Source organism: Argentina anserina, chromosome 4 (genome assembly GCF_933775445.1).
Source record: "Argentina anserina chromosome 4, drPotAnse1.1, whole genome shotgun sequence".
NCBI lineage: Eukaryota > Viridiplantae > Streptophyta > Magnoliopsida > Rosales > Rosaceae > Argentina > Argentina anserina.
The window spans coordinates 7,413,045-7,485,133 of NC_065875.1; the positions used below are offsets into that span (position 1 = coordinate 7,413,045).

The 72,089-nt window shown below is 38.2% G+C and overlaps 2 protein-coding genes and 1 pseudogene across 2 annotated transcripts in view; 1 reads left to right on the top strand and 2 right to left on the bottom strand.

Annotated features, from left to right (window-relative positions):
* Nucleotides 1-30, bottom strand: part of LOC126792819 (geraniol 8-hydroxylase-like) — a 1,829-nt pseudogene extending 1,799 nt beyond the window's left edge.
* Nucleotides 31-36,163: 36,133 nt separating this feature from the next.
* On the top strand, nt 36,164-36,635 carry LOC126792829 (zinc finger protein 2). Its single transcript, XM_050519309.1, has one exon. It carries the CDS (start codon nt 36,164-36,166, stop codon nt 36,629-36,631), a length of 468 nt encoding a protein of 155 aa, XP_050375266.1. The 3' UTR covers nt 36,632-36,635.
* A 34,210-nt stretch (nt 36,636-70,845) lies between these two features.
* Nucleotides 70,846-72,089, bottom strand: part of LOC126792112 (uncharacterized) — a 1,441-nt gene continuing 197 nt past the window's right edge. Inside the window, exons 1-2 of the mRNA XM_050518600.1 lie at nt 71,239-72,089; nt 70,846-71,195 (exon numbers count right to left, since the gene is read on the bottom strand). The exon at nt 71,239-72,089 is cut by the window's right edge and continues 197 nt beyond it. Of these exons, the coding sequence (XP_050374557.1) occupies nt 70,846-71,195; nt 71,239-72,089 (1,201 nt within the window). The remainder of the gene's footprint in view (nt 71,196-71,238) is intronic.

Here is a 72,089-nt window from a genome sequence, read left to right on the forward strand (position 1 = left end):
ACCTATTACACAATTGAAGATATCCATAACTGTTGTAACTAAAGCTAAAGAAGTCGGAGCTGCAGAGGAAAAAGAAAGAAGAGGAAAAAAAAAAGTGCTAGGTTCTGGACTGGTTATAGCAAAGAAACTTGAAATTGGGATCCTCTGGATTGAATGTAAATTAAGTCTTGCAGTCAATATCTGAATTTGATAATGATGGTAGCCAATTAGCAAATGATTTGCCTGCGATTCACGTCGACCTATATATATGTGGTAAGTATATAAAATATCTTCTATCATGGCACTACTATCTTTCTTTCTTTCAACGATTATTATTAACGTGAGCTAATTAAACTTTAATTAGGAAATGAGTGACCGAGTGCGATTGCAACGGCAGCTTTGATCGTCTAAGACCTTTCGAGGAGATAGATGTTGTCTCTTGCTACGTACCGTCCTACCATGACAGTTTGACTTTGCGAATGCATGTATGGACAGGAGAAACTTAAACAGAGTTGGAGCTTATCATTTCTGATAATGGACGGCGAGTAATTCCAGAATTTGCTAGTGCCAAATGAGAATGCATTTTCCCCCTCAAAAAAAAAAAGAAAAGAGAATGCATTCGAAACTTCCCGAAAGAGGCATGTATTGACATGTTCTGATGTCAAAGGAAAATTTGATTCTCTCGCTCTTTCTCCATATCTTTTCCTCGTCAGCCAACATTTAGCAGAGTAAAACCCATATTTTCAACCCCATTTGCCCTGATGCTTGAATTAAACCCCGCCCAATGATGCTCTTCTTAGTTATCATTAAGGAGTGGTGGTCGTTGAATAACTTAATGAATTAAGTAGTACGTACGTAAGAGCATGCATACATGTGTTGACTTGACCAATTAATTTATTTTTACACATACAGTTTAGGACCTTAGGTTAATACAACACATGCATATACATAAGTAAAATTAAAACGATAGATACTCTCGACAATTAATCAAACACATAATATAAGGGAGAATCTAGCTAGTTGTGACCTCTAAAATTACTGTCACTAGGCCAAAAACTGCTTCAGATAACAGTCCAAAACTGTTGACTGATGAAAATATATCTTCTTAGAACCTCGGGCATATCAGATAGCAACATAGACAACAGTTTTAGGCCGCCGTTTGAGTAATTATCATACGACATATTTTTTCTGGTCAAATGTCGTTTGAGCTATCCCGAATTCACCCAAAACTGAGATAAATATTGGCTATCTGCTGTATGAGATTCAAACATACCACATATTAATGTCGTCTAATTTATACACATATGTCATAATAATGTCGTGTGAAAGACATTTTCTAGTAGATTTTATGTTGTCTAAGATGATATTAGGATTCAGTACCTTCGAAAAGGCAGATAAATGTTGTGTGAATTTGTTTGTCATAACATGGTCTTATAGTTAATGTGATGTAAAGATTATTCAAAGAACTTATTAATGTTGTTTGAGGAACATATTTGTGTTGTCTGAGTTACATAAGGATAACATATTTGTGCTGTCTAAGTACACTCAAAGAGCACCTTCCAAAAATTCATGTGTTGTCTCAGTCCAAAGTTTAGTTAGAGAGCACATTCTAAAATTCATATGTCTCGTCTGAAGTTCAATGATACAAACTACCTAGATTGACAATATATATGCCCAGAGATTTGAGACCCATGCATGCAGTATATATACCTGCCCATATCACAATATTCCATTTCAAGCATCAAACAACATCCAATTGTCATTGCAAGCAAACAACCAAAATACACAATGTAATACATGAGGAAATATCCACAATCTTGTCCAGTAAGTTGCTTTGGAGTACCCTAAAGAGTAATAAAAATTAACATGAAAAGTAGTCAAATAAAAACTCAATATGAGAAATCAACTTAAAACCAAGCTGAAAATTTTCCACTCTACTTTCTCAACATGTTGGTTGTGGTACAACTTAGTAGAGCTAACAATTAGAAATAATAAGAAAATCAGTCCCCATATACAATAATGCATAAAGAGAGCAACACTCATATACTAAAAGTCATGCTATTGAGTTCAAAGCAATCCAACTACTCAAATAGATACTAAAAGTGAATCTAAATTAGTTTGCAAGTGATACAGAATAGCTAAGGCTCAAATTTTTATTTTCAAAATGCAAACTTGTCTTTGAGGTATAATATAAAACACTTGGTGTGCATTGTTGGAAACTCAATTGTCGATAGCAGTTGTCCACTCATCACAATTTTGCAGACGTTTTCGCGGTTTTGGTGGATCCATGTAGAAAACCAAGGCTTCATCTGGTTTCACAACGGTGAACACCCAACGGCCTCTTAAGATACATTGAAAAAAAACAAGACTTTAGATATTATGCTTTAGCCTAAACTTGATTAGACAACATGACCTCCCGTAAAGTTAAATGAACTTTACATACCCTAAGTTATATGGAACCAACCATATTTGTCCAGGCTTCCCTGTCTTATGCTGGGCCAACAATTTCTGAGACCTTTCATTGTAACTCCCACACTCGAGTCTACCAACTTGAGCAGGGTCAACAAATCCAACCATGTCAAGCATTTTTGATTTCTTGAGTAAGGTATGAAGGTATCTACAAGTTACTTATGAAAATCGAATCCAGAATTTTATCAATCATCAGAAAATTTGCAAAAGGGATATATGAACCAACTTACTAACCTAATGTAAAAAACAATGATTGATCCAGACGCCTCCAACATTTCCAACACACTATATATATCCTTTCTAAAAGATAACCTTTCCTTGCATACCCGAAAATGATCAGATCAAATACTGTATAGATGGTCTTCATGTCAACTAATGTAGTGTTGGCCCACACACAAGTTTCTTAATGCAGGTGGCAAACCCTTCGGCAAAGTTTTTAGGTCTTCATTGTCATCATATTCCTCTTTTGTCTACCAACATTTTTTGTTTTCTAGTTATAACAAGTGAAACAAGACCGCTTCATTAGTAAATTTTCAATCACGACATCAGACTGTTGAACTAAACATAGAAGTTTGAACTGAAGAATGTAAAATGCCACCTTCAGCTGAATTTCTGCTCGTTTTAGGGTAGGGGTAACAACCAGATCCTTCGGTCATGCTACAAATGTGTCAATGGTATCACTGACCGTCACTATCTCATCATTCATGAGAAATGGTAGCTTTGTTTCACGAATAATGGTTTTAACGATCTCGACACGAATATTGTCCTCTCCTAAGGCAACACCATGTATAACCTGCTTGCTCAACTCGACAGGGACTTGAATGATTTTTCCATAGGCAACAATATTGTCAGCGGTCCCTATTGCCAACGCCCACTTTTTGCCTATATTGGATACCTAAGCATGACATGTAAAACAACATCCTCATAAAATTATCCCAAACCAAATTTAATAAACAACTAACAGTAATAAATTAGGAACTGAAATGTGTTTACCACATTATTATTGATTGAATTATTGCCACGAACAAATCCTTCTTCCTCAGCTTCAACACGTCCACTAATTTGTTGCATACTAAATGATCAAACTCCAAAACCTCATTCCCAGCTAGAGGTTCATCCTCTCCTAAAATCAATTCTTGACAGTAGCACCATCCTCCATAATGATTTTTGCAAGTTTCTCCGCAAGTTTGGTACAACTCCCTTGGCCCAAGCATGATCAACAAGTGGTGTTGGTGGTTTTAATAGATTTGCATGCGGCTCGTTTCCATGAACCTTTGCTTCCATCTTTACTTTCTCCTCTTCCCATGCTTGTCTTTCTTCGGCCAATATCATCTTGATAGTACTCGTTGATATACTGTCCTCTTTTTTTTCCTTCTTGGCGACAAGTTGAAGTATGAATCAGGGTTGTATGTGTAACCACCAACATCCCTTACCATGCCAAAATGCTCCTCAGTCCCCAGGGCCTATGTTAGAGTATCACACGATCCTTCCACTTTAAATTCTCTGTTTTCCTCTTTTTTCTTTAGCTCAGTTTGACGCATATACAAAGGCAGTTGATATAGTAGTTGAAGTTGAACACAAATATAAAAAAATGACATAGAAATGATTAAAAAGGAGCTAAAAACACACTTACCATTTTTTCAGCAACCTCCGCAATCTTAGGTCTTGCGAACGATCCATCCTTTTCATTTAACCACAATATTCCGCGATAAAGTTCAGCTATGGGAATTGTCTTACTCTATTTAAAAAACAAAGTTGTTATAATCCAAAAATTGTCAGGTTAATAAATCAGAAATTATATTACTTTAAACCTCACCAGTTATGTATATAAATTCGCATATCCTTATCTTAACATATGATAAGGGTACAAATCAGTAGATAGGTTAGTTCGCATATCCCACTCTTTGCAATTTGTTCCTCACGCAGATTCTGTCACGTATTAAGGAACCATATTGAATTAAGTTTAACCAAAACAAGTCCAAACTAAATCAGTAGATAGGTTAGTTCTCCCACAACGTACATACCATAAATTTCTTAGTCAAACAGGATTGTACAAAGTTAGTCCATACTTCCTGACTTATGCAATGGTAGTCTTTCGAAGAATTCTCAAGTAGTCCGGGTTCACCCAAGTAGGGCATGATATAATTTCTGGTCAAGTAAGACTTAAAGTCCCTCCATTTAGTCGCAGCAGACTTAATCACAGCTTTGTGACACTCATTTGGGGGGATATATGCTTCTTACGTACATGGAGAAAATAGATGGTTAGTTTTAATGTTGATCAATGTGAATCAAGTATAAAAAGTAGAAGATAAGAAAGGACGCTTAATCTAATTACCAATTGACATTCCCATAATTTATGTTATGCATCAGGGAAGTCTTTGTCTACAAGCCGCCAATCTGCAATGTTAATTGGGATCGTTGTACGTGCTAATACACCGATGTACAACTGCATTTCACTTGCTACATTACCAAAGGGTTGGCTCTTCTCATTGATTTCCACAACCATTTTGTTTTCCTTGTCACACGCTTGGCAATTCTCGACATTGTCACAATCCCTCGCTTGAGCAACTGCAGACCGCCGGTCTTATTCTCCTTTAATGCTTTCCCTTCGTAGCTTTCTCCTTTCTAGCCTTTACCTCTACTGCCTTCTTCTTATTAGGGGTATAACTTCCACCATAAGCTGACACTGAAACCGACTTGTTAGATCTAGCAGCTAGTTTTGAGGAGGCCTTTGTCGTTGCCTTCTTCCTTGAAACTACCTTCTTCTTGGTCTCCATAACAACTTCAGAATCCTTAAGCACTTCAGGCTGCACAACAACTTCATGGTCTGATTGTTTCTCTTCTATGGTTATTATCTGTGCTGATATTTGTTACACCACCTTGATTGCCTTGGCTATCCTCCTATTTATAGTAATTACCTTCCTTGTTTTTTGTGCCATAATTAGAAAATTAGATGTCATTAGTAACTTCAAATTATACATATAAAACAAACCATATAACCTAAAGATTCACCATAAAACTTGCACATATAAGTTTTGCACAAACAATTCAATAATTTAAACACCACTCTTATTGAAACTGCACTCAAACAATTCAATAATTTAACTTGCACAATTGAAACTGCGCACAAATTTCTGCATCACACAAATTTAAAACATCATACAACTTATTTGAATATTATCTTTTAATAGAAGACACAACTAACAACAACAATTAATGATACACTAAGGCACATGAATCATAACATTTCACTGCTCTTCAACCCAAATTCCCTCATCGCCACCTCGCATATGAATTGGCTCATGACCTTCTACATCATCGAAGGACTTGACTGATGGCATGGTCAGAATAAAATCATGCTCCGCCTCTATGTCTTCCAATTCCACTTCGTCACCATCCCCTTTGTAGTCTAAATCTGGACATCTCACCTTTGTTGAACATGGTATGACTCATTTGTTGAACTACGGAGGGTAAACCCCCTATCGACTCCATCACCAGGATGTATGTCAGTCAATAGTTATTTGAGATCCAATTTTGGTCTCATGCACCAGGGTAATAAAAGAGCGTGCCCCTTACTCAGCTGGACTCAAACTTGGGTGTTAGACAAATCTCCAAGTGTTAATAAAAGCTGCCATCAACCTCATGCAAAACCTTTGGAAGAAAACATGAGGGTTCAGGCTAATATTAACAAAATGGACTTTACCTATTCCGTTTGATTTACAACCTACAACAATTATTCACTCAATCACCAAAACAACAACCTAATATATATTTACTATGTTACAACAAAATAAGATAAGAATATACAAATGTACAATATGAACAGTGAATTCGAAATTATAAGATTGTGATCCATCTTTATGGATCCCCGGCAACTGCGCCATTTGATCTGTTTGATTACTCAACATCAATATTAACCCTGTAAGCATTATTAGTAGTATAAAGCAAGAGGGTATCGTTCACAAACTGGGGATCCATCAAGGGTAAAGAATCACAAACATTTAACAACGAATTCATAAGAGTTTAAAAGATTTGAGATATATTTTGGATCAAACAGAAAATAAACCTAAACTAATATATACATGTGATCAACCAACCAACCAACACATAAGCAATTACCAAAAAATAACATAAGAACAAAGGTAACGAAATCTACTCTCATTGTAATTCATCCCGTAAGGTTCATTATACATCCTAAAATCGGTTATGTAGTTAAGTTCCTCCAAAGGTTCCTAACTCAATGACACTTAACACATTAGTACTCAGCCCCAGCCTCATTCGAAATCTAACATACTAACCCATCATGCAACCCCAGTCAGATAAAGAAATTAACATATTCAAAGGCACAAGTCAAACCGAACCTAGGCAATAATCAGTGAAGGTGACAAAGAACGAACAATTAACAACTCCCAAGTATCAAAATCGTTTATAACTTTGGATTATTACACATGCAATGTCAACTTTCGGGTATCCATTACACACATAAGTAAGAACACACCGAAAATTATTTAAATAAATAAATATAAACTCATGGCATAAAACCTAAAATCATTGAATAAAAATCGAAAACCTTATTTTATCATGTCATTCGAATGTTAAAAATATCTCATAGACAAGAATAAAAATAACTTTAACAAAATCTAAACATAAATCATCCAAGAACAAGAACATAAAAACCCGAAAACTAAACATGAGAATCATAGAGTTACACTTTATAATTCTCCTCCCAAGGTTCTTTATAAAGGTAGCACGAAATCTTCAAGAGTATGGTATCCTAGGCTCCCAAGCTTTGGACAGAAAATATGGTGAAGGGTGGTGAATTCGGATTCTATGGTGCTTGGTGAATGAAAGTGTATAGGTAGAGCTTATATCGATTATGAGTGAATTGATCATGAAATCGTGCTAAGTGTTAAGAATCGTTGTAGAGATATGATTCCTTCTTCGAGTATGATTCATCATTTCCTATTTCTTTGTTTCTAACGTACTTATTCTTATTAGAAAATACAAATCCATGTTGGAGAAAGAAAGCAATCCTAGTTCCACAAAGAAAGAGGAGAGATTGAAAATCAGTTTCCCAGTAGAATAAGGAGAGGCCGTGCGACATTGATGGTTTCCTATTAGGAGTTGGATTCTAAAACCAAATTGGAGATGGATTTACAAGGTGTATATGAAGATATTTTCATGCATATAAATCAGAATTATAAAAGAGAAGAAGATATGCACTTAAAAGCCCAATCCATGCCAGAATCAAAATGATGTCAAGATTCGTAGTCCAACTTCGACGGGCTCCTCTGGACAGCTCAAATCGAATTAGAAGATGTACCATATATTGATGGAAATCTTTGTGAGTCTAGTTTCTGAAGGATCTGGAATCAAATCAATATCTTATTCTGACATGGAGATATGATAAAATCATTACTCGGAGGTCTAGTGGGCTCTATCTCAGCCATTGATTTGCTTTTGATCCAAGGGCTATGAGGGAAACTTGGGACCTTGTTTCTCCTACATATAGAGCACAAATCTATATCAGAATCACCACAAATTCCTGCACCAAAGAATGTCAAAGAAGACATGCAACAAGTAAATGAGAAGATGTAAAAAAGTCAAAGAAGACATGGAGCAAATTAATGAGAAGAGGTAAGAAAATTCAAACAAGGCTGCAACAATTAAGATTCTTGCTGCCTCCTTAATTGAAAGGAAGAAATCATTATTAAAGGAGGAAGAAGATATGCTATTAATTTCCAATCCTTATAGAAATCAGAATTCTGGCAGTGCAGGTCATCCAACTTTCACGGGCTCCCCTGGTCAGCTCACAATGACTCAGACAATGCATGATATATGGATGAGAAGCTATGGAAGTCTAGTTTCAAATGCTGTTGGAATCACCTCAATATCTATTTCCTAGACAAAGTTATGGCGACAACAAGGCACAAAGGTCAGCTATGCTGAATTGAGAAAATATAGGAAATCGAAACCAATTTGATTTCAACTTTGTGGACTTTGTGGCCAGCTTCCCTTGGGTTTTTCCTCTATATATAGCACCTTATTTCCACAAGAAAAACATCATCAACCTTGCACATAAGTATAGCCAAAGCTCTATCTAGACATTTATTCATACAAAAGAAATTAAAACATACTAAATAAGAAGTAACAAAGAGTAAGAATATGGCGTAAACGCATTAAGAACGTCACTCTTTGTGCTCTTATCATGACTGTAGGTGTGACAGGTGGTGTGAAAACATGTGTGACAGTGGGTGTGACTGGGGGCTGTGATAGTGGGTGTGGCTAATCGTGTGGCTGGTGCTATGATATTTTTTAGACTGATATTATTATTTCTTTTCCAGGTATGGGGAGATGACAAATAATATGGCAGTGTTTTAAAAACTGGGTGTTGCCTATGAAAAGACTTCCAATTGTTGAGATGAATGAGGCTATTCGTGTGGAGTCAATTAAACTTATTATTACTCAGAAAGAAGAGGCAAATGATTAGGTCTGAATTTTGTGTCTAAAGATGGAAGTGCACCAAAACCAACTTGGGTGATGGTAGACAATGAATACCTAAGAATTGGTTTTATCATAATAGTTTTCTACATTGATGAATTTACAACGATGCCATACATAAATTGGTGAGACGACAAGCTATTTGAAGGCAATCCTTGTGCCAACATTATTTATCACCTACAAACTCATTATGAAAGAGTTCTTATGTATCGCTTCTAATGATGTAGCGCATCTCATGAGTCGAAATAGTGTGAATTATATCCTTCTCACGTTACAATAATTCGGTTTATAGTATCGGTGACTCGTATAGGCTATTTTGAGGAAAGATGTTATACAGATTAATATAATTCCTCTGACATAAAAGAGAAGTAATCTATGCATTAACAAGTGCATAACCTCCCCCCCTATGATCCTTAATGAACTACGATAATTACTCAAGCCTATTCTTTAGCAAAGTTTAGGTGTTAACACTCTCTTACGCTAAAAAGATTGAGATATAAGATAGAAGCCTAAATTGGCCTATCATAATTCATTTTGAGGATAAAATTTATTGTGGTGATACATATATCATGGTTAAACTCAAACCATAACACTTACATGTTATGGAGCACCCAAAACAATGACAAAAAGTTGAGAAAAGCCTACAATTTCAAGATTTACAGATTATGGACTTGTCATAGGGAAGATCAGTTCACCAACTATTCGGTGGGCTATTGGGGTGCTACTTATGGTCACTAGTTTCTAACATCCAAGACTACCTACTCACAAAATTTGTGCCATTTTGGATATCTGCAACATGGTGAACCGCTTGACACAAGTGGTAACTGACCTCCGGCGAGTATTCCAGCCGGTTTGGTGTCTTTCCGACTAGTACTAGCAGTGAGGCCAGTGACATTGGGATTTCTAACACCCATGTTTACTTGGTCCTAAAATTGTAGCATTCAGGGTTCGGAAAGTCAATGAATCATTCAAGAAAGTGTAAAACAGATGTTTGGTATTGGTTAATGTTGTGTTCATGTTTCAACTGGGATCTATATTAGGACCTATATATATTGATCGGTCCCATGCTTCACAGGATAAACCAAAAGTTTTTTTATGGAACCAAAAGCTACAGCTTGTACCGTGTCTTGTTTTACGGTATCCATCTATACCACCATCATTGACGTTACGGTTGTAACAATTCGCATGTTAGTGTTTCAAGTCTAACAATATTTTATGTTAACGGATTATGTTAACGATTTATCGTACATATATTTTATGTGCCAAATTGCGCCTCCACAAGCGCATAATAATGAGTTATTTGATGTTGAATTTTACCTTTGAATAAGACATGAACTTCCACCTATGTATGCTTATAAAGACCTTAATTTAGTTGCTTTTTATGAACCAGTCTCCCCGTCGTTAAGGGGAGAGAATAACAAGTTTGGTCAAGTTCAACGACTTGGTTTTGTCGTGGTTTGCCCCATGGTGTCTCATCATATTCCTAATAGTCCTATAAATAGAAGTGACGAGATCGGATATACATATTGCAACTATGTTTATAAGGATTGATGTCCAACAAATGGACATGTAGTCACTTTTTGTTGGTGACGTGGTGACTCCACAAATGTGGTAGATGGTGTCACTAGGTCGTTGTTCTCACAAAAGTATAGAGAGACCACGTGGTTCGGTAATACTTGTTGAATGAGAGTTATGGCACAACATGATATATGATCAATGATACTCACTCATATATTTTCTTGGATGATGGTTACCATTGGGGGATGCCTCAATGTCAATACCAATCCAAAGAGAGATCTAGACAAATGACGATGTTGAAAAGTTCTGATGTCGAACCATATATGCATACTCTGTTGAAGCAAAATTCCAACATTGTAGAATGACCAAAATGAAAAGGGCTATTCGGCCGGATAAGGTGCTGTTCCAAAAGGTTGTAAATGACCGGTCGCCCATCTGCTGTCTGGAAAGCCATAGGATCTAGTATTAACAAAGAGATAGGTCATTGGTCAGATAATGCCAACACCACACATGTAAATCCTATCGGTTATACCTTTGTTAGACGTAGTGATAAAGAGAGAACTTTAGACTCACCTTATGTCGCAAACTCTTTGATAAAACGCCATGAAATCAAATATGAGAAAGTTCTCTCTCATAATGGATGTCGTTGTACTCCACTACCTTGTCAGTTAGGTAGTTTCTAAAACAACTGAATTTGCAGCTTATGGTCACAAATCATCTATATTTGGACTAAGTTAAGAGATATAGATAAAGATCCTGAATTGATTGGTTTAACCTAATTCAAGTGCCTCCAAACCACGGAGGGCGTTAACTTGATAAAGGTAGGGATATTAAGATGAAGTGTATAGGACTCTTAATGACCTAAGAGCCGAATGCTGCTTTTTCGAAGCTCATTGCTCAAAGCTTAGGGCTCACCACCTTGACCATCCAATCAAATCTACAGAATAGATGTGTCACGACCCCGAAATTTCGAAGGATAAAAGTTCGAATCCGAAGCCATGAAAACTCAAAACAATCTCAAACAGTGTATCAAAACTGAGTTCACAGTACGACTCAGTTGACTTGAATAATACATTACCAGTTTATACACTCAAGTATTAAAAACAATTGGAATCGTAATATTCACTCAATCCTCACCACAAATAGAAGAAGGAAACCCTGAGTAATCCTCCGAGTCTGGTAATCCCCTACACCATTGATTTGGTGCACCAGGATTGTAAACAAAAACCCGGTAAGCTTTTCAGCCCGTATGAGTAAAAAACATTGTAACATACATCACATACAAAGAGAATGTAATAGATAACATTTAAAGACATGTGTGCTCATGAGACACTGGGCAGCCCATCTGGTTACCCAATATTATTATAAAATATGTGTACTCATGAGACACTGGGTAGTCCATCTGGTTACCCAATATCATTTTAAAACAAGTGTACTCATGAGATCCAGGCAGCCCATGTGGTTATCCCTCAAGCAGTACAACGACAGACAGACTAGAGCTCTAACTGATTGTAACCAACACCCGGCCAAGGCTTGGTTCCGATTTAATACCAACACCGTCCGAATACCAGAAAACGTTTTAACAAGACTCAATATTAAAACCACGTACAATATAACAATTCACGTATGTTTATGTACTACAACCAAGCGACTCTTGCACAACAATATATATAAAGTCACTCCAATAATCTATTAAACCAGAAGGAACATTATCTCCCTTCCGGCCCCAACCGTCACAATTAATCGCAACAATAAAATTTCATAATTTAAATAAAAACCGTAACATTATATAATATAGCAACCCATGTATATGTATTGTTTTTACCATTTTTGTACACATACACAACCCACTATATTCTATCTATGTCACAGTTCACTCATTTTAATAAATCATAAATACGAGTCACCACCAAGGTTAGACTATTAAAATGATGAAAACATAACCTGTTGGAATGACTATGGACTTGACAAGTACCTTGGATAACAAAGGTTCGAATCTCGCCACAAGTATTCTTACTTTTATCACGAGTTTCTCTCTTTATATATATTAAAGTGTGCATAAATATAACAAAAACTAAATCTGTTGGAATGCAAAAACTGAATCTATTGGAATGGCTGAGGAGTTGTTGGGTGTCTTGGATGTTTGCGTGTCTGGGACGAGTTGGTACATATCCGATGCGGATACTCGCGTATCTGATGCAGATACTCGCGTTCGGGCCGTGTCCATTTCCAATACTCATGTCCGGGCATATGCGGGCGCATCCGGACGTGTCCGTGTCCGTGTTGGACACATGATACGGTAGCTAAGGGATGTGTCCGTGCTACATAGGTGAAAACCCAATTTTAACTATAAAGGCGACGAATGAAGATAACTTTTAATTACGACTCATGTTAGTTCTGATTCTCACCCGGTTCGAGAATCGAAACTATTTAACTTAGAAATGTGTCGGTATAATAAATAAGTCATCGATATGATTCTGAGTAATTTTTATATCCATAAAGTATGTTTAGTATCGATCGACTATATAACTTGGATTATTTTCGGATTTTCCGAGAATTGGTCAACATGGTCAATTCCTGGTCAAACCAGGAAAACATGGTCAATGGAAAGTCAACCTTTCACTTTCCTGGTCAAACTAGGGAAAATGATATAGTCAACTTATCTTCGATATTCAACTTTAATGTTGACTCTTTCATACCTCATGAACTCAGAGTTGATGTTATGAGGATCTTTCGGAGACATGGAGTAGCAGCAGCCACTATACATTGGATTTGGATATCGGCTGGGATTCTGCACGTTATTCAAGGTAGGGGAGCTAACCCTCCTATGTTGATTTTGGGCGAAATATAATTGCATAGTCTAGTTCTCGGTTGAATGATTTATGATGCATTAAATGTTGCGAAAACCCGAGACTAAGCATGATTTCGAGATAGGGTAAGTAGTGAATCCTCGCGTGTGTTAACCTGAGAATGATGGGAGCCTAGCATTCTAGGTAATCATACGGTGTCAATGACCGTGAACCTCCGGAGGGGCAATACCCTATTTATTATTGGATCCATTCTATTGTTTACTATTGAGGGCATTCCATTTAAATGGGCATTCTCGCTACTTTGTGCTACAACAGACATGTAGTTGGCCTTGACTATTTAGTCGTTAGGATCGGTCGAGCATTGCTTGAAGTTGAATTTGCCTTACCCTACCTTTGGAGCTCCACAAACTATTTTAACATGATATTTCCCAAACTTGCATAATTGATTTAAATGTGATTTTCTCTTGCCAAAGACCTACCCTCAATGTTTTATAAAACATATCCTTACCCGATTTTCAAACCTTATGGGCAGGCTGGCCCCTACTGGGCAAGCAAGGATGACGCTCACCCCTAATTTAGTTCCTTTGCAGGTTCGATTGTGATTTCTGAAGCTAGGAGCCTCATTTGAGAGTTAGCGTTCGTGTTCACGCTTATGCATCTCATTCTCATGTCTTGTACCAATGTTTTCGAGTAAAGTTTCCCAAGATTGTTTCCCTAGTTATTCTTGCTAGTTTTGTATAAAAATTAGGTTGTCTACTGGTTTAATTTGGGCCGATGGCATTAACGCTACCTTCCGCATTCTTGTTGTATAAATTCATTTATTTTTGCAGAAATATAAAGTGTTATCATTTTATTTCGTGAACGAATTTGTCTTGTCGAAAACATTTTACTTACTTGTTCACGTTAGTGAGTGTCTGAGCGAAATCTAATAGCTCTATTCGTTTGCTAATCTCCTTTTAAATCCTAATATACTATTCATGTTCCAATCCGGGATGTGACAGTTGAGCAGAAGAAGGTGCCAACTATTGCTGAAATAGAGAAATTGTTGAAACCCGTAATTAGCGAAGATCTTCAACAATATTGGGATAGAGATCCGGTATATTGTCAACTCAAGATGCATGATGCCAATGCCATTTTCCATGTCAAGTTGGGAAGAAGATAGGAAAGAAATGGAAAATTAGATTCAAGAGTTACTTGAAAAAGGGCTAATTAGATCTTTGAATAGCCCACATCATGCTTCAGCATTTCTAGTAAGAAATCATGCTGAATAAGTAAGAGGAAAAGCTATGATAGTAATTGATTACAGGGATGTCAACAAGAAAGCCATTAAAGATGGTTATCAGACAGCCGAAGTGAGAATCCTCATAAATCAGCTGAAGGGAGCCAAGATATTCTCAAAGTTTGACGCTAAATCAGGATTATGGCAAGTAAGAATGCACCTAGATTCCATAGCCATAACAGCTTTTGGAACACCCCAAGGGCATTATGAGTGGCTAGTGATGTCGTTCGGTCTCAAACAGGCTCCGTCTATTTTTCAAAGAAAGATGGATAACATTTTTAAGCCCTATTCAGATTCTGCATAGTTAATATAGATGATATCTTAGTCTTCTCTAGAACTATGAACGAACACCTGAAGTATCTGGAGTAAGTCTGCAACCTTATTGTCCAGAAAGGAATCATTTTGGGACAAAAGAAGATACATTTGGTCAAAGGAGAGATCGACTTTTTCGGCATTCATGTTAAGGATGGAGAGATTCGTCTCCAATAACACATTGTTAAGAAGATCAGCTAATTCCTAGATCAAATCCCTGATGCAAAATCCTTACAAAGATTTTTAGGAGTTGTCAACTTTGCTAGAGACTTTATCCCTCAAGTAAGTGGTCTTACTGCTTTACTCTCAGCTAAGACCAGTTCCAAGAAGAAATGGTGGTTTACGGAAGATGACAGTAATACTGTAAAAAAGATCAAGGAGTCAACCGAATGTCTACCCCCCTTACAGCTGCCGGAAGAAGGAGACTTAATCATCTTGCAGACAAATGCAAATGATTATTACTGGGCGGGAGTAGTTCTAGCCATAACCCCAGATACCAATCAGGAAAAGATTTGCAAATTTCTTTTAGGAAAGTTTAATGCGGCTGAATTAAACTATTCCACTAGGGACAAAGAGGTTTTAGCTCTGATTAAGAGCCTCAAAGGCGATGAAGTATTTCTGTGAAACAAATTTGTAGTTAGAACTGACAATAAAAAAGTTTTAAAAATTTAAAAACTACAATTTCACTGATGCAGTAGATAGAGAGAGAGTACTAAGGTGGGAGATGTTCTTATCTCAATATGAATATGTTGTAGAAATGATTGCAGGTAACAAGAACGTCTTGTTCGACTGTCTTACAAGAGAAATGACAACATTCATAAGAGAAGACGGAGATGCATATAATAAATGAAATCCCAGGAGCATGAGAGCGGAACCGCAGAGTGTTTGGAACATATACAAAAAAGGAGACAAGACTGTTGGACCCCTACATGACGGACCAAGCTACCAATTCAATGTGTCTTATGAAGCATCTGCATTGACTCCGGCTAAAGCTCAAGACAGGATTCAACCAGGGGATGGAATCAAAAGTCCGAGAGAAGTATTGAAGGTTCTGATGAAGAAGAAAAACTTGGAAAAGAGTATTTGTGGTGTCCCAAAGATAAAACCTTAACTGATCAGTCTCAGGGTAAAACACCGGCTAGCCCATCTCAAACGGCAGATGGTAAAGATATAACAAGTCTGTTAAAGGCTGTTGCTTTGCCAAAAAGCAGAATAACCCATTTCAAAGGGAAAATGGCGGAAGTCAACGGAAACAAAAATGTTTATGGTCATCCTTTATAAGTCTTTAAAGAGCCAGTTTTCAAGACAGAAAGGCTGTTAGCATTCAAGCATAAAAAATCATCATGGACAATGTTCTACAGGTTTTCTACTAAGAAGATGAGGAACATATGTTGCGAAGTCTCAATACCCTGACAAAAGAACTGTATGGAGTCCATGCAAGAGAAAAAGAGAAACAAAGCCCAAAGGAAGATAATGAGAAGTCAAAGTATTTAGAAGGCCCTGAAAACACGAGAGTTCCTGTTTCAGCCCTATAAGAATTAGCCTGGTGGAAATTTCACTACAAAATTGGAGATGGTAAAAAACTTCCTTCTACCTTAGCAATTATTTCTCGCCCATATTATGGGATATATCTTGTTGATGTCCAGGCGGAACACACTCAAAAGCAGAAATTGTGGCTCATCGAAAATGGATTTGTGCACAACCTCTAGACTAAGTTAAATGAAGACTTGGAAGGTTTTCCAGAATTAATAATCCAGGTAGTCAAGAACATCTGACGAGATGGATGCATCCTGATATTGGAATTTATCTCTACTGATCCAGAATGGGAAGTGATTGACGGACGAAAACTTATATCTCCCCATATTATTATGTGAGAATTATTAAATGTCCGATCAAGGGTTCAAAAATCACAGGAAAAATGGCAATCCCAATAGTAGCATCCCATGAATGAAAGCCATGTCCATCATGTGCATCAAAAACTTGATCCGAAGAGATTATGAATCCAGTATTTTGGCTAGCGGAGAGAAAATTATAGTGTCAACTGCTATAATCATCATTCACTAGATGCTCGTGATATCTTCTCAGCAGTTATGAGAAATGAAGTGGATGGAACTCCAGAAACCTCGACATGGCTACATAAAGTAGAAAAATAAAAAGGATATATGATTTCTTATCCTTTCCCATATGACTCAGACTTAGATGGTGAGGAAGACAACACAGAAGAAGGACACGAGGACCTAGATTCATTAGCCGACTATGACTGTACAGATGAGGAATATCACAATATCGTGAACATGATGGAAAAGTAAGAAGCTGCCGACGCGTAAAGACAAGAGTCTAGGTTGCTGACACAAGAAGACGCGGATGCCGACGCGTGAAGACAAGAGACTTTACTTTTCAAGATTCCCACTGTCTCGTCCATTATTGTTCTGCTTTGTTAAATTGAAGAGTCATTTGGAGTCCGGGGCTCTATAAAAGAGAATGGGAACTTCCTTGCGAGGACATCGAAAAAACAAGAGAAAAAAAATCCTTCCTAACTTCCTCAAGAAGTTAGAGCGTCAGAATAGTAATGTATAGCAAATACTGTCCCAATATGGTCTGAGTGTGACTGTGTGAGAGTACTTAATCTGCGTGAAATATCTGTCTACTGTAATCATCTGGTGTGGTGTGTTTTTCCTATAAGTAAGTGTGTATTGTGTATGTATTTATTGTTAATCATGTGTAACTAAACAACTTTTAGTTGTTTACCCAAGAGTGAGGCTCTGAGTTTTGTATCTGTGATTATGATTGTATAAATAAACTCTTGTGTGTGCCCATAACATTCGTCGCGAAAACATTTTAATTTTTTCTTGTATTAGTCAAAACTTTATCCTTTAGAAGACTGAAATTTTACCATACTAAGGCAGCAGTGATTCCGCCAGAAAAACCGTTTAGACAAGAAGTCGTGAGGTTGTTTACATGGCATGTTGAAGGCTAGTCCTTTGGAGTGTAAGATTTCATTTTCTTTAGGATGGAGTAAGTAAGTAAGTAAGTAAGCAAAAAAAAACAGAAGGGTATAATTGTACTTTTAACAGAGAGTTAACGAAGAATTAAAAGTTTAGATTATCTTGATTAATTTTTGAAAGTTTAAGGGCGCACGTGATTAAAAACAAACAACGAGGATACAACTGATTAAAGTTACAAACCTCAAGATAGTAAACTGAAAACAATTCTAAAAAATTTAAGAATATATTTTTAACATGAATAATTGAACCTAAATTTGCAAGATTACCAAGTTTGTCATTTGAAAAATAATAACTCATACTACCTCATTTTTCCACATATTGCGCTTACCTATTTTTTCTCATCCGTGATTGTAGTTTTGCTCCCATATCCTTACTTGAAGTTTTTAAATTAATCACTACATCTCATTTCAATGTTATAAGAGGGGATATGATTTCATTAGTAGAGTACAAAATAGTTGTGTTGATTTTGGTTAGTACACTTGTTTTGTGGTTTTCTTGAATTTTCTTCTAGCGAAAAGGTATTTGTTTTCCGATACCTCTATTTGAGATATGATTTTCCATGATAGGTATGTGTTTAATTTTCCTTCTAACGAGTAGATACTTATGTGTGTTTCAAGTCTTGATTACATGTGATATGAATGTACGTTTTTTCTTGTGTGGTGTTTTTGGGTGTTCGTTTTTTTTTTGGTTCTATTTAGTAGGTATACATGGGTGAGAGGTCTTGAATCTATGGAGTATGTATTGAGTGTTACTTCTATTGTGGTGGTAGATTTTTCTTCTCAAGTAGTGGAATCTCATTTGAGGTGTTTAATCTGTTTAGTAGATATGTCCAGAATAGATATGTATTTCATAGGTAATACAAATTAAACATCTGTTTTGTAAGTAATGCATAATAGACATTTGTTTTGTAGGTAATGAGATTGGTATCTGTTTTGTTAGTAAACAATTTTTCATTCTCTCATGTAAAACAAATAAAATAAAATCAAACATAGAGAATTAGATACGTCAAATAATGAAAATTATGTTTCTATTTGTTTCTTGACTATAGTATGTAACATAACTAACGAGCTTAGTGGTAGAGAAAAAAAAAGATTTGAATTTTTTTAATACATTCAATCAATGTGATTAACACATAAATAAAAACAGCATTACTAACTTTGTCGTTTGACTTTTTCATGTAATTTCTTCGACATAATTTATCACATTAATTTACACATACATTCATTGATGTTTATAACTTTAAATGTTTATTGCATTTGAAAAATTCTGACAACTATATATATGGTGTTGAAAAAGAAAATTAATTGGAAGGGTAAAACTGTGAATTGAACAAGAAAATTGGAATATGTTAATTATTTAATAAAACCTTGTAAAAATATTTTGGATGTAGATTAAAAACAAAATTGGGTGTGGGCTAAACTTAAACGATGACTTGAAAAATGGGTTATGGTGGGGTGGGGGGGGGGGGGGGGTGTTAAGCATTCACAACTTTGGTATCTTGGATTTGCACATGCAGAAGCTTTAGCTTATTTAGATCTATGCTTCAATGAAAGGAGGAGACCTCACAACTTCTTGCATCCAAAGTTGCTGTGTTCGCTCTCGCTAGTATCAAACAACGTCGTCGGCTCAAATCTTCATATTCGATATTGAATGCTTATGTTCTCTCTCTAGCTGCTACTCGATCAGGTGGGATTAGCAGCAACCAAAAAATGTTTCAATTTCATTTTTTTTTTATATTCTTGATGACTTCAGCTTTAGTAGTTAATTGGATTCTGGGTTTTTAATTAATCAGAGAATGTCTATCTTTGGAAGTTGTTCGTTGGCTGCTTATGACATTTTTAATCTCGATCATTAGAATTTAACTTTATTTTTTATGCATATAAATTTTTCTGAAGTGAGCTTGTGTATGTCTAATTGCATTTGTTTTGTATACAGTTAGTAAACAGGATTATCGCTTGGCAAAATTTCTTGTAATGCATAACTAGCTAGGTTTCCTTATTACTTTTTAACGAATCATACATGCCTGAATGTGTCATAACCCCATTTTTTCTCCCCCTTTCTCCGCACCCGCGCCTTTAGAGGCGAAAATTTCCTTCCGATCCGACCCGACTTTTCCGGCCGACTCTGGCGGTTTCAGGTGACCGGGCCGACCCAGATAGCTTTGTCTCCTCCTTGCGCACCTCGCTGTGGTGGTGAATCGTGGAGTGGCACGCCGGTTTCCACGTATCGAAGCCCGGAAGTCGATCCGGATTCCCGTCGGTGACCCGGTTGTGTTCTTCAATTTTCCGGCGATCTCCGGCGAGTTTAGGCTTCACCACCGGTCTCAAACTCCTTACCTCAACATCGTCAACAACCCCTACAAAGGTTTTGAGCTAAATCGAAAGGTAAGAACTCGAACCAAGATATTTCAATTCTAGGGTTCTTGATTTGGGATTTTTCAGAAATTCTGAAATTTGAGGTTTTGAGGTTTTAAGCTTTGATTTAGACTTTGTTGTGAACTAGAAAGTTGTTAGGAATGTCATTTAGATTGTGGTTGTGAAATTTGGTAGTCATTGGTAGCGGTCGGTAAATAGTGGTGCCGCATAGACAGTGTTCATGAATAGTAATGTGAAGAGTGGTCATGAACAGTACTCTGTAAAACAGTAAATGTGAACAGTACTCTATAAAAAGCAAATATGAACAGTACTCTGTAAAAACAGTGAATGTGAACAGTGTTTTGTAAGCATTACATATGAACAGTGTTTAGTAAACAATAAAACATGGACTGTGTTATGTGAAAACAGTGTTTTATGAACAACATTTAGCTGTACTAAAAATCTTCACCTAATATTTTACGTATAATTTTCTAAGTATTTTATCATGCTATTAGGACACTGACGAAATGAGTGAAGAAATTACTTTCAGTGTCGTGAAAGTTGCACGCAGGAAATAAAGTAGTAAACCTCACAATGATCATCATGATCGAAGTAGTATTATAATTATTGAATTTAGTTTGAGTTGTCACCATAGTCGTTGCATCACTAGTTTATTTTAAAAATATGTTTTGGTTTAAATTACATAAACTTGATCGTCTACGATTCATGGGTAAGTGAAATGCTATTTTAATAAATGATTTTAAAAAGGTTTTTATGGTTATGAACTACGGTGAATGTGAGTAAATCTCACTATGACGAGCCTACCCTTGGTGGTGACTCATATTTACTTTTACTTCAAAAGATCGAACTATGACATGTATATAATATACTGGGTTGTGTATGTGTATAAAATGGTAAATACAATACATATATATGAGTTGCTATATTATATATTGTTACGTTATTATTTACAAATGAATTATATTGTGGCAACTATATTTATTTTATTTGAGCAAGTGTCGCTTGTTGTAGTACAATAACATGGGTGGATTGTTATTGTACGTGGTTTTAACATTGATTTTTGTTAAAACGTTTTCTGTGTTCGGACGTGTGTTATGTCTTCCGACGTGTTTTTCTGTCTTCGGACCAGTCTTCGAACGTGTTGGCATGTCGGAACCTAGCCTTAGCCGGGCGAAAGTTACGATGCATTTAGAGATCTAGTATGTCTGCCGGTGTACTGGCATGAGAGGTAACATATGGGTTACCGGCTTATGAGTACCCATATTTTTGGATATTGGGTAACAGATGGTTGCCCAATATCTGGCGGCGTACTAGCATGAGGTGTAACAGATGAGTACCTGAGTCTCATGAGTACCCGTATTATAAATGTATTTGGGTAAATAGATGGGTTACCCGATTCTCATGAGCACTTATATTTTCAGATATTATTAGACAACCAGATTGGTCGTCCTATGACTCATGAGTACATTTATAATTAAATATTTTCAGTATTTTTCTCTTGTATCATATTTGTGTTATACTGTTGGTTTACTCATATGAGCTGCAAAGCTTACCGGGTTTGTGTTTACAATCCTGGTGCACCTATTCGATGGTGTAGGGGATAGTTCTGCAGGTGTGGTTTAGCAGAATTAGAGGGTTTCGCTGAAGATTGTCGAAGATTTCTTTCTGCTATTAGTGGTGAGGATTGAGTGAGTTTTACATTTCCATTGGTTGTGTATTATTCATGTCGACTGAGTCATGATGTGGACTTAGTTTCGATACACTGTTATGATAAGATGATTTCAATATACTTGAGATTTTTTTTAGAGTTTTCATGGCTTCGAAATCGAATTTTATCATTCGAAATTCAGGGTTGTGATAGTTGGTATCTGATGAATGCTCGATTACTCGACATCAATATTTAACCCTGTAAGCATCGTTAGTAGTATAAAGCAAGAGGGTATCGTTCACAAACCGGGAATCCATCCAGGGCTTAGGATCACATCAATTAACACGAATTCATAAAGATATAAATGGTTTGATATAGATTTCGGATTGAATCATAAAAACAGAAAATAAAACCTAAGCTAATATATACATGTGATCAACCAACCAACACATAAACAATCACCAAAACAAATCATACAAAGCTAACGAAAACAAGTTCTAGTTCTCCTTTAAGAGTCATGCCGAGACACTATCATTAATAACTAAGGTTGGATCATGCAATTAGGGTCCTAAGCAGTAACCTAAACACATAGACACTTAACACATTCGATTCATTCCAAGCGGTCTTAATCGAAATCTAACATACTTATCCTACCATGCAATTTCAAAGCCACGCATATTGAATTCATTAAGCATGTCACCTACTTAACCCCCAATCATGCAATTTCGAAAATCACATAGAAAAGATAAACATGTTCATAGCATAAGTCATAAATCCAACAACCTAAATATCATGCTACAAGCGTATACATAACATAAAGATATCGAAATCATTCAATAACAAGGCACGGCAGAAACCAAAATCATAAAACCAAAAACCTAAAATCGCATCTTTATATAATTTGAAACAAGTAACTATCTCATAGACAAAATCGAAACAAGTTTACTCTACACAAATCGCAAGCTTCATCCAAGAACAAGAACAAGAACAAAACCGAAATAGACATAGAGAGAATCATGGTTACACTTTATAAATCAAGCAATCCACAAGTGTAGCCGAGACTTCTATGGATGAAACCTTCTTCACAAGCGTGTTTGAAGGCTATTGATAGGTGGGGAATGATGGAATCGGTTTTAGGATTTCTTGGAATGGTGAAGGATGAATTCGGCAGAGCTATGGCTTGTGTTTGTGTGTAGGGCTGATGATGAAAATATGGAGAGGCCGAGCCTCTATATATAGGGGTTTAGGAAGCCTTCTTGCCGTCCCATAAGGAGATAGAAACCAATTGGGAAACTGAAATCCTCTTTGTTATGGATTTGATTTATGTACTCCATATCCAACTTGATGTAGGAAACCAAGTCCAATAGGGAGATCACTTAAGGGCTGCTCGGCATTCTCTTGGTCCAACTAGGAGTAGCTAGGCCGGCCTCCTCTTCTCCTTCTTCAACTCGAATATGATTTCCTTGTTCAACTAGGAATGCAACTCGGCAACTCTTCTTCCTTTCCAAATATGATTTGTCTTTCCTGAAAAGAATTCGTCGATTAAGAAATAGGAAAGAATGAAAATAGGAAAGTAGAGTCCTAGTCGAGTAAGGAATCCTAGCTCAATCAGGAGTTCTAACACTTAGCACAATTTCATCATCAAATCATCTAAAATCGAAATAGCTCTACTTTAAACATACATATAACAAATATGAATCTAAAACAACTAAATAAGAAGTAACAAAGCATAAGAATAGGGCATATAAACATTAAGAACGTCACACTTTGTGCTCCTATCAACAACCCCACACTTAGACTTTGCTAGTCCCTTAGCAAACACTAAAAACGGAAAATCAAAACAGAAAACAAAAATCAAAACAACTAACACTAATGACACAACACTAATGCCTTCAACTTTTTGTCTCAGAGATCTTCAAACTCATAGCATCAAGAATAACACTCAATTAAAATAGATAGGATAAATTCAATGGTTAATAAACATGAGATTTCGTTTAACAAGTAAGACATGGCAGAAACAAAGGTGATATTAAACTCGACATGTTCAAAACAAGTTCAAATTCAACTCACAAAGGATATGCACTCCAAATCTTTTCTCTCAAGAACATGGCATATGCTTAAAAGCTTTTCACACGTAAGAGTTATAAACATAGTGAAATCGAAAACCTCATGAAAGATACCAATTATATGCACAAATGAACCCAAACCATATGCTTACTCATGAAACAAACTCCACAAATCAAGAGCTACTCATTTTAAGAATCATGCGGATCTTTAGAAAAGGTAGGCTTAGGCTCGGCATGGATATATTTTCAAAGTAAAGGGATCACAAAGGTCATCCTTAAGACTTAGCAGAGCAAAACATCTACCTTATGTCGCCATACTCCATAAAACAAGGGCCAAATATCATCATGTTGGACTCATCCTTCACTTTAAACATTGTGAAAATGAACAAAGGCTAAAGTATAACATTATTGAGCCTTCAACAAATACATCACAACTCCAAATTCACCAAAAACAACATGTATGCCGAGATCAACATTCTTCATTCAACTTTTTCTTTTCTTAACCGTGCATCATGAATCCTTTCTTTTATTTTCTCACGGCATCAATACATTTTTCTTTCTTTTCATACTCTTTTCACGGCATAACATACATACAATAGCATAACCCCACACTTGAATCAAATCATCACTCCATATCAACTCCAAGAATCAGCTCTGCCAAGCCTCAAAGACAAGGTAGAGATATAAATATACTAAGCAAGGATATAACATGTTGGTAATAAAAGAAAAGGCTTAACGTAGGCTCAAAGGGGTTAACACTAAGGTGTCCCAAGCAGGGCTCAAATAGGGATATACGGATTTTTGGCTTAAGTGGTGGAAATCCTAAAAAGATCCAACAATCATTTTCAAAATCAGAGTATATTATGACATAATGCTTCGAAAGTTTCACAAAGTAAGTTCTAGCATTCTCTAGTTCATTGCAATTCTATGGCATATGAATTGATCAAAATAGATGTAATGAGGTTATAAAGCCAAGAAACGATAGAATAAACTCTCCAAAGAAAGGCACAAGTATATGGCTCGAAAACTCACTTAGGTTCCATGAATTCAAACAAGTAAGGAACATGCTCATTATGTACCTAAGTTTCAAAATCCTCATCTACTACATGTTCGTACAAAATCTACACATCGATTAACCATCAAATAACAATGAAGTTCATTTCAATATCATGATCATCTATCAACCATAAATTCAAAGATCAACTCATCCTAGACAGTCAAAGGCATACCTAGGACTCAAAACAAAAACAAAACAACTAAACATCCTAAAAATCGAAAAACAGAACCAAAATGACACTAAAATTCGGAAATCAAAATCAAAACAACAAAATTGAAACACATAGGCATCAAACACTAGAATTCAACGAATGATGTAAACCTCACCCCACACTTAAAACTTACATTGCCCTCAATGTACAATATGATAAGCAACGAAAATTAAAAAGAGATAAGGGATAAGAAAATGCAAACACTCGTTGATGGCTCCTTCATTGGCTTAAGTTTAGAGTCTATAGCCTAGACTTCTTCATCTTCATCCACTAGAAGAATACGACATTGTCCTCCTCCTCTTCATCTGAAGATATAATCATGATGTCGTCATTATCCTCCTCATCTTCACTCGAGTCCGAATCACTGCTCTTATAGCTCGAATCCAACTTCTTCCTTCAAACTCGGATCTTGTTCTTCTTCATCATTGACATGGCTGTAAGACTCCACCTCTTCAATTGTAAGTTCCTTGATCTCTTCCTTAGAGCTAGCACGAATCTCCTCCTTAGAGCTAGCACGAATCTCCTCTACAAGTTCCTTTAGCTCCCTATGCGATTTTGCCAATTCCAAAATCGATTGTTGCATTTCATTCATCATCTTGTCTCGGCGGTGCTCTGCTCTTGTGGGTGTAGTCTTAACTCTAGCCGGTCTACCTTTCCTCTTCATGCCAACCAGAGGTTTCAAATGGTCTCTAGTGTTTCCATACTTCCTAGCTTTTCTTCCATCCAACTCCACTCCCTTGAACCGAGAAGTACCACTCACCCTAGAGCATGACGTCGAAACCAAACTATCCCTTCTTTCTCCAAGTACTCCAATATGCATGATCCTATCTCCTACCTCAAGGTTCATGAAGGCTCTTGGTGAAAACGAATCAATGTACTCTTGATAATCCCTTAGCAGACCTTGGTAGAAAGTACTAGTCAATGCATGTTGGTTCATGTCATGGTCTAATGGTGCTACTACTTCTTGAAATCTCCTTAAGTACTTGTGGTAGGGCTCATCATCTTTTTGTCTGCATGCTTGAATCATCTCTCTCATCCTTGCTCTTCTTGCCGTGAGCAAGAATTCCTTGAGGAATGTTTCTTTAAGCTCATCCCATGATCGGATGGAATTTTCAGGAATAGAGTGCAGCCATTCTCTTGCTTTGTCAACTAGAGTGAAGGGAAACACTTCAAGATACAATAACTCCAAGTCTCCACGTTCCATGGACTGAATAGCTTGTTGCACCTTCGACTTAAAAAGAAATATATGGACATTAGCCTTCTCAATCTTAAACCCTCTAAAGATCGGCATGGTCTTCATAATCTTGTATGTGACCTCCATACGAATATGATTATGTCTAGGAGCCGGCAACACAATGCATCTAGGATGAAACGCAGGGCTGTCCCTCTCTGGAAACATGTTCTCTTCACGAAACGCAAACACCTCCATTGCACACTTGAAAATCTTCTTGTGAATTGAGTGAACCGAATGTGGTAGTCTTCCTCTCCTTCTTATGAACTTGTGAATTTTCAGAAACAGGATGCACAATTATGTTGAACCCGTGCTCTCTATATATAGAGCAATCTCAATCCTTTTCCATGAGGTAGAAAGAAACCTACAAGGACATAGAAACCTTCCCCCATTCCTACTTGGTATCCAAGTCCGAATGGGACTTGTTCATTCATGGCACACGGCATGGGCTTTTCCTACTTCCACTATGATTTCTTCTCACAGCAACTTCCTTCTCCTAACTCAACTAAGAATCCATCTCTCCCTCTACTTTGGAAATCCCAATCCGGATGGAAATCTCCTTCTTGATGACACACACATGCTTTCCTTGTTCAACTAGGAGTGTCATGGCCACTCCTCTCCTAATCCAACTAGGAATTGATCTTGTCATCACTTTAAATGGCTCTATGGATCCGTTAACATTGGTGATAGCTTCAACCTATTGGGGAATGTACACAAGCAAGAACATTAGTTGAAACTAATCCACATGAGTTAGAAAACTTACCTTTGTCATGCACGGCATGATCAATTTGGGACAAGGACACGGCATCCTTGTCATTGGAAGGCACGGCCTTCTTTGGTGGTGGCATGAGAGTGTCGAACTCTCTCACTCTTCGTATAAAAGAATACAAAAATCATACAAGAAAGATACAAGGTTTCGTTGAAAAATCATACAAGAAACATACAAGGTTTGGTTTCAAAAATTTTTCACAAAAGTCTTTCAATCAAATACATACTTCTACATTCCTAAGTCATTCAAACGATTAAATGATCGATTGATTCTAAGTTGTAAACTAAGGTGGACGTGCGGCCTAAGTATGGATGCCTAGACACAAGTTTGAATCGTTGTTTCAGAAGGCCGGATAGCTAATTCAGAGATAGTGAACATGGTAGGACTCATTTGTTGAACTACGGAGGGCAAGCCCTCTATCGACTCCAACACCGAGATGTATGTCAGTCATTAGTTCTCTGAGATCCAATTTTGGTCCCATGCACCAGAGTAATGAAAGAGCGTGCCCCTTACTCAGCTAGAAACAAACTTGAGTGTTAGACAAATCTCCAAGTGTTAATAAAAGCAGCCCTCGACCTCATGCAAACTCGAGAGCTAGCATGAAGGGTTAAGGCTAATATTAACAAAAGGGACTTTACCTATTCCGTTCGATTTACAACCTACAACAATCATTCACTCAATCATCAAAGCAACAACCTAAGATAAAATTACTATATGTACAACGAAACAAATGTACAATATACACAATGAATTCGCATTAAAAGTTAGGGATCCATCTCTTATGGATCCCCGGCAACGGCGCCATTTGGCGATTGCTCGATTACTCGACATCAATATTTAACCCTGTAAGCATCGTTAGTAGTATAAAGCAAGAGGGTATCGTTCACAAACCGGGGATCCATCCAGGGCTTAGGATCACATCAATTAACACGAATTCATAAAGATATAAATGGTTTGATATAGATTTCGGATTGAATCATAAAAACAGAAAATAAAACCTAAGCTAATATATACATGTGATCAACCAACCAACACATAAACAATCACCAAAACAAATCATACAAAGCTAACGAAAACAAGTTCTAGTTCTCCTTTAAGAGTCATGCCGAGACACTATCATTAATAACTAAGGTTGGATCATGCAATTAGGGTCCTAAGCAGTAACCTAAACACATAGACACTTAACACATTCGATTCATTCCAAGCGGTCTTAATCGAAATCTAACATACTTATCCTACCATGCAATTTCAAAGCCACGCATATTGAATTCATTAAGCATGTCACCTACTTAACCCCCAATCATGCAATTTCGAAAATCACATAGAAAAGATAAACATGTTCATAGCATAAGTCATAAATCCAACAACCTAAATATCATGCTACAAGCGTATACATAACATAAAGATATCGAAATCATTCAATAACAAGGCACGGCAGAAACCAAAATCATAAAACCAAAAACCTAAAATCGCATCTTTATATAATTTGAAACAAGTAACTATCTCATAGACAAAATCGAAACAAGTTTACTCTACACAAATCGCAAGCTTCATCCAAGAACAAGAACAAGAACAAAACCGAAATAGACATAGAGAGAATCATGGTTACACTTTATAAATCAAGCAATCCACAAGTGTAGCCGAGACTTCTATGGATGAAACCTTCTTCACAAGCGTGTTTGAAGGCTATTGATAGGTGGGGAATGATGGAATCGGTTTTAGGATTTCTTGGAATGGTGAAGGATGAATTCGGCAGAGCTATGGCTTGTGTTTGTGTGTAGGGCTGATGATGAAAATATGGAGAGGCCGAGCCTCTATATATAGGGGTTTAGGAAGCCTTCTTGCCGTCCCATAAGGAGATAGAAACCAATTGGGAAACTGAAATCCTCTTTGTTATGGATTTGATTTATGTACTCCATATCCAACTTGATGTAGGAAACCAAGTCCAATAGGGAGATCACTTAAGGGCTGCTCGGCATTCTCTTGGTCCAACTAGGAGTAGCTAGGCCGGCCTCCTCTTCTCCTTCTTCAACTCGAATATGATTTCCTTGTTCAACTAGGAATGCAACTCGGCAACTCTTCTTCCTTTCCAAATATGATTTGTCTTTCCTGAAAAGAATTCGTCGATTAAGAAATAGGAAAGAATGAAAATAGGAAAGTAGAGTCCTAGTCGAGTAAGGAATCCTAGCTCAATCAGGAGTTCTAACACTTAGCACAATTTCATCATCAAATCATCTAAAATCGAAATAGCTCTACTTTAAACATACATATAACAAATATGAATCTAAAACAACTAAATAAGAAGTAACAAAGCATAAGAATAGGGCATATAAACATTAAGAACGTCACACTTTGTGCTCCTATCAGTATCAGAGCATAGGTTGCGTATTTCGCGATTTATCAATATCATCCAAGAGCGATGGCCCGACTGCAGCGGATTCCCATCACATGCTCTTCGGTATTGATATGTCACTGGGTACGCAAGAGTGTTAGGAGCCACACCTGAAGGTTTGGTCCTCTAAATAGAAGTATTGTGATAGTACTTTGATGATTCATGAGTGGAATGTACCTTATTTATTTTTGACTACCTTGCTAGAGTACTGTTTGATACGGGAGCATCACACTCTTTTATTGCTAGTTCGGTAGTAGAGGTGTTAGGGTTGATTCCCACATCTCTTACAAACTCTTTATGTGTCACTTCACCTCTTGGAGTGTCTCTTGAGCTTGAGATAATCTGCAAGGCTTGTCCTATTGTGATTGGGGGTAGAGAATTCCCTGCTTCCTTGATAGTGATTCTGAACCACACCTATGATGTGATCTTAAGAATTGATTGGTTGAGGCCACATCATGCTTTGATCGATTGCTTGGACATGGTAGTGTTTTTCCATAGTCCCGGAGAGCCAGTTTTTTTCGTTATCGTTGCCTCAACTCGGATAATGCCATGAGAGTAGGATTCTTGGCACATGTGGAGTCTGTGGATCAGAAAGTAGGTATCACAGACATTTTTGTGATATCCGAGTATATTGAGGTGTCTCAGGAGATACCGAGTTTACCTCCTCGGAGAGTTGTCGATTTTTGTATTGATGTTGTACTGGTATAGCACCTGTGTCGAAGGCGCCTTATAGGATCGGGTAGAACAAGCTTAAAGAGTTGAAAGTGCAGATAGATGGGCTATTAGACCAAGGGTTCGTTAGACCTAGTGTCTCACCTTGGGGTGCGCTGGTGTTGTTCGTGAAAAGAAAGATGGTTCCCTGCGGTTATGTGTGGACTATAAGGAATTGAATAAGGTGACAATCAAGAATAGGTATCCTTTGCATAGGATTGATGAATTGTTCGATCAGCTTAGAGGGGCTACGGTATTCTCTAAGATTGATATAGCCTGTTAATCGCAAGGGATTGGTGAACTAGACAAAGGGGTATATTGACGTCTTTATGCTGAGAACATCATTAGATTTCGAGAGGACCATCTATCGATGGTCGGGTTCCATTATAAGCATGCTAACTTGGGTGGCTCACATGTGGCTCCTAATGTTAGAACATGTGAAAAATGGTCTGTTTGGAAGCAGTTGGAGGTATGGAGTAGTTGAATACTATAATGGTCGGAGAGACTTGAAAATGTCGGTTTCTAAGACTTGAAAGCGACACAGTGTAAATAGAGATTATGTAGTGTTGATGTGGGAGACCACTTAACCTCGAAACCTCATTATTCAATAACATAGTGAGAACTGTCAAATAAGAGAAGTCACCTGTAAGATTCGTTGAACTTTTTCGAAAGTTGGTGACATTGAAGACAATGATGTCTAGCTTGTCTCCTAAATGCCCTACTATGCAATATGTTCATTTGAACTTATCTTGCCCTTAAGAGAAGACTATTAGAGTGGCGCCTTGTGACCACTTAGTTGAAAGGCTCACTTATAGTGGGGTGGTGGGAGTGGACAGGAAGCAAGGTTGACATCGAGGGTACGCTGGACTCTGTGGGAGCAAGGTTGGAAATTTAGTATACCAACTTCATCATCTAACAGGTTGAGATACATATGGTATGCTATGTGCTTATGCTAAGGTTGTACATCTTTGCACTCAATGTGTGTTACATAAGTAAATGTGGTTATGACCTGTTGGAATTTGGTTGAATAGTGAAGTTCGTTTCTAGATTCGCCGTATTTCTTAAGGGTCTTGTTCTGCGTAACATCTTGTTTTGAGTTATGGTTCTCCTTGAGGGGTGTTATTATGCTCATTGTTAAATTTCATTTCACACACGATGAAGTTGTATAATACCATGATTGAAGAAAAGTGAGCTGTGATCGCCTCGTAGAGGTATCATAAAGAGGAAAATTGTTGGGGAAGGTGAATCAAAATTTTAGGAAGAAGTTAAGAATTAGTGGCTGAGTAGTGAGCTTAAATTTCGCGATGAAATTTCTTTAAGGGGGGTAAAATGTCATAATACCATTTTTTCTCCCCCTTTCTCCGCACCCGCGCCTTTAGAAGCGAAAATTTCCTTCCGACTCGACTTTTTCGGCCGACTCCTGCGGTTTCAGGTGACTGGGCCGACCCAGATAGCATCGTCTCCTCCTTGCGCGCCTCCCTGTGGTGGATCGTGGAGTAGCATGCCGGTTTCCACGCATCGAAGCCCGGAAGTCGACCCGGATACCAGTCGGTGACCCGGTTGTGTTCTTCAATTTTCCGGCGATCTCCGGCGAGTTGAGGTTTCACCACCGGTCTCAAACTCCTTGCCTCAACATCGTCAACAACCCCTGCAAAGGTTTTGAGCTAAATCGAAAGGTAAAAACTCGAACCAAGAAATTTCAATTCTAGGGTTCTTGATTTGAGATTTTTTGGAAATTCCAAAATTGGAGGTTTTAAGTTTTGATTTAGACTTTTTTATGAACTAGAAAGTTGTTAAGAATGTCATTTAGATTGTGGTGGTGAAATTTGGTGGTCATTGGTGGCGGTAGGTGAACAGTGGCGCCGCATGAACAGTACAGTGAACAGTGGTCATAAACAGTCCTTTGTGAACCAGTAAATATAACAGTGTTTAGTAAACACTAAAACATGAACAAGATTATGTGAAACCAGTGTTTTATGAACAACATTTAGCTGTACTGAAAATCGTCACTTGATATTTTACGTATCATTTTCTAAGCATTATATCATGCTATTAGGTGACTGACGAAACGAGTGACGAAATTACTTTCAGTGTCGTGGAAGTTACACGTAGTAAATAAGGTTAGTAAGCCTCACAATGATCATCATGATCGAAGTAGTATTATAGTTATTGAATTTAGTTTGAGTTGTCACCGTAGTCGTTGCATCACTAGTTTATGAAAATTATTTTAAAAATATGTTTTGGTTTAAATTACATAAACTTGATCGTCTACGGTTCATGGGTAAGTGAAACATCATTTTAATAAATGATTTTGAAAAGGTTTTTGTGATTATGGAATATGGTGAATGTGAGTAAATCTCACTATGACGAGCCTATCCTTGGTGGTGACTCATATTTACGTTTTCTTAAAAAGATCGAACTATGACATGTATATAATATAGTGGGTTGTGTATGTGTATAAAATGGTAAATACGATACATATATATGAGTTGTTATATTATATACTATTACGTTCTTATTTCTAAATGAATTATACTATGACAACTATATTTATTTTATTTGAGCAAGAGTCGCTTGTTGTAGTACAATAACATGGGTGGATTGTTATTGTACATGGTTTTGACATTGAGTTTTGTTAAAACATTTTCTGTCTTCGGACGTGTTGGCATGTCGGAACCTAGCCTTGGCCGGGCGAAAGTTACGATGCAGTTAGAGCTCTAGTCTGTCTGCCGGTGTACTGGCATGAGAGGTAACAGATGGGTTACCGACTTATGAGTATCCATATTTTTGGATATTGGGTAACAGATGGTTGCCCAATGTTTTGCGGCGTACTAGCATGAGGGGTAACAAATGAGTACCTGAGTCTCATGAGTACCCGTATTATAATGTATTTGGGTAAACAGATGGGTTACTCAATTCTCATGAGCACTTTTCAGATATTATTAGACAACAGATTGGCCGTCCTGTGACTTATGAGTACATTTATAATTAAATGTTTTCAGTATTTTTCTCTTGTATCATATTTGTGTAATACTATTGGTTTACTCATACGAGCTGCAAAGCTTACCAGGTTTGTGTTTACAATCCCGGTGCACCTATTCGATGGTGTAGGGGATAGTTCTGCAGGTGTGGTTTAGCAGAATTAGAGGGCTTCGCTGAAGATTGTCGAAGATTTCTTTCTGATGTCAGTGGTGAGGATTGAGTGAATTTTACATTTCCATTGGTTGTGTACTATTCAAGTCGAATGAGTCATGATGTGGAGTTAGTTTCGATATATTGTTATGATAAGATGATTTCAATATACTTGAGATTGTTTTAGAGTTTTTATGGCTTTGAATTTAATTTTTTATCATTCGAAATTCGGGGTCGTGACAGAATGAGTATCTATTGAGCTTTAATTCTATGTATTCATCTTCATGTGTTTATAGGGTTTAGCATTTATCTTTCTAGGTGGGAGGGGAAACAAGAAAGCGAAGAAGTAAGGATGGGGAGAAAATGTGCTTCCATACTCCTCTCGATTTACTCTAAACCAAGATAGTTAACTATATCAACGAATTCATATCCTAACCTACAGAAATGACGTACAAGTGTACACAGAATGTGGGTTCAATCAACAGTACAAATTATGGTATTGTCACTGTTGTGAACCAAACACTACTAGCTAAAATGGAGAATGCACGAAACTGATCGAACGCAGAATTGAAAGCTGATTAGAGTACCTCATAGCTCCCGAGTTTGATTTCAACCATACATATATCAATTATGAACGTACAAAGAGTGGATCATCGAAATCCATATCCACAAGAACATGACGAAATGAACTGATGAAGCCATGAAGGATGCATTCATGTTCGAAGTTGATGAGAAAAGCACAGTGATAGTCATTATCCACTTGTAGCCGACACAACACAAACATGTCCACTACCCATTCTCAATTCAATTCCTTCGTAGGATGTGCCGTATCCAAACGCAGAATAGGCGACTCTTTCATGTCAACTACCTGGAACTGATTATATAGTTTAAGTTTAGAAGGAATTAATGTTCCTTGGATCATTGGAATCTTACGGCCGGCTCTTTGATCCGTTAGTAGATGACAAAGAGATGAGAAAGACCAAGTAGTTTCTAGGTTTCTGTTGTGTCTGTGATTCAAAGACAAACTTCACCGCAATCATTGCCGACCTGCAAGATTGTGATCCCCTAGCTAATCATGGTTCCATAGTATATAACTATATATCAGATACATCTTCTTAATTCTATTTAATTAAGTAGATTATGTCTACCCTGAATCCTTGATTCATGAATAACTACTTTACTTTCAATTAGGGTGCACATAGCCTCCTATCCTCCAGTATTATATCCATTGCAGCACTGATGCCACTGCTGCCACTGGTGCCATGTGCTCGGCTTACGGAGCTCATAATTTTATATGGCGATGTCCCAAGCAGGACCGGAAGTCCATATATAAGGTAAAAACAGCTTGATATATTTTGAATAATCGACGATTGATTGGTATACGTGTTGTGAACCATCAATTGGCAATGATAGATTGTAACAATCAACACAAAATCATTACAGAAATTTTCACAGAAACTTGTATTAAGTCTATTACGGAGGCTCTGACTAAACATGCAGATAATAATCCAACCGAAATGTAAATGTGCTGAGAAATATAGGTCCGATCTAGAGCATACATAAGAGAGATGAGAGAACATGTCTGTTTTCTTTTTCTTTCCTTCTATCAATCATGCATCTAATTTTGTAATGATTATGGCGGTGCATGCAATTTACAGATCGATTAATTCAAAAAGTAATATAAGGAAGTTTGAACATTCAAATAGAAGGAAAGAGCCATGAAGGTACTGTGAATGGAACATTCAAGTACATGTCTGTTTGTTGAGAGAAATGATTCACTGTAATGAGACTCGAGTTGGGATTAAGACGGTACATACGTGATTCAATGTACCACTGGCAAAATGATACTGATGTATTATCGTGTTCCTTCTTAGTCTAGTTAAGATGGTTAATCTCACTTGACACTTATAACCATTTATAGAATTTGGACAAGATGTGCTACCTGATCTCTAGGGTTGAAGATAAGGAGTGATCAAGTGCGATTGGACCCATGATTAGATGTGCAAATTGAATTATGGACATGATCAACAAAAGACTACACGAAGATATATAATTAAAGTGATTCACATCCGTGATCGGCTTCTCCATCAACAAAACCTTTAAGGCTTTACACACACCAGTACAGAATGTACATACGCACACGACGTGTCTTAATTTTTAGATATGCCCTTCTACTAATTTGACAGTGCCAAATATATCATGCTGGAATTGCCAAACAGTACGTACTTTTGGGTTATATGAGTTATATATAATACGTACACACTCATATATAGTATCTGAATCCCACTATTGTTACTGCATGATCGAAGGCACGAATTAACAATACGATCCGTATTATTGCGAGTATGGGAATTATATATTTATAGAGGAAAGCTAATAAAATTCTTTGCATGGACCGACAAGTGATTGTAATGCTGCCATTAATGGAGGCGTCAACTCTTCGATTCCCCACTGATCTTTGCAGCTAAACTGTCTCTCATTCTATTTCTCTTTCTTCATTTCTAATCTCACTCACAGAGACACTGACATTTCTTGTTGCAGCAACAAACCTCAAAGTCTCAAACCTCAATACCCTCTTCGTGTATATATTTCCAGACAAAGCCCCTCCCCTGAAACTACACTACTTCACATTTCTAGTTGTAGCAACTGTGCTCATACTTTGATAGTTACCTCGATCTCTCTGTCTATAACTCTTTAGATGGATTTCGAGTCACCAAATACTGCCCTTAATCTTGCCCTACCCAACAACCACCATCACCAGCTGAACTTGGATCTTGTTCTTGACCATCTACCATCATCTTCCTCTTCCTCATCGTCTTCTTCAACTCTAGGTGTTCCTCCTGCGGCCGATCATATGATCCGGCGCGTATTTTCTTGCAACTATTGCCAGAGAAAGTTCTACAGTTCGCAGGCACTCGGAGGTCACCAAAATGCTCACAAGCTGGAGCGCACGTTAGCCAAGAAAAGCAGGGAGCAGCTAAGCTCCGCCGTCCTACCTCATCAAGGTGGCAGCTTGAACCAACGGCCGGGATCGAGCGGCCCGCCACCTCTTGGCGGGCTAGCAAATGCTGGTAGGTTTGGAGCTCATATCATGAACTGTGGTTATAGGCCTGCAGAAAATGTTGAGGACAAGATTGGCTACCTTGATTTGTCTTTAAGGCTATGATTTCGTGTTTGAGCTTATTAATTAATGTAACTTTTCGACAAATTACCCACTCGGTTGATCGACTTCATGTTTTCAACATATTGATTCAAAATCAATCAAATGGGTCAGTTAATATGACAGTGATCGACCGTTTCTTAATTGATCCTTTTAGGTTTGCTCCACAATATGGCTTATGCATGTACGTACCGGCCTGGATCGATAAGCATGATTTCGTGTGTTAGTAAAACTCTAAAAGAAACTGATTGCTTTTTTTTTTTTAATCAAGTAAGAGAATCATTTATTCACTACGCTAGGTGGACACTGAGGCGATGGAAGCAAATGGTCGCCCATAGCAAGAAATGGTCGCTTCAAGACTCATGCGACGATGGTTGGTCGCCTGAAGGTGGTTGCGTGGTTACCGTCCCTTGAGATCTGAGGTGACAAACAATTCAAAACTCGTCGCTTGAAGCTAAAACCAAGCGACAACTTCAGGTTCGTCTCATAAGAGTGATAAGACTAAAGTGACTGAACTTTATAGCTCAAGCGACCAGTTTTGCTTTCGGCTTAGGCTTTGTAGGGAGAGTTGGTCTTTCAGGTTTAGGCGACGAGAACCAATTTTTCGTCGTTTTATTTGATTTCACCGGAAAAAAAAGGAGTTGGTGTTTCCTGATTGAAAGAAGCACAAACCACAAATTAGCAAAGCCAAAAACAAAGCCATGTCTTTGAAACTGAAATTTTCATTCCATCAATTAAGATCCATTACATCACCGTGCATGAACTACTATGAGATTTACAAAACCTGGGATCTAATTAATCTAACAACATAACCCTACTCTTTCTTCTTTAGTTCATCTTCCTCCCAAACCAAACCCCTCCATTCGCAATCGTTAGAGAAACCGATCGTTCCTCAACGCAAGCTGGATGTCCCTGCGTGAGCAATCAAAACTACTAGAAAAAAAGTCCTAAGAGACGAAAAAAATTTCAGCAAAAAAGTTTCATCTCTTAGGTAAGTCTTTAAGCGACGCATAGTGTCAGAATTGTTTTCGTCATTTTAGACATTTCTTACATGAGAAACAAATGTAGTTTCCTCGCCAAAGAAAGCACTTAAGCGACGAAACCAATTTGTCGTTTTATATTCGTCGTTTGGGTGAAGTCATAAGCGACGAAAAACAAGTTGTCGTATAGGTCAACTTGGCTGATGAATCTTTTCTCTTATGCGACAAAATCTTTTGTCGTATAAATAAAATCATAACAGTCTCTATCCAGAGTGAAGCTTCACTCTGAAATTACAGAGTGAAGTTCCAATTTTGGCACACTTTTCGGTCAAATTTTTTCACCATAAGCGATTCAATATTTAGATATATTATTCAAGATCATCTCTACAAAGTTTCATCCAATTTGATAATGGTTTTAGCTTTCAAAATTGAGATATACACGAACGGTTTACGTTGAACAGTTTTTATTCTCTCATTGATTTAATCTAATTTCAATACCTTAACGATGTCTGAATTAGATGAAACTTTGTAGAGATGATGTTAAATAACATACCTAAATATTGAATTGCTTATGGTGAAAAAAATTGACCGAAAAGTGTACCAAAATTGGAACTTCACTCTGTAATTTCAGAGTGAAGCTTCACTCTGGATAGATACTAAAAATTATAATTATATTCTGATTGTAGGAAATAGATGGAACTAAATTGCTTTCAATTTTTTTTATATATATTCTTTTACTCTTGTGGAGATTCATGTGACGTTGATTTCCCTTTTGGTTATTACATATGATTTTAATTTTTGAACTCGTTTCTTTTTTTGAAGCGGAACTCATATTAACTATTATATATTTCTTAATCCATGGACACCCAAATTATAGGTAAGATTGTTCTCAAATTATGGTCCATGGCAGAATGGAGGCCAGTAATGTTCTTTTATTTATTGTGAAATTATGGTCAAAATGTTATAATTATGGTATAATTGTGTATAGTTATGACATAATTGTAAATAATTATGGTAAAATTATTTTCAATATATGGTATAAGTGTGGATTAACTAACATTTAATTCTAAATTTAATATATATTGGCTCACTTAAAAATTTTGGCCTCTCCGAATACTCGTTTCAAGATCCGCCACTAATTTATGGCCGGATCATCAAAATTTATACAAATTAAGGGCTTGTTTAGTTGTTTTTTTATTTTATTGAATATGATATTTCCTACACCAAATAGGTATCTATTAATTATTTTCTATTTTGTTTTTTGAAAGAATAAATGTATATAAATATAATTTAATTATGGACCTTCAACTATTCCTAAAATAAAGTCGCATTGTTATTCCATATTATGATTTCAATTGATTGATGAGGTTAATTTAAATAGATAAGAATTTTCAAAGCAAGAAGTATGACACACTAGTAATTTGGTCAAAGTCCCAAAACTTTAGGCGCTATGCTTTCCGCCCAAATTTTGAGCCAAATTCAAACGATTCGTTTTTAAAATTTAGGCAATTCCCCAAAAAATTTCCTCCATTCTTTAATAAGGTTACCTTATTTCCTTAAACTCTATCTCCTCACTTCAGCACCTCTCCTTCAGAAGACCTCCTTCGGTTCTTCCCACTGCCGCACCGCCGTCCGACATCTTCAAAGGATTTAGAGCTCCGACGAAGTCTTGAGTCTCTCTTTCGGTAATCACAACCTCTACTTTCCATAATATGCTCAATTATTGCCTTTAATTTCACGAATTCAAGTCTAACATCAATTTCCTCTGTTCTTCATCGCCACTGTACCTCCACCGTCGTCCTTGACCAATCTGGCGAGCATTCGACTCCAACATCACCCACAAGCACCCGTCGAGCTTCCTCCATGTATATTGGTGATTGATTCAATTGGCTTGAATATAAACCGTAAACTTTAGCTTCTGGTTTAATGTTCTTTAATTGGTTTCTCATATCCGATTGAGAACAAAGTTGTGTTTGGGACTTAGGGGGAAGCGCTCGGTGGTGAGAGATTGGTGGTGGTTTTGGGATTCTGGTGGGAGAGCCAGTGGTGGTTATAGTGTTTTGGGTGAGAAGAAGAAAAGAAACTGAAAAACGAATTAATTGCCAAAATTTCATAAAATTAGAAGAAAAGAAAAAAAAGAAAGGTTTTAGAAATTGAATTACTAATATTTTTTTTCATGATGTCTATTGCCCAAGTGTTTGTTGTTTAATTGAATCATTTTTTGTTGTTTTATTATTTAAGAGATGAAACACTTTTCGTCATATAAGTCATAACTAAAACAACGTATGTAGTGATTTCGTCGTATAAGTACTTAAATCACGGTTCTTAGGCAATGAAGCTTAAATGATGAATTTTCGTCGGTATAGTATTTATGCGATGAATTATTGTTCTTAAATGACAAATTGTTTTTGTCATTTAAGACTTTTTTCTGGTAGTGCAACTCTAAAACTTAATTGACAAATCAAGTAATTAGCTACACAATTCACACAGATAAAAAAACTCTAAAATTGAAAAATAGACTGAAACAATGACGTATTGAAGTAGCTAGTTACTCAAGGATGGCAAAGAGGTAGACGAGGGAGCCGCCGCCGACGTGCTGGACATAGGCCATTCTTGAGGAAGCATGCGATTCATATGGAGACGGGTTTGGTGGATTTGGCTTTGCCTTGGCCAGCTCTAGTGGTGGTAGTGGTGGCGGTGGCCATGGTGTAGCGACCCTAAATTCTGAACAGTAAAATTTCAAAATTTAGAATGCTAACACTCTACAATAATCTCAATGTAATTGAAATAACAATACAACTACTGAATATCGATCTTGAGTTTAAATAACAAACTCAGTTATAACTTCAATCTAAACGCACTGTTTACAATCAAGTATAAATTAGAGTTATAGGATTCACTCGAGACTCACCAAAACTAAATAACTGAATCAAACAGCACGTTGCTGACAGTTGCTCGACTTACCAACTGCAACTAAGTACAACCTGCGGTACTACCTCATGCACCATTGATTGGTACACCGAGATTGCAAACACAAACTCGGTCAGCTTAATAGCTGGTATGAGTAAACTAAATATAACTATACAACAGATAAACAACAACAATAACATCAATAACGATAATAGACAATGCATCACATCTAAATCAAAGTTAAGTTCTCGACTTAACATTATCATCTCAACAACAGTAACACTACGTCCAAAACACATCCTACAACACTCCCCACTTCTTACTCAAGGTCCAACACTCACCACTAAACAAGAAAACAATTAGTGAATTTTGCAGTAAAGCATAGTTTAGGAATTCACGTATAACAAGAAGAAAAACACAGAAAAAGATAAGTCCTTCCTGCATAATATCTTAGTTCAGAAATCACTTAACAAATAATAAGATACAAGAGATAAGTAAACAAATCACAAACACAACAAAACACAAACAGAAAGAACAGACGAACTGTGCTCAACACCACTATTATCATCCTAAATGATACTCATCAGTACGTGTAATATATCAATCTACACATGATATACATACCACAAACATCACGTACAATATATATTAATCCACGCATGATATATATGCACACCACAACAACACGTACAATATATATATATCAATCAACGCATGATATATATGCACATCATAAACAACACGTACAATATATATTAATCTACGCATGATATATATGCACACCACAAACAACACGTACAATATATATCAATCCACACATGATATATATACACATCACAAACAACACGTACAATATATATATATCAATCCACGCATGATATATATAGCACTCCACAACTACGACAACCACTTCCACACACAACTCTACTGCTGAGGTTACGGCAACTCGAAGTCACTCCTCAAAACAAACCAACGACCAAACCACTCACTCTAATTCGTACATGAGGTTACGGAAATCCGAAGCCACTCCCCAGTATAGACAACACTCAAGCAACACATACAAAGCTATTCCTGAGGTTAAGGCAACCCGAAGTCACTCCCAAGAATAGTCATTGCAAGACTTACACACACTACGCCAACCCACAACACTCACTCATACCAGAAAGAACATACAAGAAAATAAGTAGTGAATCATGTATAAAAGCGTAGTTCATGAATTCATGTCACAAGAAATAAGATAACAAAAGTGTAATCCCTGCATAATAACTTAATTCAGGAGATTACACTGCACATAATTAGTGATTCCTTCAGAATAGCGTAGTTCTGGAAGTCACTTATCAACATATATATCCAGTATAACATAATATATTAATTCTTCATTAAGAACAATTACCACAATTATAAAATCTCACAAAGTGACTCACACCAACAAAATACAAACACAACCATGCCAATAAACCATTTCATCGGAAAGTACATTTTCTTCCTTTCTGGTCCATTCCGCCAACAATATCAATATAACGACATTCAATAAACTAATTTACCGGAAGGTACATTTTTTTCCCTTCCGGTCCCTTCCTCCACATTAAGATAAAATAATATTTAAGGATATAAAATATAATATAGCAACGTATACATGTATTTTATTATTACCATTTAATATCCATATATAAATTGACTATATTATATCAATATCAACATGCATAAATCAGTTTTATTCTTAACCATTATCCATAATCACCATAACCTTTTAAAAATCATTTCATTAAAAACTTCATTTTACTTACCCAATAACCGTAGTCGATCAAGTTCATGTAATTTAAAACCAAAATATATAACAATTTTCGTAGGTTGATGATACATGGACTGTGTTAACAATTGAAAACTAAATTATAACAAGTGAGGTTCACTCACCTTAAATCCCGATGCGTCTTCTCTCATCAACAAGAGCACTAATTGTCTAGAATTACTCCATGACAAGGCATCACGTACCTAACATTACAATGTCGTAACTCATTATCACTTGAGGTACAAAACCACAACAGATAATGTCCTACCCCACTCACCTACTCACTCCAATTAAGTCACTCAAGGCACAACTTCTTTATAGACTACTTAAGGTCTCCAAGTTACCCTCAAAATAAGCCAAAGCAACAAGTCTACAATTCAAGACCAACAAATCCGTGAACTCTAATATGAGCAAAACATACCTGAATTCAATAATTCACATGTCAACATATCTCGTACCAACAAGTGCCTAACTATGGAGCAGCCAACAACTCCAAAAAGATCGAATGGGCCACGAGCCACTGCACGAGTTACTCATGGGCCCCACACAACACCAAAATTCAAGTTCCAAAACTCCACAATTTCACAATCTCCTACATGAATTTCCAACTCTTAAATTACTAAAGATACGCAACTTTTATACATGTCCCATGAGTTAACTTGGCTAGGAACTACGCATAGTGTTGCATAATGCTCAAGGACCGGCAACTCTGGCAATTGCTGCTCCAAGACGAAATGATCACAAAATGTCTATGGATCGGCAAAAGATGAACCCATCTACAACAAGTAATAAGTCTGAGCTCCAACGAAGTTCGAAACTAGGGATTTACAAAAGCTTCATTGCTTTTTACCTTCATTGTTTCGATTTGCAGTTGTGGATGAGTAGGAGGTTAGAGACCTCTGTAGGTCAGACTAGAGTGAAGAGGCGTCACCAGCTGGCCGAGGCTGTCGCCTAGCACCCGCCAAAATCGGTGAAAATCGGTTTCGAGTCACTACCATGATCACTTGCTTGTGAATGCATAATTTCCATCTCAAAATGGATCAAGCCACTACCACATATAAGGTTGCAAAGAGGAGAGATGCCGTTCTAGATTGGTTGCGTTGCCAAGGATTGCCGGAATCAAAACCGGGTCACAGCCGGGTCGTCTGGTCGACTTTCGACCTTCGATTCTTGTAAACCAGCGCAGAATCGCATGAACCACCACTATAGGGAAGCACACAAGGAGGAGCGATGAAATTTGGGCCGGCTCTGTTGCCTGAAACCGCCGGAGTTCGCCGGAAAATCCGGGTCAGGTCGGTTCGGTCCGAGTCTGGTCAGCTGAGGATTTTTTTTATTCTTCTGAGGTGCGTTCGGCCTGAGAGAACCAAGGAAATGGGTTTTGCAAAATAATGAAACCCTAGTGGTAAATTCTATTTATACTTACTATTTCTAAAACCCAAAAACTCCCGTTGAACGTAACTTCTTCATACGATCTCCAAAATATGCGCGTCACGTGTCTACGAACTCATATCGACGAGCTCTACGACTTTTAAAAAGAAAGTTTTATGAGAAAACCAACGAGTTAAAAATAAACTCTTGACCCCCCTCACTTTAATATTTTTGAGTAAATATTCATTGGTACACTTCCGTTTCTCCCTCATACTATATAATCAAACCGCTACCAAAATAATAATATCCGAAAAGTATTTATAAATCAATTATAAATTTTCGGGATATTACAACCAATATTTGGGGCTAGTTTTCAATAATGTTTGAATGCATCTCTAGGTACCTAGATATATATTCCCCTAAAGAAAAAAATGAAATTTATACTCGAACCCTCAACTCCTCAAGTCCTCAATGGCGGACTGGCATCACCCTTGAAGTCATGCACACGCCTCGACGGAAATGATTGTGAGCCCATGAGTCCGTTCCGGCAACGACCCCCAACATTTACGTACTTTCATATCTATGAGTTTGTTGAATAAATTCAAGCAAATTACAACTAGTTATTGACTAGGGTTAGAAGATGATCGATGCCAGCACCATGCCATTAAAAAGATTAGAAGAATAATAGTTGCATAATCCAGTAATCAGGGTTTTATAATTTATTTACCAAAATTGATCCTAGCAGCTGGCTAGCTACTTTAGTTTCCTTTGCATATGGTCATTGCATTTTATTATCATCTTAATTCAAGATGATTATACTTTGTATTTTAATTTCCGTTTCTACTTTCTGATACTGCACTGGTTCTAAAGCTATTGATTAATAATAAATATGCAACTTCAGTAACACATGCTTCTATTTTATAGAATATTTTAATGACATTAAAATAATATTTTTTTAATTGTATAATTAAATCAATATGTATTTTCTGATTAATTTAAAATTAGTTATTCTCATAACCACATTAAACAGAAAAGAATTGATTTAATTATAACCGTTAAGGAATTTATTAATTTAATCAAATTTCCGATCACCATTTCGAATCGTCAATGACATTCAATTTCCGATTTAAGTCGGAATCACGTAGTTTCAATTACGATCATCCATTTATGTGCTGACACGAGTTTTATTCAGATTCGCACTAACTTTGTGGACTTTTGGGCCACATGTGCAATTTTGTCGGATTCTTAGTCGATTTAATCATTTAATGAAGATGATTTACTTCATTAAATTTAGGGGTGGGCATAAACAACGGAAATCCCGATCCCGTCCCGATCCCGTCCCGTTTCATAATAGTGGGACGGGACGTGGGACGAATAATTTTTATCCCACTTCGTCCCATCATGTCCCACCTTTAATAAAAACTTAAAAATTCTTATATATTTGTATTAAAATGAAACTAATTTATGATCTTAATAACTCCAAAATTATATCAACTCTAATAGAAATGGTAAATTATAATATTTTGAACATAATATGTATTTTTTTTGTTAAAATTTCATTATTGAATGTTACTTTGTTAATGAAAAAGTAAAAATAGAGGTTTTTATTTAATTTCATAGGAAGGCCGGATTTGTCCCGTCCCGTCCCGATCCCGTCCCGTCCCAACCCTCGTCCCGTCCCGATCCCGTCCCGATTCAAAAGAGTGGGATGAGACGTGGGATGAGCCCCGTCCCGTCCCATCCCGTCCCGTGCCCACCCCTAATTAAATTTCATGTGTCTAGAAATGCTCCCACTTCAAGACGTGCCCCATTTAAATTACAATTTACAAATGAACATCAACTTCAAATATGTCCCAACTGTGTCACAATACAATGAGGTTAACTTACTAGGGCTCCACTAAATCAATGTGTCCTTGTACTTGGTCCTTCAAATTGCACTCAGTCCTTCAAATTGTAAGTCAATCATTGAACTCACTAAAACGAATGTGATCAACTTTTTTTTGAATCGATCCCATCATGTTCAATCTTCTATCCACCCTGTCGGAGATTCTCAACAAAAATATGTTTCATCTTAGTCTCAACTCTAAAGTTGTATTCCATTGTGAGACTGGAAGATATTGAACCAGTGACATTGTTGTTACTAATCATAAACTCCTCAAGGTTTGACAACTTTCCTAGAGACAATTGAATAGTACCAGAGAGAAGTTAACGAAAAATCAATCATTCTTAAGCTACTACACGTCTGTTTACAACTCCACCGAAATCAATTCAATGATCAAGCTGTACTACACGTCTCTTTACAACTCCTATACTGAAAGATAACACCAAGCCATCAATGATTCCACGACTGAAAGATAACACTAAGCCACCAATGATTCCACTACTGAAAGATAACACCAAGCCACCAATGATTCCACTACTGAAAGATAACACCAAGCCACCAATGATTCCATTACTGAAAGATAACACCAAGCTGTATCGAAATCAATTTAATGATTCTGGTCTTTTTTTAGTATCTTTTAATCCTACATGACAACCCCACCCTCTATTTTTTCAGTCATCTATATGACCAAGCTCCAAGGAAATCTTTAAATAACTTTAAATCAGTAAACATTAGTGTACCATATCCGTGCACGGATTGGACTCTCAGAAGAACATGTTTTGGTCTCCTCTTCTCCAGTTTTCTCTTGTGAGTTTACAATTTTTTTTCTTCAATAGATTTCCTCTTATTTGTGACTTTTATAGGCTCATCTTCTTCTTTATCTGGGAACAGAAACTGGTCATGTTCACCATCATCTTCTTCCTCAGCCTCATCGTTAACAAAAGCTTTGACAGGATCACGAATTGGAGATGAAGATATATCAGCCAATCCAAACGAATGAGGATTGACATTATCTTTCTCTTTGTACTCTTAGTCGGAAGATACATCATTAGGGGGAGCAGAATCAAGGTTTAAGTTTAAGTCCATTGGGACAGTGCAAAAAGTTCCTCCAAAGGACTACTGGGCATATCATTCTCATCTCTAGAGTCAATTGTGTGGGAATCAGAAAACAAATTCTGAGTATCATCAACAGGAGCTCGAGATGCCTGCTTTAATACCTCATCAACATCCATCTGGGAAGAAACAACTTTGTTGCCGAAATGATATATGTGATCATTAGATGCATCTATGCACTCCACATCTATTCCACTCCCTTTTTTTTAGTATGGCATGAAATTGGCTTCTCAATTGCTGCTCTCAATACTTCACTACCTCCTGCACAATCCATAGGAGCACCTTCTGAACTAATCTCCTCCATAATCCTTCTAGAAGAACCACCCTAATTCATTTCGTAAGGTACCAGCTTGGCCAAGGTTGGATATATTATCGTCGTCTCTGCAAAGTAGTATGTCAAACCTGAGTTGCAGTCCATCTACGCCTGAGTATGATTCTTACTTGATCAAAATGTATGAGTCCTAGTTCTACAGGTGAAGGTTTCCTCAATTCCATAGAAGTACAAGTGGCAAGTGGAACTGCTGGTGAAGACAGGGTCCAAGCGGTTTGTTCTCAAGAAAATGGATGGCTATATTGTGCAATATATCATGGTTTTAATGGAAGAGATGCTGCCGAATCTTCTGTCCTGAGCTATTTCTCGGCTCGGCTCAGCTTGGCTTGGCTTGACTCGGCTCGGCTCAGCTCCAGATCGGCTCGACTTGGCTTGGCTCGGCTCCTGATCGGCTTGGCTTGGCTCGACTCGGCTCCTGATCAGCTTGGCTCGGCTCCTGCTCGAGTATGCGATCCTGTTTTTTTTTTGAGCATTTTGACAACAATTTGAGAGTTGCGGTCGATCTAGCCATTTGACTGCTTTTGAAACGCGTTGATCTTCGGCGGATTTGGAGAACGTAAACGACCTAATCGCCTGACAGTTTTCAATAAAAGTGTTTTAGGCTTTACGCATCACATTCACCACGGCGGCTTTCAAGAGATTCAACAACGTAAACGACCTAATCGCTTAATTGCTGTCAATTTATAGACTTGACAACACTCAATAAAAGCGTTTTTGGCTTTACGCATCACATTCACCATCGCGGCTTTCAAGAGTTTGAAGAACGTAAACGACCTAATCGCTTGACTGCTGTCAATTCATAGACTTGACAACACTCAATAAAAGCGTTTTAGGCTTTACACATCATGTTCACCACGGTGGCTTTCAAGAGTTTTAAGAACGTAAAACGACCTAATCGCTTGATTGCTATCAATTCATAGACTTGAAAACACTAAAAAAAAGCGTTTTAGGCTTAACTCATCACATTGAGCATGGCGGCTTTCAGGAACTTGAAGAACGTAAACGACCTAATCGCTTGACTGCTCTTAATTCATAGAATTGACTGGACTCAATAAAAGCGTTTTAGGCTTTACACATCATATTCAGCATGGCGGCTTTGAGAAGTTTCAAGGACGGTACACCTTAACTATCGTCGACGATTTTGAAGATGAGCAATATGAAGGCATCACCTTAACTATATATCCCTCTCTTACTGGGCCATTCGCTTTTAAAGCTACATTCTATGGTAGCGTAACTCCCGTCTCACATTGGACTTACGCAGTTAATCGCCAAGTAGCCAGTTTCCAACCGCCCAAGTCAGGCAACGAGGAGCTAAGTTCAGAAGTTTGTAGAACGTCGCTTGACCACGATAGCCCAAGAAATTCGACAAAATACTTTTGATCAGCGTCAGTCGATGGTTGAGTCCCTTGAGAACTAGAAGAAAGAACAACAGAAGCTAGAGAAGACGTTGGACTCGCTAGATGTAGACCTAATTTTTCATGATGCAAGACTTGTTGATCTAGAACAGAAGAAGTGCCAAATCCGAGAGATTCCAGAACTAACTGCAACAGAGATTGAAGAGGCAAAGAAGTTGCGAGCCAGTTTTGCAGAACGTCGGAGTAGCTTCTAGGGTTTGACTTGGATGTGATAGCTGACCTGAATGATCAAGATTTGCTCTTTTTTTTTTCAATCAAACCCTTATATATTTTTTATTTTGATGTGACTGAACTTAAGGTTGTTATTCTCAAGCTACCTACGTATCCTTATAAAGAAGGAATCAAGTCGTTATGTAGTTCAAGGGTTTTTTTTGTTTTTCTTTTGGTGCCTTGTGCAGTTTAAGCAGGCGTGGAACATTTTTGTTTTGTTTTTGTTTTGTTCATTTTTTTTTTGTCTTGTGCAGTTTAGACTCGTGCAGACTTGGAGCATACTTTGACGTTTTCAAGCATGGTACTTCTTCAAGAACTTACAGTTAATGGGACCGATCCTCAAACTGTCTTCCGCCACAATTTTGTAAGCTCCATTGGTGTATACTTCTCTGACGACATAAGGACCATCCCACTTTGAGTTGAATTTGGGGCCAGTCTTGTGCGTCCTAATGATGGGTCTTCGAACAGCAAGAACTAAATCATCAACTTGAAATGACTGTGGTCGAACACCTTTGTTGAAGGCGTGTGACATCCAAGCTTGGTAGCATTCCAGGTGTTTTTGTGCATCAAGCTTCTTCTCGTCCAAAGCTTCTAACTCTTGAAGGCGCAACTTGACATTTTCCTCATTTGTGAGACCTTCTTGCAAAGCGATTCTCAATGACGGAATTTCTTTCTGTAATGGTAACACGGCTTTGATACCATAGACCAGAGAATACGGTGTAGCATTTGTGGCTGTCTGATACGTCATTCTATAAGTCCAGAGAGCTTCGCCCAATACCTCATGCTAATCCCTCTGCTCCTTGCTCACAATTTTCTTCAGAATGTTACAAAGCGTTTTATTGAATGTTTCTGCCAAACCATTTGCCGGGGCGTTGTACATCGAAGAAAAGTGAAACTTGAAGTGGAATTTCTTGCTTAATTTTTCTGTTGCGGTATTCGAGAAGATGCACCGTGGTATACCATAGCGTTGTATAATGCTTCTCGTAATGAAATCCACAACATTTTCTTTCTTTATTTCTTTGAGCGGTATCACCTTCGTCCACTTTGAGAAGAAATCTGTGGCTGCCAGAATGTACATATGACCAGCTGATTATTTCGGAGTGATGGGTCTGATTGCATCCATTCCCCAGACGTCGACTGGGTGCGAAGCAATAGTCGTATGCAACAACTCAAGTGTAAAAATCTAGAGAGAAAATATGAGAATTGAGGTTGTATATTTCTGTGTTATGAAAGTTAGTTACAGAATGAGAGCCTCTGCCTATATATACAAAGATATGAGAGAATAAGATGAAGCCACGTGACCTACTCTAACTAATCCTGCACTAAACAGATTATAACTAATTAATCACAATTACAACTGATTAGGACATAGTCTTAATACCCCTCCTCAGCTTGATGGAGGTGATGAACTCATCAAGCTGTTACATAAGAAGTTGTGTTGTGGGGAACAAAGACTTTTGGTGAAGACATCAACTAGTTGCTCCTATGAGGAAACAAATTGGACCTTGAGAGTACCAGGCTTGACTTTTTCTCTTATAAAATGGACATCTACCTCAATATGCTTGAGTTTGGAGTTTTGGACAGGATTAGAAGCTAGTGCTAGTGCCGAAATATTATCACAATGAAGAACATGAACTTGCTGCAAATCTACATGAAGATCTTTCAAGAAATTAATAATCCACTGAAGCTCAGAAGCCGTATCAGCCATACTCCTATATTCAGCTTCTGTTGAAGATCTTGAAACTGCATTTTGTTTCTTACTACGCCATGAGATTGGAGAGTTGTTGAGAAGAATGACAAAACCTGTAGTTGATTTCCGGTCATTTAGATCTCCTGGTCAATCAGCATCACAGAATGCATGAATATGGGCTTGAAGAGTAAAGGCAGGAGACTAGAAATCACCCCTCCTGAACTTAATGCCATAATGCATAGTGCCTTTAACATATCTGATAATCCGTTTAGTTGCGATCAAATGATCTTCAGTAGGACAATGAAGGAATTGACATATAGAATTAATACTATATGCAATGTCAGGACGAGTGAAGGTAAGATATTGAAGACAACTAACTAAACTTCTAAAATGAGAAACATCAGAATTTGCAAGAGGAACACCAACATCTTTTTGTAACTTAACTCCTGATTGAGATAGAGTTATGTGTGAGTGACAGTCATCCATACCAGCCTTATGAATGAGATCTTTTGCATATTTATGTTAAGATACAAAAAGACCATCAGAAAGATATTTAATTTCTAACCCCAAGAAGAAATGCAGGTCTCCAAGATCCTTCATATCAAATTCTGATTGAAGTGTAGCCTTTACCTCTGTAATGAGAGTTTCACTATTTCCAATGATGATTATATCATCTACATAGAGAAGAAGATAAACCTTGGATGGTCCAGAAATCTTGACAAATAAAGATGGATCAGCATAAGAGAACTTAAAGCCAATAGAAGGAAGAAAATTAGTGAACCTGTCATTCCAAGCTCTTGGAGCTTGCTTAAGACCATTAAGAGATTTATGTAACTTGCAGAAATACGAGGATGGACAAGTTGAGCTTTCAAAACCTTGTGGCTGAGTCATATAAACCTCTTCATTCAAAATCTCATGTAAAAAAGTATTTTTAACATCCATCTGGTGAAGTTTCCACCCTGCATTTGCTGCCATCCCCAAAATAAGTCTTACTGTAGTGTGCTTCACTACTGGAGAGAACATTTCTTCATAGTCTACACCGTATTTTTGACTAAATCTACGAGCAACAAGTATAGCTTTGTGTCTAGCAACTGAACCATTTGCGTTCCTTTTGATTTTAAAAATCCACTTGCATGAGACTAGATTTTTGTTTGGGGGCAGAGGACAGAGAGACCAAGTCTCTTGATTAATGAGAGCATCATATTCCTCTTGCATTGCTTGTTTCCAAGCTGGAATCTTCAAAGTAGCTTTATAGTTGTATGGTTCAAAATCTGCATAATAAGAGCTTGGATTGGACAAAATAGATAGAAAACTCTTTTTCTGTATTATACCTCTCTTTCCCCTTGTGAGCATGTTGTGATCATTGATAGTGGCATTAGAAAGACCCCCTACTAGATGTAATATATCTGATTCTGAAACTTGACTGCTAGGAATAGCTTTATTGCTAGAACATTGCAATATCACTACCACACCAGTACCAAGCTGAGCACTCACATTTAAAGAACCAACTTCTTGATTAATATCCATTATTGTATGAGCATTAGGACTAAATGGTGACATGTTTCCACCAGAACTGTTAGAAATTGAGTGCTCATATGGACTAACAGAAGTTGAATCATTCACAACATCATTTAAAATATTAGATGAATTTACAGGTGCAACAATTGAGAGTTGAGGCATAGAACATGTAGGTATGGACCTTGATGTTGATGATGATGTGTGCAGGACAGGCGTGGGCAAGTTGGACTGAGTAAAAGATTGTTGATGTTGAAGATATGGCTGTACCCTCAATGACTGAGATGTAGATATAGCTGTAGAGGCAGGTAAGGTAGATTGCTGCAGAGAGGACTGTAACTTGGCATATGGAAAATCATCCTCATTGAATATCACATGTCTTGAAATGACATATTTCTTTGCCTGATAGTTATAACAGATATATCCCTTATATCCAGAAGCAAAACCAAGGAAAACACACTTAACAGACTTTGGCTTCAACTTATTATGATTATAAAATATTGCTAGAGGTAGCAAGCACATCCAAAGACTTTTAGTATGCTCAAATCAGGTTGTTTGTAAAAGAGTTTAGCGAAAGGGAACTCCTTATCAGTTACCGGAGAAGGCATTCTGTTTATCAGGTATGTAGCTAAAGCACATGCATAATACCAAAAACTGAGAGGGAGAGAAGTAGTTTGAAGCATAGTTACTACTGTTTCTCTCACATGCCTATTTTTTCTCTCACAAACTCCATTTTGTTGTGGAGTATAAGGGGAAGAAATCTGATGCACAATTCCATTATGATCAAGAAATTGCTTAAACTCTTTACCTGTATATTCTCCTCCTCCATCTGTACTAAAAGTTTTAATAGTTTCATCAAACTGATTTTTCACAAATGAACAGAATGACTTGAAGTATGGAAGAACCTCACTTTTGTTTCTCATTGGAAACATCCAAGTATACCTAGTAAAATCATCCACAAACATAACAAAGTACTTATAACCATCCAAAGCAACATAAGGAGATTACCCCCAAACATCAGAATGCAGAAGTTCAAAAGCCGTAACAGACTTTGTACTTGATTTTGGAAAAGGAAGTCTATGAAATTTTCCTAACACACAAGCTTCACACATGGAGCTAGAATCAGGTTCACCAACTAAACTGCTCTTATTTAACATAATGCTGAGAACTTCATTTGAGGGATGCCCAAATCTCCTGTGCCAAAGAGAATGCTTTACACACCTACCAAGTAAAGCAGAAGGAATAGAAGATGTTTGTAATGAGATAGCTGCAGTAGTTCCACTTGTATTGTCATGAAGCTTGAGTGGAATTTCAAGTGGAATCGGGTACAAGCCATCTTTACTCAGTCCTTTGAATTGGGTCTTGCCCAACACCTTGTCCTGTATGACACACATGTATTCATCAAACCAAACATCACAATTATTTTGCTTGCAAAGTTGTTAGATAAAAAGCAGATGTGCATCAAGTTCAGGAATTAACAAGATATTATTTAGTTTAAGCCTGCCAATCTTGGCATTACCAGTGTGAGTAATTTGCAGAAATTTACCATTACCAACTTGGACAGTGTCAGTGTCATTGTATGGAGTAACATTGTTGAGCAGCTGATGCCACGACACCAAAATTTCAAGTATGACACTCAAATTTCGAAGTCATGAAAACTCTAAAACAATCTCAATAAATCGAAATCATTTTAATGTCACAGCGGATTATTTCTGAGTTCGAAATACAACTCAGTCAAGCCGATTATTACAACCCAAATTTATAATTTAACGTTATAACAAATGGAAATATAGCAATCTTCACAAAATCCTCACAAAAAAACCACACCAATCCTCTCATAAATCCACACAAATCCTCACCACAAGATGGATGAAACAACTTCAAGTCCTAAGAGTGATCCGTCAATTTTCACTAATCTCCACCTGCGGAATTATCCCCTACACCATCGAATAGGTGCACCGAGATTGTAAACACAAACCCGGTAAGCTTTGCAGCTCGTATGAGTAAAAACAACAAATACAACACGCATAAAAATATATACGAAAATCCACAAAACCACAATTATAAATGTACTCATGACACATTAGACGGCCTATCTGGTTGTCTAATAATGTGAAATTATATATACTCATGAGAAGTTGGGCAACCCCTCTGTTTACCCAAATGCATTTATAATACGAGTACTCATGAGTACTGGTAGACCTCTGTTACTCCTCATGTAGTACACCGCTGACAGTGGATAACCTCCTGTTACCCATTATCAAAAAATATGGGTACTCATAAGCCGATAACCCATCTGTTACCTCATATGCAGTACCCCGGAAGACATAAACACGTTCGAAGACATAACTCGTCCGAAGACATAAACCACGTCCGAAGACAAACACGTCCGAAGACAAAACACGTCCGAAGACAAAACATGTTTTAACAAAACTCAATGTTAAAACCACGTACAATAATCATCACGTTATATTTTACAAATCAAATCACATTCTCGATATATAAATCTCATCACCAAAATGAACATATTCACCACGAAATCATGACAGTATATAATATAACAAAATATATATGTACCTATTTACCATTTATACAAATATATATTCCACTATATCATTTATATGTCATATTTCATTCTTTAAAATTCTGCATAATCTTGAATCACTGCAAGGGTAGATTCGAAAAAGTGAGATTTTACTGACCTTATAATCTCAAGTGTAATTCCACGATTCCGAAAGTAAATCCTTTACTTGACTTATCGATCACCATGAAAAGATAAGAAAAGAATTTAGAATCGTTACGTAAAACCATAAATGCCGAAGCAGTAATAATATTTTACTGTCCAGTAAATTTCTGGTTTTTACGAAATTACTATTCACGTATTTACTATTCATATATGACTGTACAAATACATATTATTTACGTATTTCTGTACGCGTACAAACTGTTTACGTATTTCTATACGTATGAATACTATTCAAATGTAAATACTGTCTCAGTAAATAATAATTACCGATTTACCCTTCTGAAATTTCTTTTACATTTACTGAATGTAATTTACATTTACATTTACCATATGTAAAATAAATTTACATTTAACGTACGTAAATCACTTTTATATTTACCGCACATAAAAATAAATTTTACAAAGTTACTGTTTCGAAAACACTATTCACGCTCCACCTCTAGCGACCGCGCGTGGCGCTCATGTACCATTCACTTTGGCAGCACGTGGGGCCCACGCACCTACTCCGACGCCGGCGAGTATCACGCAACCGCCGCCCCATTTCTCCTCCTCTCCTCCTCCTCCACCTTCCCACGGCCTCACACCGCCTCCTACCCCTTCCACGCACCCACACGCGCCGTCTAAAGCGGCGGTGTTCATCAATCCACCCCCTCCACCGATCCTCCACAATTTCAATCCAATTCTACCAAAAATCAACAACCAAGCATCACAACAATCTAACCAAGCTAACCTCACCTCGATTCGACGTTGGAGGAGTCGGATTCTCACCGGAGGAACGGCGATAGAAGTCGCGCGGTGCTTCCTGGGCCGGCGGTGTGTCACACGGACGGCCGGTGAAGGAGATCGCCGGCGAGGACAGTGAGGGAGGGAGAGAGATCGTGGAGAGAGAATCGCGAGGGGAGAGAGAGAAAAGAGGGGGCGGATGAAGGGTTTCCAGAAATGGAAACCCTAATCCCTAAAATTTTCAATTTATACTCGTTTCTAAAATCAGAAACTACTTCCGTCATTAATAACTTTCAAATACAACTTCCGATTAGGACGCGTGAAGTTTCCACGAACTCGTATCGACGAGCTCTACAAGTTTCCTGAAGGAAGTTTTCGCAAACGAACAACGGAATAAAAGTCGATACTCACGTCGCGGAAACGTAACATTTTTCTAAATAAACTTTCCGATAATGTTTCCGTTTTCGATTTACCACTTCGCGAAGCAAACAAAAGTCGTTTAAATAAATTTCACAAATTTATAAACTTAAAAACAATCCAATAATCGTTCTGAAAAAACGGGTTATTACAGCTGAACCTCATTTGTCATATGATTGGTTGCACCATAGTCTACCAACCAAAATTGGGGAGTTGGAGTTGCTACAGCTAGCATGGCTTGGAAATCAGTAGCCTGATCTTGATGTTGCTGACCAGGAAAACCAATTATGAAGTAGCACTTATCAGCTGTGTGATTGTTCCTACCACAGTACTGACATTCCGTGTTTGAAGTAGAAGCTCATCCACTGTTGTTGAGATTAGGCAGAGAAAAGCAAGTCTTAGCAGTGTGACCCACCTTGCCACATAACTGATAGGTGACTCCATTGTTATTCCTCTGAAAGTTCCCATTGTTATTGTTGTTTCTATTTCCATTGGCAAGAAAAACTCTATTGTTCCCAATGTGCCTCTGAAAGTACCCACTGTTATTGTTGTTTCCATTTCCACCAGCATGAAAACCTCCATCTCTACCCCTTCCAGTAAGAGAAGCTGACATCTGAGAGCTAGATGGATTAAACATGTTGAAGGCAGGATAGGAAGAAAAACCATAAGTCATAGCTGAGATAGGAATGTAGGCTGCAGGGTTGGTTGGGGTCTAAGGGAGTGGATTAAAACCAGGTGGAACACTTGGCGAACTTGAAGAAGCACACTGAGAAAGCATGGTGTAACTAGACTGAGAAATAGATTGCTGATTTTGAGCGACCATAGCTGCAATAGGCACGGAAACAATAGAAGTCATCTCATTCTCAATATCCACTTTAGCAGCTTTAAGAAGAGTCTTAAGTTCTCCCATTGAACAAGATACAAACTAAGCACGAATCACTATTTTTATAGAAGCATATTTCGAAGGCAGACCTCTAAGGACAACTACCACAATATCTTCATCATCTAAGAAAACTCCAACTATTGCCAATGCATCCCTAGTAGACTTAATTTTGTCCATATAAGTTTCAATGTTATCTGAGCCTTTCTTAAGATTTTGAAGATTAGACTTCAATTGCAATATATTCTGTTGATTTGGAGCTGCAAACTTGAGCTTGAGATTAATCCACATCTCATAGGTAGATTTACTACCAACTGCGCAGGACATAGCAACTGGACTGAGGGTTTGCCCTTAGCATATTAACAATACTCTTATCCTGAGCTTTCCAAGCAACAAACTCCGGATGGAGCACACTAGAGGTTCCATCTGTAGCTAGAACATACTTAGGTGGACATGGAATGGTTCCATCCACAAATCCATACAGGTTTTGACCTATGAGGAAAGACTCTAGGCGAAAGAGCCAAGTCGAATAGTTGGACTCATCAAGAAGGATTTTAGGGAGGTAAACAGTAGTTTGAGTAATCTGAGAGTTTGAGGATGAAGCCATAACTATGAATCTGGACTTGAGGTTATATAGACAAGCTGAAAAACACACAGAGAAGCTAGATCTATGACTTTTGTAGACAAAAAACTAGGGTTTCTGGATTTCTGGAGCAATTTTCGAAGATTATGATGATCATTCACATAAAATTCTCAAATAGAGCAGATATAGCATAGATCAAGATAAACCTAAGCTTTGAATCAAGTATATACGCTTGAGATGAACAACATTTGATAATTCTTTCTTGTGAAATTGAAAAACTATGCTTGAACTAGCCACAGATAGATTTCAACAACAGATATCAACAAATCTAAGCTTCAATGATGAAGATTTAGCAGAAAATCGCAGTAGATCTGAACATTGAGTCAAGAAGATCAAGAAACATATCTTATTGCGCTCAAATTGTGATGAAGAACACGATCAAGTGCAGAGATTACAAATCCTTGCTTGAATTTTGCATCGCGGAAACGAAATCTGAGTTTTCGATAGAAAACTAGGCTTTGATACCATGAAAATCTAGAGAGAAAATAAGAGAATTGAGGTTGTATATTTATGTGTTATGAAAGTTAGTTACATAATGAGAGACTCTGCCTATATATACAAAGAGATGAGAGAATAAGATGAAGCCACGTGACCTACTCTAACTAATCCTGCACTAAACAGATTATAGCTAATTAATCACAATTACAACTGATTAGGACATAGTCTTAATAAACTGGCTGATGAATGAAGTTGGCATGAAACTGACAAGCTTGGAATTTTTGTGCATACTCCATACAATCCTTGACCATGGCGGGCCAATAATACCCTAGTCGTCTTACTTGAAAATGTAACTTTGGTCTTGACTGATGTGCTCCACACACTCCAGAATGAACCTCTTCCATGGCTTTGACCGCTTCATCTTTTCTCAAGCATCGAAGGAGTAATCCGTCAAATGACCTCCGATATAAAGTTTCTTTGTAGTAGAGGAAGCGCGGTGCTCGCCGCTTGATGCTCCACCTTTGCTTCGAATCTTCGGGAAGCTTGTTGTGCTCAAGATAGTCGATAAAAAGATGTCTCCAATCTTCAACATCAATGGTGTAAACTGACACTACATGAGAACTGACACACTAGAGTGAAGGCTTTGTTGTCACGACCTACCTTTGGCAAATCGAGATGTCCAAAATTTCGTCTCCAGACAATGCAAAAGCCGCTGCCAAGTTTGCCAATGCGTCTGCTATTTGATTTTCTTTCCGTGGCACATGTATGAGTGTAACATTATCAAAGCCCTTCAAGAGTTGTGTGGCGAGTTGGAAATAAGGTACCAAATCTTCCTTCTTGACCTCAAAATTAGTGAGCAATTGATCAATCACCAACTTCGAGTCTTTGGATTTCAATTTCTAACAATGTTTGCAATCCCATGATCAACGCTTGGTACTCGGCGACATTGTTGGAGCACAGTTTGCCAAGAGTGAAAGAATAAGGCAATATCTGTTTTTGTGGAGAGACAAAGATAACACCAGCCTCTGCCCCGTCTGTCCTAGATCAGCCATCGAAAAACATCTTCCAAGTAGGGAGGACCTCTGCAAGGAAGACTTCTTCGTCCGGGAACTCATCTGAGATTTCCTAATCTGCTTGAATAGGGTGGTCTTCCAGGAAGTCGGCCAACGCCTGTCCTTGAGTAAGAAGGGCCCCAAATGATCTCTCTTGAGCCGCGATGTAAAAGATAAGAGGTTTCTCGGCGAAAGGTGCACCCAAAACCGGAAGATTCGCCAAGTATTTCTTTATGCACTTAAAGGCATTGCGACGAGCTTCATCCTATACAAATGGAACATCTTTCTTCATGAGTCGACTGAAGGGTTGGCAACGGCCCACCAGGTTTGATATGAACCGTCTGATGAAGTCAAGTCGTCCTTAGAGGTTTTTTCAACTCGCACAAATTTCTTGGCTCTGGAATTTCGTGAATGGCTTTAATTTTGGATTGGTCTACCTCGATGCCTCGGTGTTTCACGATGAATCCAAGAAATTTTCTAGAACTGACGCCGAAGGCACACTTCAAATGTTTCATTTTTAACTGGTATTTGCGTAACCTGTCAAACACTCTTCGTAGATCTTGCAGGTGATCACTTCTTTTCTTTGTTTTAACAACCAAATCATCAACATAGCATTCTACAAACTTGTGCTGCATGTCACCAAACGTTTTCTGCATAGCGCGTTGGTACGTTGCACCGGAAATTTTTAACCCGAATGACATGACCTTATAACAATAAATACCTTTGGGAGTTTGAAATGTAGTGAGTTCCTCATCCTCTAAGGCCATCCTTATCTGGTTGTAACCTGATGATCTGTCCATGAATGACAAAACCTTATACCAGGTTGTCGCATCCACCATGAGCTCTACACAAACGCTGATTTGTCTGTTTTCTTCTTGAAAAGAACAATGTTTGCGATCCACTTGGGATAATGAACCTCTCTAATGAAGCTTGTGGCAAAAAACTTATCAACTTCTGCTTCAATTTGAGGAATAAGTTCTGTTCGAAAGCGTCTTTATGTTTGCTTGGTCGGCCGAGCCTCCGGTTTGACAGCAAGTCGATGAACAACCTTTGGATCCAGGCCGGGCATTTCTTTGTACGTCCAAGCAAAGACATCTTTGTACTAGAGCAACAGATCAAGATATTCATTTATTTCTTCGGAACTTAAAGACGGACTCACAATAATAGGTCTTGGGTCTCCTTCTGTTCCTAAGTTAATCTCCTTAAGTTTGTTCATAGTGGCTTACCCCCCGTCTTCAAGTTCTGGAGGAGCTTCGTCTACTTCAATTTCAAAATCTTCATGATCGTCTTCCTCTACGGCATCTACTTCTGCCACCGTGACATGATAAGAGGTCTGGACAATGTTATCCTCACCGCCATTACCGAGGTTGCTATCTCCTTTTTGGCAAGTGAATATGATGGTATATTGCTTCACTTTGAGTTGATCCGTGGAATCCACTTCCAACACACAATGCCTCTTCATGCGTGACCGGATAAGATTTCGGATTTATTTACTCTCAGCTCGACTACAAGTTGTTTTCCTCTTGCATATATGTCGTTTCTTAGGTACTTGGATCATTTCCAATGCGGGCTTTCGCAGAATGAGGTTTGACTTTTTCTTATCTTTGTCTGAACTTGACATCCTTTTGAATACGAAAGGTCGAGTGGTTGTTCTACCGATGCGATTGAAGACTGAACCTCTACTTGCTGTCATGTTCACATGGTCAAAAACCGACACCGTCATGATTGATCCTTTAATACGTTCAGATGTTGCTCTTCGGGAACCTGGACAAATGCGATCGAATGACGAAATGCGAGGGGTTGACTGAACCTCTTGACTTTTCTCTTCAACTACCTCGACACTGATATGTTGCACATTGGCTCGCTCCGCCCCTCTTCTTCCTAAAATTATGATTGGCTTGCTCGAAGTGAAACCGAGACCAATATTTAGAAGAATCAACTGTTGCCCCTTGCTCTCTTATCTTCTTATGTGGCTCATGCGCCATCTTTGCTGTAGCTTGGTCGTCTTTTTTGCTTGATGAACCAAAGTCGTATCCAGCCTTTTCTAACAGGTTGTATGCGTTAGGATCGAACCATTCACTTGTTCTTTTCTTGGGCAGCAATCCATGTTTTTTCTTACCTTGAATTGGTTTGACAAATCCCTTTAGTGGCTGTTTTGTAGGATTTCGGTTGCTCACCTTTATTAATGGCAATGTTGATTCCTCCCTCAACAATTTCACATCATCCTCTTCTAATTTTCATGGACACTCTTGTGATTTTGTCCCCACAAATAGAGACTCACTCTTCCTTCGTCTAGACTTCGGGACATAGCGAAGAACCAGAAAGGCATGGCTGGCTTTTTCTTTCCGCAGATAATGTTGCCACTTCATATGAGACTTTTTGTGACACTTCACCATGAAGCTCAATGTCTTTTGATTTGGCATCATTCTCCCTAACTTTAGCGGCTTTCCCCGTAGAGGGTACTCCAACTAGAAGGACTTCTTTCATTGACTCCTCATCTGTGTAGAATTTAGAATCCGCGAAGTATGATTCAGCTTCTGTGAATGGTTTGGTATCTCCTACCACGGTTTTCACACCTCCACGATAGAACTTGAAGCATTGGGGTAAAGTGGATGGCACGATGCCATTTTCATGTACCCATGGTCGTCCCAATAACAAGTTGTACGAGGTCTTCGCATCGATCACATGGAGCATGGTGTTTGATTTTAGCTCTCTGATGTCCATGTTTAGTCTGATCATCCCTGTCGCTCTTTGTCCTCCTTGGTTGAAACCTTGGATCATGAGACGTCTCCTTTATAACTCATCAACGTTGATGCCGAGTTGAGACATGGTTGACTTGGGCATGATATTTCCTATTGATCCTCCGTCTATGAGCATGTGATTCAACTTCCATTCTCGCATGTACCCTGTCACAAAACGAGGCTGATTATGTGGCTTAGAACCCAATTGGAGGTCATCATATGTGAATTGAATGGTATCACAATATGCATCACACGCGCCACATTCCTTCATGCTTGTGGAGTGTTTTCCTACGTCAATGAGCAACTCCACAAGTTCGCATCTCGTTGATTTTGGCAATTGCATCTAGTCAGAGAGCCTAAGTTGGAAAGGTAGACTCTCCAATTGTTTAAACACCTCATTTTTCTTTAACATTTGACTTGGACCTATGTCTCTTGCTTCAAACTTTTCGTCTTCTTTGGAGCTGACTTCACAACTTGTGGCAATTGAAGCGACCTCCGGTTGTTTTGTAGGCAAGTGCTCTATTAACAAGTTCTGGCGAAGAGGCTTCCACAAATATGGAACGACTTTCGTCTCAAAACGTCCTCGTCCACTCTCCTCTCGTCGTGGAGGTGATTTCTTATGACTTGGTTGGGCAATCGGTGAATTTGACATCATACTTTTGCGAGTTCTTCTCCGGGTGACCAATATCCATCCTTCATCATCGACATTAGAGGCAAATTAGAGGATAGGCGTGGAAGCAGGACATTCTTTAATTTCTTTGGTCTTCTTATGTTCGCGCACCTCCTTTGTGAAACGGAACGGCGCTTTCATTGGGTGAAAATGGAATGGAACTAGCTCGAATGATCCGAATGTTATGGTAGTGCAATTGACTTCAGCAACGTCGTCAACGTCCAGCTCAATTTTCCCTTGCTTAGCGATATTCATTATCAAATCCTTGAGAACAAAGCACTTCTCTATAGGGTGACTAACGAGGCGATGATATTTGCATTACTTCGGATCGTTGACACGATGCATTTCTTCTAGACGCTTATACTCCGGAAGATCTATTATCTTGTTTTCGAGCAGATCCTCTAACATGCCCGCCACATCAGAGTCTGGGAACAGGTACGTATTTTGCTCCATCTCCTTCAATGTGCGTTTATTCCTATCGTAGGTTCGAGGAGGTTCCACCTTATTGAACTCCTTCTTATCCCGCGTAGAGATCTTAACCGGTGCAGTATTGATGACCATTGATTCTTTGAAAGGCTTCTTCACAACCTTGTCAAATCTGCTTCCGAAGACTTTGTCTTTTCTTTGGTCAACTAGGGACTCATTCTTTCCCTTATGACTTGCCAAGCTTAGCTCCATGTCGTTGGGTCGAGTAGCCAACTCTTCGAAAGAACGAGGCTTGATTCCTTACAAGATATATATAGCAAATCAAAGTGCATGCCTTGTATGCACATTTCAACAGCTAATACCTCTGATAGTCGGTCTTTGCAATTAAGGCTAAGTAAGCGCCATCTATTGATGTAGTCAACCGAGGGCTTATCCTTTCGTTGCTTCGTGCTAGTTAGCTCCATCATGCTCACCGTCCGCCTTGTACTATAGAATCGATTGAGGAACTCGTACTTCATCTGGTCCCAACTGTCAACATACTCCAGCTGTAGGTCTGTATACCACTCAAAAGAATTTCCCTTCAACGAGTGAACAAACTGCTTGACAAGGTGATCGCCTTCTATCCCGGCGTTATTGCAAGTCTCCACAAAGTGGGCGACGTGTTGCTTCGGGTTCCCTTTACCTTCAAATTGTTGGAACTTTGGTGACTGATACCCCGGCGGCATCCTTAAGCTGTTGATCCTCTTAGTGTAAGGTTTAGAGTAACTTAGGGAGTCACGAGAAGGACATCCATATTGAGCTTGGATTTAGTTGGTGATGATGTCCTGCAATTGATGGAGTGACAAGGAATCAAGCGAGTTGTCATTGTTCTTGGACGCTTCTCCCTTTTCATTTACTCTGCTTCTGGCAAGTGACCCTTTGGTGGAGTTCTCATCATTGTGATATTCAAACTTGCTATAGAGCTCAGCGATTTGCACGTCCTTTTCCTCAACCGTTTGGGTGAGCTTTTCAACCATCTCCAACATATTGGAGAGTTGCTCCTCGATTGTGGATGTCCCCGTCACCAAGACCTACGCATTGTCAGAAGAGGACTCATGCGCCATAGAATGAAAGTTATCGCCATCTTCTTTGGGACTTCCATGGTATGATGCCGTGCTCGATTCGTCATCAGAGAAAACGTCTTCCAGGATAGGGTCATCACCAAGAATGGGTAGTGGAGATTGCTCCTTTGGCTCATTATCCTTTGACACTTGCTTCTAACCTCTCTCAGAGGCATGCTCTATTGCTCCCAAGCTCTCCAAGGTGATTACTAGTTGACGAGGCTTACTAGCAAATGCCATAAATGTCGTGGGTTGAGCTCTAGCCACGCTCCGGGTGACAAGGGCAATTGGTTCACTCTTTGATTTGGAGAATGTTTGTTTGGATTTCTTGACCGGCTCGGCCTCTCCGCCTAACCTCGCGGTTGTGGATTTGGATTGCGTCGATGGAACGGCTTGGTTGTTCTTGGAAGCCATCGCACAAACGAATTTGAAGATTTCTTCGGAGAAGGAGATGAGAGGCCAAAAATATTCCACTGGGCATACCAATTTGTAGAATGAGAATCTGAAAACAAATGAGAGTGCAGACACGTGTACAAATAAAATGTGGTTTATTGATAATCAAGCACAGGGTTACAATCTTTGTGAACTTCTCTGATTCTATCTCCGTATGTAACTTGGCTCAAGAGTGACATGCACTTGATCTTGAGAATTTGAGTTTGGATTTGGACTTGATAAAGAACGAGTGATTTGGTAGCTTGATGATTCTTCGTGGACTTGAGTTTGGATTTGGATTTCATGAAGAACGAGCGATTTGGTAGCTTGATGATTCTTCGTGGACTTGAGTTTGGATTTGGATTTGATGAAGAACGAGCGATTTGGTAGTTTGATGATTCTTCGTGGACTTGAGTTTGGATTTGATTTGATGAAGAACGAGAGATTTCTCGAGAGTGATCTTGCTCAAGTGATTTTCTCTCTTCTTCTCAAGTCCTTTCTCTTCATGTTGGAAGGGGTATTTATAGTGTCAAGGCTTCTATTTTATAGAATATTTTAATGACACTAAAATAATAAATTTCTTTAATTGTATAATTAAATCAATATGTATTTTCTGATTAATTTAAAATTAGTTATTCTCATAACCAAATTAAACATAAAATAATTGATTTAATTATAACCGTTAAGGAATTTATTAATTTAATCAAATGTCGATCACCATTTTGAATCTTCAATGACATTCAATTTCCGATTTAAGTTGGAATCACGTAGCTTCAATTACGATCATCCATTTATGTGCTGACACGAGTTTTATTCGGATCCGCACTAACTTTGTTGATTTTTGGGCCACGTATGCAATTTTGTCGGGTTCTTGGTCTACACATATATATGTAAGTGACGTAGATTTGATGAGTTGATTTCCTCAATCCCTCCTCAGTACGTCCTCACCATTTAGCAGCTACAGCGTTAAGGTTTGCAAGACCAAATAAAACAAAAAGGTTAAGTTTTATAAATAGAGATATCAACAAAGATACAGTGATAAGCTTACTTAAACCACGTACTCTACATGATTTTGAATTCATACATGTCCACATACCTAGGTTTTGCTTATGTTCAGCAAAAGGAGATTATGCAGGTTCGTAACCCTTTTTGGCCAAAAGGCCAGGAGAATATTTACCTTGTAGTGATAGTTCTATTTAACGCTTTAGACCTCATTGCATGACTTGATTATAAGTTCTAATAATTTTCCATTAGTTAGTTTTCTTGATTCAATTACATTTTTCCTTATCACATACCCTTATAAGCTGCTAAAGAATTGGTAAGTGTATTACTTCATTAATTCAAGCACAAAAGTTTCTAATTCACGTACTTATAAATTCCCATAATTATACAACAAGATATATATATATATATATATAGATCAACCGGCTGTAAACAGAAATTAAATTAATTTTTTCACACCACAAATACATATGTATATGTAGATCAACCTGCATGACTTGATTATTAGTTCTAATAATTGTACATTAGTTAGTTTTCTTGATTCAATTACATTTTTCCTTATCACATACCCTTATAAGCTGCTAAATAATTGGTAAGAGTATACTTCATTAATTCAAGCACAAAAGTTTCTAATTCTGTTGGCTCAAAAATCGTCTCGGCCGCGTGTCAATAGGCCGGGGTCTTTTTTGGCTTCCACGTGTCCTTCTGGCTTGTGACGTGTGCTAAGGCGTGCCAACTCGCGGCCAATGGGCCAAGCGAGGTTTCAAAGTTGTTATTTGCGCGGATCTAACTTGTAAACAAACGACTGTGGGCCGAGGAAGGATCACTCTCGGCCGCAGGGTTCTCAATGCCTTGATACAAGGACTTTAACACGGATCGGCTAGCTAGCCACAATCTTAGTGTTGTGTGGTACGAGTGAATGTTGTGAATGTGATGTTGATTGTGGTTCTTTGTGATTTTCTTAATACTTAATGTAATCAATATAAAGAAAAGGCAGGGAAATATAAAGCAAGAACGTAAAAAACAATATGGTAAAGAATGATATAGAAAGGTGCAGAAAGATAAATACCGGTAAAGAAAACGATGAAGTAAACTTGAAAATTGAAAAGAGAGAGGTGTGTTGTGAATTGTAGAATTGTATTGATAAGAAAACAGTGTAGCCGCGTTGAGCGTTTGGTCGAGGACCTCTAACAATGATGCCTACGGTCCCTTTTATAGCAAAACTACATAAAGAACAATAAATGAAATCTTGACACTAATTGTGAGAGATTTATTACAAATGAATCCTAATTGATGATGATTCACAGGAGATACAAATTCCTACTGAAGCTAAGAACCAAAATCTTGGCAACGAATTGTAACGTCTTCACCTCTGATTGCTCCATCATTAAGACGCAGTCAATTTATCAAAACTGACAATGTCTCGTACCTTTGATCAAGCTAGAGTCTAAATCGACATAAATCACAATGGCCATGGTAATATCGTGGCCGCAGTAATATCATGACCGCGGTAACTTTAGTAATTACTGCGGGCTCAGCTTAGTTGTCATGCCACATGGGCTGTGCCAAATAGGGATTCAAATAGAGCCCCCACAGTCCCTTGTGCTTCGGCGTAAGTGCCGAATGGTCAAGGGATTAGGGTTATTTCAAAAGACTTATTTGGCACATGCCACAAGCTTTCATGTCAAGACATGGTACAAAAGTTTAAACCTCCTCAATTGTAGAGTTGTAACACGTAGTCACAGAACCAAGTTTAATTAAGTTCAAATATTTGGCTACCTATGATTAATAAAACCCTGGTTCCCAAATATATATTTAAGTGCCCAAACACGGCTGCCAATGATAAAAACGATTATGGCTGCCGACTCAATGGACTTATGGCTGCCACCCTCAATAACATGCTCTAATATTTAATTATGGCTGCCATGTATATAGGAAAACTAAGGGTGTAATTGACATGAAATCAAATTAATTCCTATCTATTAGATCACACGTGATGCTTTCCTTTTAGAACACAAATTCTTCATGCATGCAAATCTTATCAAACCCTTATCTGATAGGGATTCAACTTATATGCATATATACCCGGCCAAACACACCGATTATCTCATAGCTCTACACTAATGGGTGAACCAGAACTCAGATATTAGATCACACGTGATGCTTTCCTTTTAGAACACAAATTCTTCATGCATGCAAATCTTATCAAATCCTTATCTGATAGGGATTCAGCTTTAAACGCATATATACCCGGCCAAACACACCGATTATCTCATAGCTCTACACCAATGGGTGAACCAGAACTCAGATTCTCTAGCAAATATAGCAAAGCTATCTCAGATGTGTCGGTGAAAATTCGAGATGACGAGATTCAACCATTAATCGGTCAAATCCCAACTCCGATTTCTTTAGGCCCTTCTTTCCCTGATGGCACACCCCAAAAAATCACTGACGTCTTGTGTAAGTATCAAGCACACTTCTCTAGCCATTTTACTCAACACAACTGGAAATCTTGGTCATGCTACAAGCCTGAAGGTTGGCCGACCCTTACAGCTGAATGGGTAGCGTGGGTTCCGAGAATGGAGCATTTTTACGGTGATCATTGGCGAGCAGTTGGTATCTACGACGCCATTAAACTCACCGAGAAAGAAATCCTCATTGAAAGACCCATATTAGGTGCCGCTTTAAGTTTTTGGTCTGCGGCTACTAATACAATGAATTTGCCGTTGGGTCCTATGAGTCCATCCATCATGGACATGTGCACCATTTTTGGTTTCAAACCCACTGGGGTTGAGATTAGCGCAAATCAAAATTTAAAAACTACCTTCAGAGATGCTCAGATGGAGAAGCAATGGAAGCAAAAACCGAGGCTTTGAAATTATCAAAGCGATCACGCAATTACGGCACTTTGTACCGCAATTATGCGGCCACCGACCCCAACCTTGTCACAGAGTGCGAGCACCATGCGTTCCTGTACTACTGGTTATGCAAATATGTGTTTTGCGTCAAAGCTCGCCAATGTCCTCCTGATTTTGCAATGTTAGCTGAAGAGCTTGCCTCAGGTACCCAACTTGCACTTGGTCCATTTGTTCTTGCTTATTTGTATAGGAACCTGCATGATATTGTGACCAACAAAATGGATCTCAACCAAGGCGGGCCATTGTGGATGTTTCAACTCTGGCTGCGAGCTTACTTCCCTCAGTTGTCATCAGAAAAACTAACTACAGACAATGAGATGTTCTTTGGCCGCCAAATCATGGCTGTGCCATCTTCCCATATGCCTTTGGAGGAGTGTTTTTCCATGTTTTACACACTTAAAAACTTCAGAAATTTCCATGTTTGCTATAGTCAATGGAAAAATATTTTCTTTGCGGTCAACAAAGGATTGGGGCAAGATGTCATCAGAGATAATTGGAGAGCAACGTGGGGTAGTTTCCTCATCTCCCGAGACTTGCATTATGGACTAACACTCACTCCACATTGCAAACCAGGTGTAGAAGTTTACCTCCCAAACTCTTTTGCACGTAAATTTGGATTGGTCCAGAACTGCCCCGTTTTCTACAACACTTCACTCAATCTTTTGTGCTCATGGCGTTCAAAAGTCAAAACCATAGATATGTGCAGCTCAATCTCACGATACTACCATGACCGTCTCAGTAGTTTCTAGATGGAAAATTTTCAATCAAGTCCCACGGCAACTCCTATCTTTGTCTCCTGGTGGTCAGATTATTCCACGAGGTTTGTCGACATGGAAGTTAAGGATATACTCACATCACGGATTACTCGAGGGCTTGGCGGCATCCTTCAGAAATATAGCGGCAAAAAAAATAAAAAGAACTAGTGCTAACAAGTGCCTTGAGCCGCTAACATTCAATCGACAAAGGTCATTCCAGGACAATATTCTGCATGCATCAGATCGACAAAGTTCATTGAATACTCGAGAAACTGCTGATGAGGCATCGCAAGCTAGTTCAGATAATGGTAGTAGCCATACCCTAGAGTTGGCGCTTGATGATGCGGATGTGGAGGTTTTGGATGGCAGCGTAAATAGTGTTCCTATTGAAAGATATGCTCATTCGTTCCCTGAAGACCAACATGTGATTACTTATTTGATATTGTATGTTGTGTACCTTTATTGTGCTCTGGTCGTTAAAATTTTAGTCACCGCAGCCAACATAACCTTCTTCATGTGGCCAACTCTTAACCGCAGTCATCCACTTAGCCACCGTAGCAAATAATTAGCCGCAGCCAACCCTCTAACTACTGCGGCCAATAGTTTGTTGTGGTTATGTTATGTATATTGCTTTGTTCCTTGAAATAACTCATTTGATGTCAATCTGTAAAGGTTGATGGAGACTTATCACCTGGGCAAGACACCAAGTCCGCAACAAGAAACTGCTGCATCAATGCTATCTGCTGAAACCATGGCTTTCCTTGATGAACTTGCCGGACAAATTGAAACAACCGAAAAGGACATTCCCAACGGCCGGCGAACAAAAGCAACCCAGTTTGTGACCACTCATTGTAATAGGCCTCTGATAACCATGGTTGAAAAAGGCCTCTATGTGCGCTTCAAACAAGATATGAAATTCCTGATCTCAGAAAATCACTTCAGCCCTGAGCACGTACAACAGATTAAGGACCATCTTGAAATCACAGACGCCAATGTGGTTGCCTTCACACATGCTTTAGACGAGTGGGACACTGGCCGCTCTCTTGAGAATAGGTATGGGTGGATCGTCGAGCGCCAGTCTGCACGAGCCGCATGACTAACTGAACTGCGTAACGAATTGAAAAAGGATGCCCAAGAACTGGTTGATTTGGAAAGTCGAGTGATCGCAATCCGCGAACGTATGGCCGCAACATCAAACACCATAAACCAAGAGTATAGAGAACATCATGAAGAACTCAAACTATTCTCTATACATGGCAGAGAGACTCAAACCTTTATAGAAAGCAAGGAAGGACTTGAAGCTGCCATGAAGAAGTATGAAGCCGATTGGGCTATGTGGGAAAAACTCCTGTCATTAAAATATGTCAGATGTGGATGCATAGGGATCAAAGATGATTCTTGTTATTATTTCTATTTCTTTTAAAAAAATAATTGCTTTTCGGCTTCCACCACGGCCACAACAAATTGTAATGCCCTATATTAACCGCGATTATTGTTTTGGTGCGGTCAAGCCTTCTTAATTCATCAGGTTGCAAGGTAAGTAGCCCCGAAAGTGAATTGACTATTGTGCATTAGACACAAAGTCGTGTCATTTAAAAAATGTGTTGGATTTCGGACACCTCCGACATGGTGGGATAGTACTGCTTCAAGTGTTGTCCATTTATGGGCATGCGATTTAGCTCGCTATCAAGGTCCCGAAGATGATACGCGCCATTACCGATTACTCGATCCACCGTAAATGGCCCCTCCCATCTAGGTGACCATTTCTCATATCGTGGATCCTTCAAGGTCTCAGAACGGACTGCTTTCCATACCAAATCGTCTTCTACGAAAGTTTTACTCCTAACCCGTTTGTTGTATGCTCGAGCCAATGCACGCTTTTGAGCGTTAATGTTGTTGTAAGCATCTAATCGAGCATGATCAAGTTCTTCCAGTTCTTGTAGCATGGCTTGTTGATAGTTTTCGGTTGTCAAACCATTTTGTTCTGCAACCCGTAGGGCTTTGACCCTCATCTCTACTGGAAGCACGGCATATGACCATATGTCAGAGCAAAAGGAGTACTTCTTGTAGCAGATCATTTCGAAGTGCGGAGAGCCCACAATGTTTCAGACAAAAGATTATGCCAATCACGCGGTTTATCATCTATCATCCATTTGAGCACATTGATGACCACTTTGTTAGATGCTTCAGCCTGACCATTTGCTTTAGGGTAATAGGGAGTAGAGTGAGTCATTTGTATGACTAACTCACTGGTAGCAATATGCACAGCCTCTGAAATGAAGACAGAACCGCGTTCTGCGAGAATTGTTTCAGGGATTCCGAACCAGTGCACAATCTCTTGTTTAATAAAGGTGATTACAGTTTCACCATAGATGGAAGTGTATGGCTTCGCCTCAACCCATTTGGTGAAGAAATCGGTCGCCACTAAAATTCACATGTTGTTTGGAGGATGCAGGGTGAATTTTACCAATGATATCCATGGCCCAACAACGAAATGGCCAAGGTTTAACAATTGGATGCAACAAATGAGCAGGCACTCTATGATGTGGACCATGTATTTGACATTGTTGACAGCCGAGAGCAAATTCAGTGCAATCCTTCATTATAGTTGGCCAGTAATAGCCGTGTCTGCGAATCAACCAACGCATCTTGATTCCTGCCTGATGAGCTCCATAGATCCCCTCATGCACTTCGCGCATAACTCGAAGAGCGTCAGGTCCTCCAATGCACAAGAGAAGCAAACCGTTTGCAAATTTACGATACAACTGATCCTTGTAGAGCACGTAGTTGGCCGCGAAATACTTAGTTCTACGATCATGCTTTCCTTCTGGATTATTATGAAATTGGATTATCGGATACCTCCAATCTGACAAATCCACAATAACAACAAAGATTTCTACAGGGACACCACGATCTTGTAAGGCAGGCATGGTTCTTCTAGAGACCTTAACTATCCTACTCGCTTCTGTTGTCTGAAAGTGCATACCGGAGGCAAGATGCGCCATTTCATTAGCATCACTATTCTCCTTTCTTGGAACATGGACAAAAGAGATTCTATCAAAAGCCTCAACCAGTTGATCTGCTAGAGCATAGTAAGGTAGTAAAGACCAACTTGTACATTTGAATTCCTTAAGCAACTGATTAATTACTAACTGTGAGTCCCCAAGTACCAAAACACACTGAGCTCCCATCTCCTGGAGCATCTCCATCCCAATAATGAGGGCCTTATATTCAGCCTGATTATTGGTGCAACGAAAATCCAACTGAAATGCGAATGGGAATATTTCACCTTCTGGAGATTCAATTGTAACACCAGCG

What these genes read in the sequence shown, in the direction of transcription:
- LOC126792829 (XM_050519309.1), top strand. Translation starts at nt 36,164, where the DNA reads ATGGATTTCGAGTCACCAAATACTGCCCTTAATCTTGCCCTACCCAAC.